This window comes from Corylus avellana, chromosome 5, assembly GCF_965113065.1.
Source record: "Corylus avellana chromosome 5, dhCorAvel1.hap1.2, whole genome shotgun sequence".
Taxonomy (NCBI): Eukaryota; Viridiplantae; Streptophyta; class Magnoliopsida; order Fagales; family Betulaceae; genus Corylus; species Corylus avellana.
Window position 1 is genome coordinate 903,525 of NC_142494.1, and position 72,089 is coordinate 975,613.

A 72,089-nucleotide genomic window follows, 5' to 3' on the forward strand; every position below is an offset into this window, starting at 1 on the left:
GGTCAAGTCTTGAGTGGGTCCCGGGCAAGTCCAGGTCAGGTCCCGAGCGGGTCCCAGGCAAGTCTCGAGTGGATCCCAGTCAGGTCCTGGGCGGGTCCCCAGCAGGTTCTGGGTAGGTCCTGATCAGGTCGCGGTGGGGTCCCAGTCAAATCCCAGGCTGGTCCCGATCAGCTCCCGAGCGGGTCCTAATCTCGTCCCGATAGGGTCCTGGGCGGGTCCCGGTCAGGTCCTGGTCAAGTTCCGGGCGAGTCCCGATCAGGTCCTTGGCGGGTCCCGGTCGGGTCCTAGGGAGGTCTCGGGCGGGTCCCGATCAAGTCCCAGGCATTTCTTGGGCAAGTCTCGAGCAGGTCCTTGGTAGGTCCCGACGGGGTCCTAAGCAGGTCCCGGGCGAGTGCCGGGTGGTTCTTAGTCAAGTCCCGAGCGGTTTTTGGTCAGGTCGCAGCGGGGTCCTGGTCAAATTTCGGGCGGGTCCCGATCAGGTCCGAGCGGGGGTCTCGTCCTGACAGGGTCCCGGGCGGGTCTTGAGCAGGTCCTGGTCAAGTTTCGGGTGAGTCTCGTTCAGGTCCTGACAGGGTCCCGAGTAGGTCCCGGGCAGGTCTCGGGCGAGTTCTGGTCAAGTCCCAGGCATGTCCTGGGCAAGTCTCGAGCGGGTCCCGGGTAGGTCCCAACGGGGTCCTGGGCAGGTCCTAGGCAGGTGCCGAGCGGTACTTGGTCAAGTCCTGAGCGGGTTCTGGTCAAGTCTTTGCGTGGTCCTGGGCAAGTCTTGGCATGGTCTATCAATTCTAGAATGAGATGCTCAAAGTCGAAAAATGGTTTACGATTTTGAAAACCGTAAACCATTTTCCTAAAATTAGAGAAGAATTTTTGGTCAATGGCAAAATATTTTCCGTTGACTATTATTTTACGTCGCGCCAAACAATCAAAAATACGTAAAACATTTTTTATAAATCATTTTACAGCGAAACAAACTAAGCCTAACTTTCTAATGCTTTGCACCCCTAGTCGTAGCGGTAGGGGGTGTTACACCTTCAACTACTAGAGTTCTACGTTGCATCAGACGAAGTTCATTCATAAAGGAGCCACTATTGCTAGAGACAAACATGTAGTTTGCTGGGGTTACAAGTTGAGTCTAGGATTATGGCGGTTTTATATGTGAATTATATATTTTATAATAAATTCCTTCGGGGTTGGCTACCTCCATAGTAGTTGTTCTTTTGAACAATTATTCAAGAGTTTTCACTTTATTACAAAAAATTTTGTAATAATTTTTCTTTTATGCTTGCTCTGATTTAGGTATTGACATTGTGGTGTTTGGCTTTAAATTTGATAATTATACTAATCTAACTTCTCTGATAAGATTAATATATTCAGTGCTATTTGTTAAACTTGGGATTCAAACGATTTCTCAATAATTCACTAACGGATCATCAACATATTTTGCATACACTATCTTAATAGAACCGGAATCCAAATACACTAAAACACCAAAACAATATTGAAAAAGGAGGAACACATTACATACACACCAAAAAAAGAAAAAAGAAGAAGAAGAAGAAGAAGCAGCAATAAAAACGTCAATACATATTCATTTCCTTAGAAGAAATCTTGCGGCAAACTATTTGATTTAAATGTTTCTTGCTACTCATTTTTCTTCACATCAGTTACCTTATTATGAAGGTTTTCATTAACCAATCATGTTTCCTTGCAATCACAGTGCACCAAATTGTCACTCCAAGAACTAGTCCAAATGCATACCCAATTACAACAATTTTCCAACCAAATTCAAATGGCAATTCATAGTCTTGACTTCCTTCGGAGATTGAAGATGGAAAAGGCAATTCATCAAAATTCTCACATTTCTTTGTCAATGGTCTCCCACACAATCCTTGATTCCCTTCAAATGAATTATTTTCAAATGTATTAAATTGTTTGCCTTGTGGTATAGGTCCCGAGAGATTATTACGAGAAACATTGAAAAATCCCAAAAAATTAAGTTGTGTAAGCTCTTGTGGGATCTCCCCTGACAACTTATTTTGAGAAAGGTCCAATGCTTCGAGATCTTCAAGCTTCCCTAAAGATGGTGGGATGTGACCTGTGAGAATGTTATTGGAGAGATTGAGCAAAATACACCCCTTTAAATTTTCAATAGAATTAGGAATTTCTCCGAGAAATCTATTGCTGGACATATCAACAGCTGTGAATAATTCTTGGACCTTCTCAAAGAACATATCATTGCCTTTGTTTGTCATTGTCATGGAGTAATCATAACCAAAAGAGCCATTAATGTAAGTACCAAGAGTTTTGGAGAATGATGTAAGAGTTGAGTTTACTTGGATGTATGTCAAATGATGTGCTGTCTCAAATTTTTTAACCGTCCAATTGCAGAAAATTTCTAGAGGTAGCTTTCCAACAAAGCTATTATAGGAGAGGTCAATGATTTGCAAGTTTGGGAACATATATTTGCTGTTAGAAATCTCTATTGGGCCGTTGAATTTGTTTGACCGCAAAATGAGAACCTTTAAATTTGGAAGATTCTTCAACCAAGAAGGAAACCTATCATTGAATTGGTTATTACCGAGATCCAGGACCTTCAACATCGTACACTTCACTAACGACCTTGGTAATCGTCCTCGAAATTGGTTTTGACTGAAAATTATTATCTTCAACTGACTTCCTTTTACCCAATTCTCTGAAATGCTTCCTTGAAATTTGTTCCTTTGCAGATTGAGTACTGATAGCGAAGCACCAAAGTTGTCCAAGCATCGAGGAAGTGAACCACTTAAGCTATTACGAGCCAAATCAAGGACTTGAAGAGAAGTGAGGTTGCAAAAAAATTCCGGAACATTTCCAGTCAATGAATTATTTGAAATAAGATAATATTTCAAATTCGAGGCTGCTGGGATGGGAAGCGATCCTTGGAGCAAATTACAGCTGAGGTCTAAAAAGGCCAAACGAGTCCAGGGGAGAAGAATCGGATGTTGACCAAAGCCCGTGAGGAAATTGTTAGCAAGGGAAAATATTTCCATACTTGCTTTGCCTATGTTTAACATCCATTCTGGTACTTGGCCACGCAAGTAGTTATCGGACAACTCTAAATACTGCAACTCATCTTGGTTTCTTAGGAAATCTGGAAACTTGCTTAAATTGCACGAAGACAACCATAAGCATTGAAACTTTGGAAAACTAGAATTGACATTGGGCTCTTTGAAAAGTAATGATAATTGATTATAAGATAGATATAAAATAGTTAAATGTTTGAGCTTAACAAACTCGTCAAACTCCACAGTCCCACTGAAGTAGTTCATAGCAAGATCAAGTACTTGCAGATTCTTGAGGTTAAAGATTGAATTTGGGATACGACCTCGAAGCTTGTTGCCCCTAAGACTCAAGACACTTAGCCCTGTGAGGTTCAAAATCTCGACAGGTATTTCACCAGTAAAATGATTTGACTGTAGATAAAGGTCTTTCAGTTGCATCAGGTTTACAAGGTGAAAAAGAATTGGACCTGTCAATTGATTTTGGCGAAGGTCTAGAAAAGAGAGTAGGTTGAGGTTTCCAATTGAAGATGGGACCTCACCTGTGAAAGTGTTATTTGAAAGCCTAAGAAAAGTGAGATTTGTGAGATTACCAAGTGTAGATGGAATGAACCCTGAGAAGTTGCAACCACGAACATTCAACGAGTTCAAGTAGATAAGGTTACCTATTGAAGGGGGTAGCTCACCAGAAAAACTTGTGGCTGTAAGTACCAATGCCTCAAGTGGACTGCTCCATGTAAAGTCTGGTAAATGACCAATGAGACCTTCATTGTAACCCACCCAAAGAACCCGTAGATTTGGTAGCTTAAATATTCCCATTGGAAATTCCCCATGCAATCCACAATCATCAAGATAGAGGAACGTTAAAGAAGACAAATTTGCCAAGATGGTAGGTATCACAGAAATTATGCTCACCCCACTCAAATCAAGCTCTTGTAGGTGGGTCAAATTTCCTACTAGGCTTCTTAGGCTAGGCTTTTTGAGTTCCAAAAGGGAATAGTCTTGAGACAAATCAAGAGATGACAATTGGGACAATTGTGAAATTTCTAAGGGGATTTGACCTGAAAACATTGATGCACTGAGATTGAGATGCGCTAGTCTTGAAAGATTGCGTACCTGAGGTGGGATAGGAGAATAGTTAAAGTGATTGTAGGAAAGGTCAAGCCTTTGGAGGTGAACAAGGCGGAAAAGGCTATTGTTGGAGTTAATCGAACCATAGAGACAGCTGCTACGGAGATGAAGGCCAATGACATTACCCGAGGCCTCATCGCACTCCACCCCATCCCATGAGCAGCAATCACTTTTGTCTCCTTCTAGTACTGTCCAAGACGCAACCTTTCCACAATCTATCCTTCCATAAGCATCAGATGCATTTTTATCGATGACAAAGCTTTCCTTGAATTGCAACAAGGCCAAGCTTTCATCATGATGGCACAAGGGTTGCATAAAAGGAGAAGAAAGAGTGAGTATAAGATGCAACTGCGGAAATAAGAAAAGCAAGCGCATGAAAACGAAGAGAGAAAGTGATAAACCCATAATTTTCTACTATGGTTAAGATATGCTTGGAAGTACTGAAGGTAGAGCTTTAATTTATAGGCTGGACACATAGTCATGTGCACCTAATATTTCTATATCAAAGCACTTAAGCATGGCACTTGCTTGACTTCATGCAGTTGAAAGCTTATAATTAATCGCGGTGGACCCAAAGTCCATTAATGTTCTTTCTCTGAGTCAATTATTGCGGCAAATTTTCCAAACCTGTATACGTTAAGTTAAATGCATCAACTTTGTACCAATTAATGTGGTGCACAGGTTCCCCTCTTCAATTTGGATTTTTTAAAAAAAAACAAATTACCTACTAATCAATAATATGATTACATGCCTTTTTTATTTCCATAATTATTTGATAATTATACAAAAATTAATCAGTAGAATTGAAAAATGAAATAGCAGTAAAAGATATTAAAATTAATCATATAATTAAAAAATAATAAAAAATTATTACTTACATTTTAATTTGTTCCTATTTTATCCTTTTTTTTTTTTTTTTTTTTTTTTGAGAAAAACATAACATTTCATTCAATAATATCACGAGCATAAAGCTCTTACATCATAGAGCAAAGTTCTGAAGCAACCACAGCATAAAGCTACAAGATTACCAAGTTTAGTACAAGATTCGAGATCAATCCGCTAACTCATGACTAAAATCAGATTTAATACTAGATCTATGACAAACAGACTCAACCAAATGCATGAATAGCAATTATTCATCGACCCTGAGAGCAGAAAGACTCTCATGCCGAAACTCTTCCTCCTCGACCCGAAGGCCAGGATAATGATCACATCCAGAACCCAAAGGTCTGGACCAAAACTAATTAACCTGAAAGCGACATAGATCGAGTGAGAGAGGAAAAAGCCTTATTACAAGCTGAACAAACACAGGAAAATTAAACAATACGGGAAAAAAAACACACGCCAAAACATAAATACATCTTAAAGAAGCAACATAACAGGGAAATAAAACAAGAAAAGAAACAGCACACTCCGATCACGCATACGCCGAGAACCGAAAACCGAAGGGGCGTTGGAAGCTCATCGCGGCGGGAACGCGGCGAAAGGCCCAACAGTGGACGGTGGGCGGCGAACAGGCGCAGAGAAGACCGGCAAAGCAGGACCTAAAAACAACCACAAACAAGAAAAAAATGGGGGAAAAAAAAAAAAACAAGGAACCACCAAAACAGGGAAAATGAGCACAAAGTGGGAAGATGGTAGCCGGAAGGGAGCTGGACCCGTGCAGGCCGGAAACCACCGCGTAAGGGGCGTGGGAGCTCGACAAGGTGGGGACGCATGAAAGAAAACCCTAATAGCGGGCAGCGAAGCGTCGACACAGGTCAGCGGCGACCACAGACAAAATCCGAACCCACAAAGAGCCAAAACAAGGCCAAGGAGCCCGCTGCAGAAATTGAAGGCGGGGGAAGAAAAGCGGTAGGGAAGGGGTAAAAACGGAGAAAAATAGAGGGGGAAAGGAACGGTAAGGAAGGGGAAGAGAGGAGACACCGGGGCTAGGGCATCAGGTAAATAACTAGCACCGGAGCGAGGAGGACGAGGGGAGGAGGGAGGCAGCTAAACGGCCAACCCTCCTCCCTTGTGTGGCTGAAGGGTTTCACTTTTCTCTCTGGCGGCTAGAGAGAAAAGAGACGGCTTGCAAGTAACAAAAGCTAGTATTTTTTCACAATTGTCTTTCTCCTGACTGACTCTATCTGCCCTTGACGATTGTTTTGGAAGGTTTGTTATTATTTTAAAAATAAAAATAAAAATTAACATTCAAATTGAGATGTATAAATAAAAGTTACCGTTTATCCTCACCGTCGATATTTAGAGATTTGTTAAACATGATGATGAGAGATATGGTCCTGTGAAGACTTGTGATTTCTTCTTCCAAGTCTTCTCTTGGGTAAACTACGAACAGCTAGGGATGATATATATATATATTCTGATCCGTCCTGAATTATTGGTAGATTTCTTCCAGAAAACGTAACGATTGGGGACTATTCAAATTCAAATGTATAGATAAGCTAGATATTATTCAAATGTATAGATAGCTAGATATTGTTTGTTTGATCGAATTTAAAACATAGTCAGATAGATTAGATGATCTATTGTACGTGTATAAATTAAATATACACTTTGATAATAATACAATTTATTCAATCTCAAAAGATTTCAGAGTCCAATTTCCTTTTTCATTGCGCCCAAAATGTTCAAAGGAAAACAAAGTTATCATAATTCAAAACAATAGAGCATCATTCAATTCTGATGATTTAAAAACTCAAAGTTACAAAAAGAAAAAAATAAAATTGGTTGGAAGAAATTTCAGCGAAAATAGAGAAAGGTTAGTTGCGGCCAAAGTCATAAAAAAAATGATGGATTCATAATGCGGCTAATGCCATTTACATTAGCTTGTCAATTGTTGCACTTGCTGCCACACCAATCCCAAGGCATTCCTTCCAATTTTCCATCTATTTACATTAACTTGTCAATTCTTGGTGCCAATTTTCCAAACCCAGCTAATACACCTCCGTACGTAAAGTGTCGTGACTGACTTGTATTTCACAAGTCTTATTTGACTGCCAAGTTATCCCAAATACGACTAGTCGGATTTGAACACTTTTGCGTAGGCGGCGCGTCTGCATTATGGTTCGGTCTTGACTATTCATGAAAACAACAAATGCGAAAGAATACCAATCAAGAGGCACCCAGAAAGGAACTAGCTAGGAAGGTTCAACCAAGTCCGATCAAGGCACCTTAATGACAACATATTCTTCCATCTTCAACATGTTGATAACCATGTCAGCTTGAAGGTCCTTTTTCCACATGAATGCCCAGAAGCATTCTTGAATCTTCTTGCCAACAACTATCCATCATTTTCACACTTGACCCATTCACTAATTAATCCATCCATCCACTTATTTCACACTGACCTCCACGATCATGACATGCTTTAAGTAATTTTACTTTCTTTTTTCAAAAACTAATTTATACACTACAAAAATTAAGCAAAATAGGAACGTTTGCAAGATGACATTTTTTCACCCAAATTGTTTTATTGATTAACCTAAATTATTTTTAGTTTAACTAAGATTTTCAGCCATATCAAACACGGAATATATATATATATATATATATATATATATATATTCACTCATCAAATAGGTGTCTAGTTTGAATACTTTCGAATAAAACAAAGTATCTAACTTATACAACACGTCATTGCCCATGCCTTGGTGAATGACACTTTTAACCAAGAGCCTCTTAACCCGAAAGCCATCGTATTGCATGTGTTACGATATTGTTCATATAATATTATTCAATAGTAATAAATGAAATTTTAAATTATGATAGTCTTTATCTTAAAAACAGTCCAATAATTACGATATTGTTCATATAATAAAATGATGGATTATATAAATTGGCCCTTCATGTGAGAATAGGGTTTTATATATACATCTGGTGAGTAAATTTAAAAGATATGTCTAGAGAAAAGCCTCGTAAGGTTATAGTTAATTTATTTACATACATGTTAGGATGCCTCTACAAAATGGATTAAACCTTTTTCGTTTTATTACACTACATATCTTTTGGCATTTCAAAGGGAAAAAAGAATGGGACTGCCACCTTTTACAAAGCTCCTTACGTTCGTGAGTATATATATATATATATATGCTTGAACTAGCCATGGATCCGTGAAGACCCATGGTCAAACTTTGGGTCTCCTCCCACATGTTTTTTTTGTTTTGAATTTTTTTTTTTTTTATAATTTGATACAAGGGTACTATTGTTATTTTCAATCATGTGTATCACACCTAACCCATTTTCTGTCGAATTTAATAAAAATAAAATAAAATCATAACGGAAGGGGTTAAGTAAAAGGGCTAGGTAGTAATAAGAGTTGATCACAACTTTTTAAAATTTTGGGGGACATTGAAATTTGAGTTGTAATTTGGGAGAGTAAATGTAATTTTTCTTATATTTATGCAGACTCCCAATATAAAATAGGTGTATATACAACGTTGTATACGACACATACGACATACGACACAAAGCCTGGAAATTTTTTTGTAGTTAACTTTGTTTCACACATACGACACAAAGCCTGGAAATCTTACTATTTTGCAGTATAAGTTTAATTCAAGTATTAGTTGCTTTTAGTATCTCATCAATTCTTCACATATATGAGTGTTTAATATAATACTTGTGTTTCACCTTCTTCTATTGTATGTGTTGAATTATTTGCTTGATTTACACTTTGGAAACTGTATATGATTGTATTTCATAATGTAATATTTGTTCTTTTGTTCTTAATTCCTTTTCAGTTTATAAGGATTCAAGTGTAAAAATATTTAAAATCACTAACAACAAAACTTTTCCTCTGTCAGGCTTGATTTCTAGACATAAACTCAAGTTTAAATCTAAAGTATAACCTAAAGAATGCGTCTTAGCTACTTGTTAATTTAACTTGAGTCCTAATTTAAGAATTAAACTCCCAAAGATTAATTTTCAACATCTTTTGCCAGCCTCTGCATGTAATGGATATCAAGATGATGGCAATTTTATAGCCGCGGCAAGTGATAAAATATGGGAGAATAGGAGAGCATGTGGGAAATATTACATGGTAAAGTGTATTGGTGCCACAAACAAAGAAGCAAACCCTTGTAAGAAAGACTCCATTTTGGTTCGAATCGTTGATCATTGTCATGGACCAAGATTTGGAACCATCAATCTTTCTGAAGATGCTTTCTCTGATATTGCTGACCTCAAAGCTGAAAGAGTTAGGGTTGAATATAAATTAAATGTAAGCTCTAAAGCACTCAAAATTAACATTCTAGTACTACGTACGTACTCAAGGTATATATGAAGACTATCATTCATTATTTGATATTTATGTTCATGATTCGCAGGTTGGGAGCTTGAGAAGGTCTACTAAGGGCAAGTTATGATAATAATGAAGACACTTGTATATCTGGAAACACTTGTATTTCCTAAAGTCTACAAATTTGATGAACCAATATATATATAATGAAGGTTTAATCAATAAATTATACGTATTTGGCTGGTCACGCGCATCACGCCATGGGACCTACAAAATTATTATGCTATGTATGTGCCCCAAATTTCAATCACCATTGACTGAGTGTCAACCTGAGTAAATGTCCATCACGCCATGGGACCTACAAAAGTTATGACACAATAAACTTCACAACTAATTCATTTTTGCGGTCCATTCTTTTAATTTAGACTAATTGACACACATCCAAACAAGTTATAATATTTGAAGATGTTCAAATTTGCAAAAAAATAAAATGATATTTTCGAATTTTCTAAACATTGTAATTTATAGAGATTCGAAACAAATGTGAAAACTAGTAGCAAATTCTTTACCATGATTATGTGGTTTGACCCTAGTGCCGCCTAGGCCTAGCTCCAGTGAATTAATCTTTATTTATGTTCATGATTGATTATAGTTTTTTTTAGCTTTTCAAACATATAGTTTTAAATGTTTGAAATCTTCAAAATTGGTTTGATGGTATATATGGTATGTTCTAGTTTTTCACTTCTGTAAATCTCTTTCAATATTATTAAGTATATCATATTGTTAATTATTTATTATATTCTTATCAATTTTAAATTTGACATTTCATCTTATGTCACTCTTGTGTCTCTCAAAGAATAATTTGGCTCTGAAATCACCATTAGGCTTGTGATTAATCATGATTTAATTTTAATCAAATGATGATTTTAAAAGCCACCTATTTTTTAGAGTGACACAAAAGAAATTTCTAAAATTACTCGTATTTAACTTGTCAATGCAAGTTAATGCATGCCCTGTTTTCTTTTTTGTAATGAAAAAGTTGTTTTTTTTTTTTTTTTAATATAAAAAAAAAAGGGTTGTAAGATATTTTTTCAATTCAATTTATTAAAATTGACATATATTTTTAGAGTATGCGATTTTCACATACATTTGACTTAAAAAGATAAAAATGCAGTACAAGAAACAAGGGAGTCCAATTTTTGAACTGATTATATAAATTTCTATGGAACTCAACAATCCTCTAACTCTTAACTATACTCTGCAGCTGATAATGCATAAATATCCTACCTAGCTATTGCTACTGCCATGGAATTAATTATATCAAAATGCTTGTTGATTGAAGAATACATACATCACACTACTACTCTGTATATTCAGGTATAGAAGGAAAGATAATACAAGGATAGAAAGTCTAAACAATTACAACTTTTCCGAACAATTTGATTAAACGAAAACACATAATGCAAATGAACCTCAAAACTATTAAATGTAAAAAAACCCCAAGTGGTGACACAAAAATACGTAAGAGGTGGGGATTGTGTGCTGCAGATCAAGTTGGGAAGAGAGCAAAATACGATTATGAAGTCCTCTAAAGTCAAGATGACACAGAAAATATAACAGGCCTTGGTAGCATCGATCAGCAATCATCTGAGAGCCTCTGAATATGTCCCGTAAACAATCAGCCTCAGACAGGTAAAGCTAAAAACTTTAACCAAGAAAGTTTCCTCTTCCTACATACTGGAGTCTTCTCCAAAAGATTGATGAAGAATACCAGAGATAACCTTCAATCAATCTTTACGGATGAGAATAGGTAATGAACAAAGTAGAAAGACATAAGGAAGCCAATGGTGCCAGTCGACAACATGATTGCAACCGCCATGATGAGTGAATAACCAAGATATAGTGTAGCTGACACCGGCCCACTCAAACTTTGCAGGTCAAAAACCAAGTAATTGATGGAATATAGGAACACATAAAGAGCAACTGAACCTGAAGCAAAGAAAGCTTTCCACCACCACCGCCAATCCTCCACACATAGATGCATGTAGGTGAGGACCACTGACACTTCAGCACAAACAATAACTAGCAACGAAAGAACAAGCAGCAGGAACCCAAAGGCATAATAGAACCTCCCAAGCCAGATGCTAGAAAGGATAAAGAAAAGCTCAATTAAGAGGGTTCCAAAGGGAAGCGTCCCTGCACCGAGAACAAGAAGCCATGATGGATATTTGCGTGCAGGAATTTCCCATGGGATCTGGTTGGTTCGCACAGGGTACTGAATTGCCTCAGCTCGTGTCCCTAAGAATCCTCCAAGGAGGGTGAGTGGCACCGAAACGCAGAACCAGAGGAACAAGAGTACAAAGTACAAGGAAATCGGAATAGCACCAGTACTATTGCTGCTCCAGAGAATGAAATTCAGCACAGTAAGAATAATAAAGACAATTCCAGAAAAGAAGCAGGCAACCGACCCTGAAACAGACCTCCAACCTTCTGAAGTTCCTTTTATGGTTCTCCAGAGACGTACACCAACATACCCAGCAGCAATTCCCAGGAAAAGATAAAGAATAATCATTCCTGTCAGCAGCATTCCTCGTGAAGCTGGTGACATGAAACCAAGGGCTGCAAAAATGATAGTGACAATTGCCATCCCTGTAATCTGAACACCATCACCGACCATCACGCAAAGTAGCTTGGAACAATTTGGTTCTCTGAACACGTCACCCACAACAAGCTTCCACCCAGAAAGCTCCTCATTCATCTGAGCTTTAGCTTCTTTGTCCAATTCCTCATACCTCGTTAAGTCCCTCCTCACAGTCCTTAAGAATATAACAAAAACTATACCAATTACCATCAGTGAATTTAGAATAGAGAACCAGTGGACTCGGGCACCTTCCATCTTCAAATAAGCATCCCATCTTGATGGCCATCGTATATTGCTTTTCACGAATTCAACCTCGTAAGTGAAGGATACTCTCTCTTGCTCCCGTATTATTTGAGACTTGTCAAGCTCCGTGGGGCAATCTACAGATGAGATATTAGCGTACCTGACAAGTTTCTTCATGACTTCAGGATCATACTTCACGGTGCAGGGGATAACCTCAAAACCAACTATCTCGAACCCAGATGCTTTCTTCTTATCAGCATCAGTAGAAATAACACCCATACCTTCTTCCCCAGGCCCTATGATCTCTCCCATACCTTCTTCCCCAGTCCCTATGATCTCTGAAAATTCTAAAACGACTCCAAACGACACTTATTCAAATGTCTAGGTGATTCACAAATATTAAACGGAATAAGATCTGACCTAACAATCAATAATCAACCAAATACAGATATGTAATGAAAATCAAGAACACAGATATTTGGTTACGAAGAGGAAACCATTTAGAGAACTCTCTAAATGTAAAACCTCTCCGGGGCAGCCAAACCCAGGAAATCAATCCACTATAAGAAGAATAAGGAATACAAGAAGAATTACAAAACCTTTGCAATTTACTCTTCCTTGTACACGACAAGCGACCCACTTGACTTCTACCGCAGTAGCCCTTTCCAGAACATCTGGCACAATCCTTCTACTTGATCTCCTTTACCGGAACTCCGGTAGACTTCGGTTGTATATGATTTGTGATGAAGACACAACCTTTAACTCTAAGAGAGACTAACCCTAACACTCAATATCTTAAACGCTCTCTTAGCACATGGAATTCTTATATGGAATTCCTTACAATTTCGTGCATAACAGCTCTCTATATATAGATTACAAGAAAACCTAGTACTAGTTGAAATGGGGAGAAAAACTAGTTCTAGTTGGAATAGGATTCATCCAAATTTTCTTTCTTATCTTGTGAGACGATTTTGGCATAGCTAACTTTCGAATTTTGAAAATCTTATTTCACAAAGATTTGTAGCATTTTGTGTTAGCTTTCCAATGCCTCTGATTTCACCTGAATCCGATTCTTGAGCCGTTATGGTCCAAATACTGATACATATGCAGGATACGAAATTTAATTAAATCCTATTTTAACTCTAATTAAAGAATTCCGATTTGATTAAACTTAACCATATCATATAGGTCTTCTATTATGATTGGTTAAGCTTAACCACATCTTCTAGGTCTTCTCTTGACACAACACCTCGTATGTATGCACTGCTGACGGGATTGCAGATAAATGTATTTTGTCACTGAATTTGGCAATTCAAAACCCAACAAACTCCCCCTTTGACAATTCTGTGACAAAATTTACAAGTTATATCTGAATAGATAACTCCTGTTTCCTGAAACACTCACAAAACATATTAAGTGTATGTGGAATAGAAATACCCAATGTACCAATAATATAACAAATTTGAATATAATATAATCATGAATAGTTCACCAAATCAGTTAAAACACAAAACAAATATCATTCATAGATGCAACAAGTATATCAAAATCAAAATCAAAATTATCTATGGTGTTCTATCTATTCCCAATATGCACTCTCTAAAACTTTCTCTCCCCCTTTTTGTCATGAATGGACAAAGGGCAGTAAAATACCAATAAGCCCAAGGAAAGTAAGAGAAACATAAACAAAATCAAAACTATGAATGCATAATGAGTGAAATGCAAGAGCATGATAAAAAACAATTCTCCCCCTTAGTGAATGACATAAAAAAATGAAGAAAAAAGTCAGAATTTTTTTTTTCTTTTTCTCAATATAAGACTTGTTATGTCAAATACACTCACATGATAAAGCATAAAAGACTCATGTATTAAGCAATGATTATCTGGTAATATCTCAAAATGTCCAAAATATACATGAGAATAAAAAAATATGAAACAAAAGTTTTTTCAACACAAGCAAAGCAACATGTTCGACTCGACCCATGCTTGTGTGTTGTGTGTGAAAGCTAACCATCAAGTAAGTTTAAGAACTTATACGGTAATGGGATAGGCTAGCAAGCAAAAACTTAAATTACCTCATGGGAAGATTGACATGTATATCTAAACAAAAGTCAAACCTTGCTAGGGCCGTGTCACCCTCATCCAATACACTTCCCATGTAGTAGTAGCACATACTCAAACATTGTCCGGTAGTGACCGTTTCTTTCCACAATGAATATGGTCACAATTATTTCTATAGGGACAAGTTGAGCACAAATAAGACATAGTGAAATAGATTCCTTTTGGAATATGTTCATATGTTTTCTTGTTTCACTATTTTTTTCTTTGAGAATGTGTCTTTAATCATTTAGTGCTTAAACCAAATTAGAGGAATGCTGGAATTTTTAGGTCCTAGGTTCAACTAGCATTTGGTCAATTTGATAGACACAACTAGTCAATCTTCTTCATATGGTTGCCTAACATAACTCACCCTTAAGGCCAAATTCATACTCAATTTAAGCTTAAATGTGCACAAGAGTTCAAGCATAGGTAAAATGTACCATAGAAGCATAAGCTTAGGCCAAAAAAAAACAATCAGTCCATTAATAAATATTCATCCCATGTATAGTAAGCACATTTTGAGATATAAGGAATTGGATCCATGAAGTATACATGAGAAATTTATGGACTATCAAAGTGCATATGACAAAAATAAGGAGACAACCTAAAAACTATATTTTTGTCTTTTTTTTTTTTTTTTTTTTTTTTTTTTTTTTTTTTAAATAAAATAAAATAAAATGCACAAAATTAATGCAATGCATATATATGCAAAACTGAAATTAAAAAAAAAAAAAACAAAAACAAAAAAAATAAATGCAATGCAATGCAATGCAATGAATGCTACATGCTTTAGGATATAAAGAAATATGCAAGACAACCAATCCTAAGCATGTTATGGACCACCTTACTTTAGGTGAGTTCACCACCACTCCCCCTCAAAGGGTGAATGGTATCGACCTTCCTAACCCAAACCTTCTTAACCCTAAGTACAGATTTGTGACTCTTGTCAAACTCATCTAACCTAGATAACACTCCCTTCATCATTATGCATAGCCCCTCAAAACCTTTCCTAGAATATGAATTCTCACTCTTTTGCTCACGAGGTCTCAACTTAAAACAGTTAGGTCGAATATGACCAACTTTTCTACAATGATGGTAGGTAGGGACAAATTTCGGAGAAACTTGTCTCATATGAGGAGGGATATATATATACTTAGATCTAGACAAACATGACTCTACACCACCTTTTTTTTTCTTAGGAGCAGCCTTTTTATTCCAAGGTTTTTGGGATTTCAACTTAGAACAATTTGGTCTAATATGACCAATAATCCCACAATGATGGCATGTAGGAACAAACTTTGCATGAGTTTGATTCTTTGAAAGAGCCTTGAATTCGGGCTTCACACAAGTATTCATACAAGAAGTTTTGCCCTTATCCAAGCAAGCTATATTGGCTTTGACTTCTTCAACTTTCACATGCTTAACAAACAAAGTTTTTCTTTCAGAATTAGAAGCATGTGAAGTAGAGGCACCCAATTTATCAATAAGCATAGTATTTTCAGATTTCAAAGAGTCAATTAAGGCATGTGATTTAGACAAATTAATAACCAAAGACTCTTTCTCATGCTCAACATCATTAAGCTTTTTAAGGGAAATTTGATGATGATGAGTTAATTTAACGAATTTCTTAAAGAGCTTGTTATAGGCCATCTGAAGGTCAATCTCCTCATCAGAATCCATGCTAAGGGATTGAGGAGTATTCATAGCAAAGGAGTCAAGGATCTCACTCAGGAATTTAATCCAAACAAAGTGAACCCGCTCTGATACCAATTGAAAATTCTAAAACGACTCCAAACGACACTTATTCAAATGTCTAGGTGATTCACAAATATTAAACGGAATAAGATCTGACCTAACAATCAATAATCAACCAAATACAGATATGTAATGAAAATCAAGAACACAGATATTTGGTTACGAAGAGGAAACCATTTAGAGAACTCTCTAAATGTAAAACCTCTCCGGGGCAGCCAAACCCAGGAAATCAATCCACTATAAGAAGAATAAGGAATACAAGAAGAATTACAAAACCTTTGCAATTTACTCTTCCTTGTACACGACAAGCGACCCACTTGACTTCTACCGCAGTAGCCCTTTCCAGAACATCTGGCACAATCCTTCTACTTGATCTCCTTTACCGGAACTCCGGTAGACTTCGGTTGTATATGATTTGTGATGAAGACACAACCTTTAACTCTAAGAGAGACTAACCCTAACACTCAATATCTTAAACGCTCTCTTAGCACATGGAATTCTTATATGGAATTCCTTACAATTTCGTGCATAACAGCTCTCTATATATAGATTACAAGAAAACCTAGTACTAGTTGAAATGGGGAGAAAAACTAGTTCTAGTTGGAATAGGATTCATCCAAATTTTCTTTCTTATCTTGTGAGACGATGTTGGCATAGCTAACTTTCGAATTTTGAAAATCTTATTTCACAAAGATTTGTAGCATTTTGTGTTAGCTTTCCAATGCCTCTGATTTCACCTGAATCCGATTCTTGAGCCGAAAGTTATGGTCCAAATACTGATACATATGCAGGATACGAAATTTAATTAAATCCTATTTTAACTCTAATTAAAGAATTCCGATTTGATTAAACTTAACCATATCATATAGGTCTTCTATTATGATTGGTTAAGCTTAACCACATCTTCTAGGTCTTCTCTTGACACAACACCTCGTATGTATGCACTGCTGACGGGATTGCAGATAAATGTATTTTGTCACTGAATTTGGCAATTCAAAACCCAACAATCTCCACACCCCTCCATTCATACTCATGAACCAAGACCCTGAACTTGAGATGATTAATGATGTAATCTTCATTACTATTTGGTGGTGTATACCCAACAGGAAACCCAGTCCACTGGAAGTTAATTCCATTTTGCTCTTCGAACCTCATGGCAGGCAAGTTATCCAGAATCATGTTCACTTGATACAGATCGCGGGTTCTCTGTTTCAAGAGCTTGACCTGATGCTCATTCAATGGGCTGGTAGTACAGAGGTAGACAGTCTCATTAACATTCATTCGGAAACGGTAAGGAGAGTTGTCAATCTGATCTCCCGTGAGGAGTTCTCCAAGATTCTCGGCACTTTTCTTGACACCACCGATGGGCTCACAGTAAGGGAGACTGTAGTAGCTGAAGGGAAGCAGGGTATATATGGAAGTCAAGGAGTTAACTTTGGCAGATATTGCGTCCCCGTTAGAATAAGTGTGCATGTAGCTTCCCGGAAGATAAAACCCATTGCAAGGATGCGCAAAGAGAAGAACCACATAGAGGAAAGCCCAGCATACGGAGGGCATCCTCCATTTCGATAAGGCCATTGAAATTGAAAGAGAAGACAGCAGATCTGTTTGGATCAGAGGTGAATCTCTGTCTAGGCTACTAGTCTTACTGAAACATTCAACGCCAAATCTACACAAGACGGAACCGTTTCCAGTGTTAGGCTCTAGAAAATATTTAGGAGAAGAAAAATAGAAAGAAATTCAAAGAATATTATTTGGGCACATGTTTAAGAAGGCATACAAGGTAAGGTTTTTCTACCCTAAAAAAAACACAGATCCATTGAGGGAGGTCCATGTACATAATACACAGGATGTTTGGGATTTGGCAAAGAATCCCAACACCCACTGGCTCACAACAAAAGCAAATTATACTCAAGAAAATTATGCGAGCTATGAAAATGGAAGGAAACGCACCTCCGGCCAGAACCAATCAGAGCATAGATCTGCTGATCGGGTAGCGTCGGATCTGATGCTCTCGCTGGCTAGCTGTGCTGCAGAGCGTTACAACGAAGCAGAGTGCGAACCCTATTCTGCTCCCGTAACTGGAACCTTCTTTCAATGGAAAAGTAAGACCACCACCGGGTCCGGTGGTGAATGACTTTGATGCTTAAATCATTAGGCAATATATATCCAAAAAATGGCTTAAGATAGTAAAATTTTAGGAAGAAACAAAAAGTTTATTTATCTGGTTGTCATGAGTTGCCTTTTATAAAGGTTTGCTCTCAACTGCTTACGGTTAGTTCCTCCATAATGATGGTCTTTAGAGTGGTTTATCTTGATTTCCTTCATTTGTCATTGTGCTCTATGCTTGAAATTTGAGTCTCACCCAAGTAGTTGAGAAAATCACCTTGGTGGCACCAAGGTGACCAAATGGTTTGGAAGTGGAGTGGAAAGACGTGTGTCAATTGTTTGGTGAGCTCAAGTTAGTAGGCTGATATTTCAGTTACACATACATAAGCCCAACAAGTACTCCCTAATTCCCTTCTCCAATGTGTCAAGTTAGAGAAAGAAAATTTTATGTTGTTTAAGCAGAGCAAATTGCTCCAGCTTGATTTTGATTAATGAAGAAGTGAATTTTTTCAAAAAAATAAAAATAAATAAGAGCAATTTGGGCTTTTCTTAATAGTGGATGTAAGTGTCTAATACTGAACCACTCTTAAAATCTCTAATTGCATGTCTCAATTTCTATCTTTATTTCGCTTTATATTTAATTTTCCATTAAATTATGATTTTCTTCAAATTAGACTTGCTAACTTTAGTTGTTTTCCACATCCATTGTGGTACGTGGTCATGGATGTTTTTGCCTAGCAGGTCTAAACACACGATCGAATTCATTTTGGTTTCTTGGGAAATTCGGAAACTTTCTCTATACACAACGCATAATTTTGAAACTTGGGATAAGCTGCATTGGCACTGGTTTCTCTATGAAGTAATTGACGAGAATGAGAAAGAGCATAGGATTTTTTGGTAAGCAATGATTCATCAAAGTTAAGAGGAAATTATTTGAGGTGAGTTTTAAATTTTGCTCAAATCTTCATATATTTTTGTTCAAAATGGCATTTTAGCTTCTGTTCACCACAAAGTTTCATATCGGCCGGCATGTTTCGATGGTTAATTGTTGCACTTTTTTTATGAATAACAAATATTTGATCCCTACACATTCTTGACTTGTATTTTAACTTCAAATAGTTGAGAGACTGATTTTTATCATTTCTATGTTCACAAAAAAATTTGATCACCGTTGGTTGGATCCGGCCGCCTCGTGAATTGGCATGGCGTGTTACGCGCACCTAAATGCTAATTTTCATCTCATTTCCAACTTTTCATCTCATTGCACGATTTTCTGTCGTAATATTCAAGAAGGGGTCACAACTAATATGATCATGAAATGGATCTTATCCCAATTAAGTAAACTCTGATTTTACATCCAAGTGGAATAAGTTTTGTGGTGACAAAAAAGATGGCACTCTTTGGTAATTAAGAGATGTTAGTCCATGGATATTCATGAAGTGTCACTACGTACTTTCTTAGTTTCTTTGTTAAAAAAATAAAAAAAATAAAGCAATGCATGATAAAAGTACTACAAACAATCTGGTATTACATGACCTTAATTTCTCGGCTACTTGCCCACTTCTCACCAACAGAAAGTGCTGAATATGGAAGACTTGGTTATGGTGACTTGTAGAACAAATTAAAGTGTAACGTCCATCACGAAGCCCTTGGCGTTGGTCAAATTATAAAGTTTAGCGTGCATCCCCGCAGATTAATATATTTAAAAAGTGGTGATTATTGGAGTCTTTAAAATGATGATCATAAGAGAAGTGGAAATGACTTTTTACCAAAGAAGTCCTCCACGATGAAATGATGATTATTTATTGAGAATAATACATTTTACCCGTAGAAGTTACAATTCTTTTATTTTTTTGTTTTTATTTTTAGGAGAATGTCTCAATTTTTCCTAAAAAAAAATCAAAACAGAAAAAGAAAAAAATAATAATAATGGAGGCCAGGGTGGCCAAAAGCCCAAAACCATGAAGTCCTCCGCTATGAAACAATGAAGTCCTCCACTAGGTCTAAGTTAGCAAAAAAGAAGTCGTCCACTATAATTATTTATTACAAAGTTATAGCATTTAGATTTGTATGCAAAGACATTGGGATCAGGTCTATCAGAGTAATTCTAAAAAAAATAAGATGGCCATGGCTTTTAAAATTACTATTTGATCAAAATCCAATAATGATCGATTACAAGCTTAATGGTGATTTTAAAAGACACATCATTCTTGAAGGGACACAAGAGTGACTTGTACCATTACTCAGTCTATTGATTTTTAAAAATACTAATCACATGCATGTCCTCTTACTAATAGTTATTGATAATGAACCTTTAATCACGCAGATGAAACATCTTGCCTTAACAACCAGCCTTAATTTTGCAATATCAGCTTGCTAGCACAAAGATTAGAAGTTCGATATATTAAATTGAGAGCTTTTGAACTTTAAGGGTAATTGCAAAAGTAATAGAAGTTTACAAAGATTATGTAAAGTTTCCATTTTAAAAAAAAAAATATGTGTGATCCAATAACTAATAATTAGTTGTGCTACATCATCAACGTTGACGTGAGATAAAAGTGAAATAAAAATTTGGTGTATAGCTCACTACTAATTAATAGGCAATTATCGTCGTTTTTTACAAACGACATTAGATAAAGTTGACATCGTCTATTTAGTATATATTGACGTAAAATTTTGCCGGTTTTCCGTAAATGACGATATCATATTTAATATATCCTTATATGTTCAGAAACAACGATAATTTCTAATTTTGTCATCGTTTCAAAAATGCAATTAACTTATTAAAGAAGGTACGCTAGTACTAATTATGATCATTTTAAATTTGAGACATTTTTTTTTTGTTAAATAAATAATAAGCATGATATGAAAAATAAAAGTATGCACCTCTTATTAAAAAATAGAGGAAAAAAAAAGAGGGTTGGGTCATGCGTAAGCATGCGCAGCAATGCATGGTTGGGCTCTCACTCCACTATTGTAATGGTTGGATAATTGGATTACCGAACCATAATGGTTGGGTCATAGTTAGGCTGTATCAATCCGGACAGCCATAGCGACTAGATTGTACCTAGTTATCACCGTGTAGTTGGGCATGACCCAACCACTCATAACCAAATATTCTTGGGATTAACTCAGACATGGGCACCTTTTTACCCAGTACAATTTTTTCCCAGGATTTCTAATGCAAGGTAAATAGCACGATGGATGGGCAAAATTTTGCTCATGAACTAAAAGATTAGGCATTGAAACAAGAACCCATCTAAAGAAGGTAAAGAAACTGCAAATAATGCATTAAGACCCTGTAATTTGGAGATGCCATTAGAATTTCTATATCAAATGCAAGAGAGTGGAAACCGTTGGATAAGTAATGCAATCTATTATATATATAAAAGATGCCACCAAAGCATTTTACATACGAGAATCATAATGCCACACTAATCCAAAGTACTACACCAAAACAGTAATGAAAAAGGAAAGAAACACATTACACACAAAGAAATAATTAAGATTAAAAATAGAAAACACGGGTATAATAATACATAAATCACTTTGGAAAGGTATCTTACCCAAACTATTTTATTTAATTTCTGCGTCTCCTCACACTCACTGGCCTTACTCGTAGGGTCTTCATTAACCAATCATGTTTCCTTGCAATCACTATTGGCCCAATTATTACTCCAACAACAAATCCAAATCCATATCGAATCACAACAATTTTCCAACCAAATTCAAATGGTGATCCAAAGTCTTGACTTTCTTGAGAGATTGAAGGATGAGAAGGCGACTCATTAGAATTTTCACATTTCCTTGTCAATGGTCTTCCACACAATCCTGGATTCCCCTGAAATGATTTGTTTTCAAATGTATTGAATTCCCTCCCTTGTGGTATAGGTCCCATGAGATTGTTACGGGAAACATTGAAGAATCCTAAGAAAGTAAGTTGTGTTAATTGTTGTAGAATCTCCCCTGATAATTTATTATGAGAAAGATCCAATGCTTCTAGCTCTATAAGATCTCCTAAAGATGATGGGATATGACCAATAAAAGCAGTGGCGGAGCCAGACAGTTCATATTGGGAGTGTCGCGCGCCAAAAAATTTTTGGCGTCCTAAAAGTTTTTTCCACCCTAAAAATTTAGTAATTCACACAATATATGCATCACAAAAAAATATCTATAAAAGTTCATAAATATATACTTAAATTGATATATTAGAAATATAACATGTCGGCACTATATCAGAAAGACAGAAATACAAAGAAAAAAAAAAAGTGTCTAGAACTGCACTTTACGGTCTCGTAGAAGTACAAAATATCAAGTATAGAATCTAAATCGAAGCTCTCAGCAATTTCCCTTTCAATATAGAGAACAAAATTATTTGCAAAAAAAATCATCCTCCATTTTGTTGTAAAGTCATGTTTTAACCATTTTCATTGCTGAAAATGCTCGTTTGGTAGTTGCTGTAGACACTGAAAGAGTCAAAATAAGACGAATTAATCTATCAATAAGATAGTTTGTCTTTGATTTTTCTGTCTTTGCCAATTCTTGGCATAATTCTGCAATGTAAGATAAATTTTGTAATGTTAGATCAACAAGCACATATATCTCAAATTAATTTTGTCATACTTAGAAAAATCTATGAGAATAATACTTCTCCGTAATCATACATATATCGTCAATTTTAAATAATTTATAAGCATTTTTTGGATCCAAATCTAAGTAAGTGTCGAAAGTTCCAAAGCTGACCAGTGACTGCTACAAAATTAATTGGGTTGAGTTCTTCTTCTTAGAAACCAATAAATGACTTGAAACCTTTTGTAGCGAAGGAGAATTTTTTGCCAATTGTGCCACTTTATTGGAGAAAATTACTAAAAACCTCTTCTCAGTGCTTTATATCCAAGAATATTTGTCTTCCATTTTCATTTTGCCTTCAAAAGAGGTCTGAAACCTCACGTTATGCTCAGATGGGGGTGCCGTGGGTAGGAAAAAAAAAAATTTTAAATCTTTGCGGGTGCCAAGAGCAACGTGGCTCTGCAACTGAAAAAAAAGCATTATTAGAAAGATTGAGCAATTGAACTCCCTTTAAATTTCCAATAGATTCAGGTATCTCTCCAACAAATTTATTGCTTGAGAAATCAATGGCTATGAGCAATTCTTGGACCTTCTCGTACAACCTAGAACTGGTACTCCAAATTAAGCTGAATAGGATCAGTCTTGCGCTAGCTTGAGTAATATTGCTAAACATTTTTTTTTTAATTTTTTTTTGTGTTTTTCTTTGCTCCAAAATTTATATGACTTTTAAATTATTATTAGATTTGTGGTAAATTATTATTAATTTTTTAAAAATAAATAAAAATAAAAAAATAACACTTTCAGTCATAATTATGAGCATTATTTGATAATTAGTAGTTAAGTGCGCGCACGTAACACGTACGCCTCGTCAATTGGCGTCTTTTTATCTCATTTCCAACTTCTAATTATCTCATTGCCTGATTTTTTGTCATGATAATAATGATATTCAAGAAGGGGTCACAACTAATATCCACGATTAAATGGATCTTATCCCATGTACACTTTGATTTTACATCCATGGAATAAGTTTTGTGGTGATAAAAAAGATCGCATAAAGATTGTGCCACTATGAAACAATGAAGTCCTCCACTTAATTAAAAGAAGTCGTCCACTAATTATTTAGGGGAAATTTCATTAAGGACCCCCAAATTTTCTCCCGTTTTGAAATACTCTCTCTGAACTTCAAAATCTCTAAATTTAGTCCCCTGAACTTTCAATTGCTATCAATTTGGACCTCTTCCGTCAGATTTTAAACGTCACATGACGTTTATACCCCTGACTTTTGTATAAAATTTCAACTTCTAAAACGTTTTTTTTTAAAAAAAAAATAAAAATCAGGGATATTTTTGTCTTTTTTTGAATTTTTAACGGCTAAAATTAACGGAAGGGTCCAAATTGAGGGCAATTGAAAGTTCAGGAGACTAAATTGAGAGATTTTGAAGTTCATGGGAGTATTTCAAAACGGGTGAAAGTTTGGGGGTCTTTAGTGAAGTTTTCCCAATTATTTATTACAAAGTTATAGCTTCTAGATTTCTATGCAAAGTCATTAGGATCACCTAGAGTAGTTAAAAAATTATAGAAGTTCAAGAAGATTAAGTAAAACTTTCGTTTTTTTTTTTTCTTTTCTTTTTGAGCAAAAAAAAAAAAAAAAAGTGATCCAATAAGTAATTGAAAGTGCTACATCAACAATGTGAGATAAAAGTGAAATAAAAATTTGATGTATAGCTCAGTACTATTGAAAAAAAGACAATAATTGTCGTTTCTTACAAATGACATGAGATAAAGTTGATGTCGTTTATATAAAAATGACCTAAACATATCGTCGGTTTTCTCTAAACGACGATATCATATTTAATATATCCTAATTTGTTCAAAAACAACTTCTAATTTCTAATTTTATCGTCGTTTCTGAAATGCAATTAACTTATTAAAGAAGGTGCGCGAGTTATATAGCTTCAACAATATTTAAAACTCAAGTTTATGATCATTTTAAATTTGAGACATTTTTTTGGTTAAATAAATAATAAACATGATATGAAAAATAAAATTACGCCCCTCTCATTAAAAAAAAAAAAGTTGGGTCATGCGTAAGCATACGCAGCAATGCATGGTTGGGCTCTCACTCAACTATTGTAATGGAATTGGGTCATGGTTATGGGCATGACACAACCACCCCTAACCGGGTATAATTGGGTCAATGCCCTTAACCAGGGTTGGATCATTCATGTATCGCCATGGTTATGGGCATGATCCATCTCTTCTCCCCCCACCACCAACTTCTTTAATATATATAGGAAGGGTAGTTAATATAATTTTTGTTATTTATTCGATAAAAAATATGAATAAATGTCTCAATTTTAAAAAAAATAATAATAATAATAAAATAACAAAAAAAGACTGAAATCTGAAATATTGGACTCACGCAACCAATATGATCATGATGTAATTAGTGTAAAGTTTAAGATGATCATGATCTAATTAGTGTCTTTCCATAGTGTTGGAAACATCAAACATGCATTCTTCATAAACCATTTTTGCGCATCTAAGGCTCCGTTTACTTCGACGTAAAATGGTTTCCTTCGTAAAATATTTTCAAGAAATCCATTTTCCCTTAAAATATTTTTCGTCGAAAACATTTTACGGCGTTTACCTTGCACACGGAAAATAATTTTTTTTAATATTTTTTTTTTTTAATATATATTTTTTCCAATAAGGTCCCCACTAGGACTTGCATGAGACTTGACCGGGACCCGACCGGGATCTGCCCAAGACTTGATCGGGACATACTCGGGACCTGACCGAGACCCACCCGGGACCTGCCCGGAACTTGACTGGGACCCGCCCGGGACCTGACCGGGACCCGCCCGGTACCTGCCCGAGACTTGACCGGGACCTGACCGAGACCCGCCCGGGACCTGACCGGGACTTGACCGAGACCCACCCAGGACTTGCCTGGGACCCCCCCAGGACTTGACCGGGACTTGCTCGGTCTCGGTTAGGTCCCGGGCAGGTACGGTCAAGTCCCGGGTGGGTCCCGGTCAGGTCCCGATCAAGTCCCGGGTAGGTCCCGGTCAAGTCCCCGTCAAGTCTTGGGCAGGTCCCGGTCAAGTCCCGGTCAAGTCCCGGTCAGGTCCCGGGCGGGTCCCAGTCAAGTCTCGGGCAGGTCCCGGTCAAGTCCCGGGCGGGTCCCGGTCAAGTCCTAGTCAGGTCCCGGGCAAGTCTCGAGCAGGTCCCGGTCAGGTCCCGGGTGGGTCCCGATTAGGTCCCAGGCGGGTCCCAGGCAAGTCCCGAGCAGGTCCCTCCTGCGTCCCGGGCAGGTTCCTTTGGGGTCCCGGTCAAGTCCCGGGCAGGTCCCGAGCGGGTCCCGGGCAAGTCCCAGTTACGTCCCGGGCAAGTCCTGGGCAAGTCCTGGGCAGGTCCCGGGCGGGTCCCGATCATGTCCCGGTCAGGTCCCGGGCAAGTCCCGGTTAGGTCTCGGGCGGGTCCCGGTCAAGTCCCGCAAGTCCCGATTACGTCCCGGGCGGGTTCCGAGCAAGTCCCGATTAGGTCCTGATCAAGTCCCGCAAGTCCCGATTACATCCCAGGCGGTTCCTGCGCAAGTCCCTGGCAAGTCCCGGGCGGGTCCCGGTCAAGCCTCGGGCGGGTCTTGGTCAAGTCCCGCAAGTCCCGATTACGCCCCGGGCGAGTCCCGGTCAAGTCCCGACGAGGTTCTAGGCGGGTCTTGGCAAGATCCATCAATTTAAGAATGAGATGCTCATAATCGGAAAATGGTTTACGGTTTTCAAAACCGTAAATCATTTTCCTAAAATTAAAGAATTTGAAATTAATGCCATAGAGTTATGTAACCATTTTCCTAAAACCATTTTTGTTTTGTATTTGAAATTATGTTAAAGCTCTATAAAGAGAGTTATGTAATCAAATCATTCATCACGGAAAGATGTAGCCTATAATGGCTTTAGTGTGTGGATGTAGGCTATATGTTGAACCACCTTAATCTTTGTGTTTATTCTATTTCCTTCATTATTAATTTTCCGCTTTTATATGTATCTTATTATATGATCTTATATGGTATCAGAGCCTTTTGGCTAACGCCATTGTTCGATCTAGTGCTCCTTTGATTTTTATTTTTTTTTTCTTCTTCTTTCAATCTTGTTTACTTGTTCTTGATAGTCAATATTTTTGTAGATCTTACAACTATATATGACCATATCAAAACAAACAAAAAAAATGCAATCTGGCAGCTTTTTGCCTTCACCAACAATCCACCAACTCAGCACCGCCTCTTGCCATGGCCCGGTGTCGGGTTCCGCCATTTGCAGCCTGATTTGATCTCTTTGCCGCCGTCCCGGCCATCCACGGCTTTGATCCGGTGCCTTCTCCTTCAACACCATCCCTATGGCTCCTCATTGTCATTGCAGCCGCATTAAACACCTCGTGTCTCTTCTTGTTCATCTCACCCGGTAAGAATAAAGTTTTGGTTTGAGGTTCAACGGCAAGAGAAGAAATTGACTTTTTGTTTTGTTTGAAAAAAAAAAGCCCAAAGAGGCTTGTTGCCCATTTCAAGCCCATAGTTGGCTCATTCCGGCCACAGTTGCCGATAACAAAATTCCGGCCAAATGTTGCCGATGTCAAAATTCCGGTCAAAGTAACTGATGCTGACAAAAAAAAAAAATTGCCGATGTTCAAGTGCCGGCCACAGTCGCCGAAGTTCAAGTTCAAGAGCATGTTTCAAATCAGGTGCCATCAACTCCAGCCACTCGATATGTTCAAGATCAACGATCGCTAACGGACCATTCATCTTGCGGGGGCATGTTAAGGATATAAATCATTTTGATTAATGAGGATTTGATTTGTAATTATTGATGATTTGATTTATTATTAATTACCCTTAATTCAAGGGATTTGTTTTGTATTTGAAATTATGTTAAAGCTCTATAAATAGAGCTATGTAATCAAATCATTCATCACGGAAAGATGTAGCCTATAATGGCTTTAGTGTGTGGATGTAGGCTATATGCTGAACCACCTTAATCTTTGTGTTTATTCTATTTCCTTCATTATTATTTTTCCGCTTTTATATTTATCTTATTATATGATCTTATAGTTCAAACTATTTTCTTTAACTTATGAGTCTCCTCCTACTCGACGGCCTTATTCTTAAGGTCTTCGTTAACAAACCATGTTTCTTTGTAATCACAATCTGCCCAATGATTACTCCAATAGCAAATCCAAATCTATATCCAATCACAACTATTTTTCATCCAAATTCAAATGGTGATTCAAAGTCTTGACTTTCTTGAAAGATTGAAGGTTGAGAAGGCGGCTCATTAGAATTCCCACATTTTCTTGTCAATGGTTTCCCACACAATCTTGGATTCCCCTCAAAGGAACTGTTTTCAAATGTATCAAATTGTTTCCCTTGTAGTATAGGTCCAGTAAGATTATTATGAAAAACATTGAAGAATCCTAAGAAAGTAAGTTGTGTTAATTGTTGTGGAATATCCCCTGAAAATTTGTTCTGAGAAACGTCCAATGACTCCATCTCAACAAGGTTTTTTAAAGACGATGGGATGTGACCGGTAAGAGCATTATTAGAAAGATTGAGCAACTGAGCTCCTTTTAAATTTCCAACAGATTCCGGAATCTCACCGACAAATATGTTACTTGAGAAATCAATGGCTATGAACAATTCTTGGACCTTCTCATAGAACAAATCCTTGCCTTTGTTTTTCATCATCATAGAGTAAGCATAAGCCAAACGCAAATAGTTTTCCTCTATACCTCTAACAATTTGGAAGCCTGATTCTTCAAAAATATATGTTACTGAATGCACATTCTCAAAAATTTTAGCCTTCCAAATTTCAAAAAGTCTTGATGGCAGCTTTCCCATAAAATTATTGTAGGAGATGTCAAGGATTCACAAGTTGGGGAAATTAAAATAAGTTGGAGGTGTCCCCATTAGACCATTGAATCTGTTAGACCGTAAAATGAGAACCTCTAAATTTGAAAGATTTTCCAACCATGAGGGAAATTTATCATTAAATTGGCTATCACTAAGATCAAGGACCCTGAGCTTCGTACACTTGGCCAATGATCTCGGTAAATTCCCTTGGAATTTGTTTTGACTCAACATTATTATCCCCAGTTGGCTTCCTCTTATCCAAGTTTCAGGAATACTTCCATGAAATTTGTTCCTTCGCAGATCAAGTACTGATAGAAAAAGCTCCAAAGTTGTCTAAGCATCGAGGAAGTGATCCACTTAAGTTGTTATTAGCCAAATCAAGGACTTGAAGAGAACTCAGATTGCAAAAAGAAAATGGTATATTTCCGTTCAATGAGTTGTTGGAAATATAAAAATGCAAAGTGAAGACTGGTGGAATAGGAAGTGATCCCTGGAGCAAATTGAACCAGAGATCAAGAACTTGCAGACGAGTCCATGGAGGAAAAATTGGATGCTGACCAAAGACAGTAAGAAAGTTGTTGGAAAGATCAAGAAATTTTAGACTTGTAGTACTTGTGTTCCACATCCATTCTGGGAAATGGCCATGAATCTTGTTGTTGGACAAGTTTAAGTACTTCAATTCATGTTGGTTTCTTAGAAAATTTGGAAACTCGCTCAATTGATTACTAAAAATATCCAACGTAGTTAAATTTATGAGCGTAACAAACTCATCAAACTCCACAATGCATGTAAGGTAGTTGTTAGAAAGATCAAGAAATTCAAGATTCTTGAGTTTAAAGACTGAGTTTGAAATTTGACCATGAAGCTTGTTGGCTGAAAGGTCCAAGCCAGCTAATTGTGTGAAGTTCATAGGCCTAAAAGTAACTAGACCAGTTAACCGATTGTTTCTCAGGTAAAAAAATGAGGCTAATCAAGTCCTGTTCATAAGCCTTAAATGTATTTCATCATTCGAAAGATTATAGCTTAGATCAACAAGATACAATTGTGGCAAGTTTACAATACTAGAAGGGACTGGACCTGTCAATTGATTGTTGGAAATGTCTAAATCAAAGAGTTGAACAAGGTTTCCAAGTGAAGTTGGGACGTTACCCACAAAAGCGTTGGATGAAAGATAAAGAGTAATGAGTTTAGTGAGGCTACCAAGTGAAGATGGAATAGACCCCAAGAAATTGCAATCAGACATGAGCAAAGTAGTCAAAAAGCCAAGGTTTCCCATGGAAGCGGGTAGAACACCTGAAAAACTCGTGAATGAAAGCTTCAATCTCTCAAGCGAACTACTCCATGTAAAGCTAGGCAAATAACAGGTGAGACCTTCATTGCCATACACTAAGAGAAACCGTAAATTTGATAGCTTAAAGATGCCTGCAAGAAATTCTCTGTGCAAACTGCAAAATCGAAGATTGAGGAAAGTTAAAGAAGACAAATTTGTCAGAATATAAGGCACTGTAGAGCTAATGTTCACTCCACTCAAATCAAGCTTTTGTAGGTGGGTCATATTTCCAACTAAGCTTTTTAGGCTGGGGTTTTTGAGTTCCAAAGGGGGATATGATGTGAGAAAGGCCGGAAAAGTGAATGGAGACAAATTGAGGGATGACAAGTGTGACGTCAATTGTGAAATTTCTAATGGGATTTGACCAGAAAATTGAGAGAAAGACAGATTGAGATGTGTTAGTCTTGAAAGAGCACCTACTTGGGATGGGATAGGAGAGTAGTTAAAGTCATTGTAGGAAAGGTCAAGCCTTTGGAGGTGAACAAGGCGAAAAAGGCTACTGTTGGAGTTAATAGAACCATATAGACATCCGTTACTGAGGTCGAGGCCAATTACATGACCTGTGTCTGTTGATATTTGTGACTTGAATAAGACAAGACAATACACGTGGGGCCCATTGCAAGTTGCTGTTCAGCCTAGGAATACTTCTACTAGTTGGATTCCTTATGTGGTGTCGTGGCTTTATACACCGACTTTGAGTCCTTGCCTTAGGAGGTTTTGGAGTACTTCTCTAACTTGTATTATGAGTACTATTCTGACTTGGAGTTGGAGTCTTTGCCCAATATATAATGGCATGGTGCTGTGCGGCAAAGGGTAGAGCAAAAAGAAAGATAATATTTGCTTGTGTTCTAGCGTGCCAAAAAAAAAACGTGAAGCACCAAAGGGAGGAGAAAAAAGAGAGAATTTTGAGAGAAGGAGGTACAAGGGCAGCAATGGTGTTTTCTTCTTGGTGGTTTTTGGAGGAGCCAAAAACAAGTGATTAGAAGAAAAAGGTGCTGCAGAGTGAGAGAAGAAAATAGAGATCAGCCGCCATCTGTTCCAACAAAAGAAGAGTTTATATATCTGTCTTTTGTATTTTATTTTGGGAATAATTTCTCTTGTGTGATAGTGAGATTTGGGTATATTGGGGCTTTGGGATCTGAGTGATTTTCTCTCTACTATTTTTGTACTCCATCTTTTGATAGTGAGTTTTCTCCGGGTCGTCTCCGCCAGTGGATGTAGGCTTGTTACGCCGAACCACTTAAATCTTTGCGTCGTGTGTGATTTGATTGCCTAATCTTTGTTATTCCGCATTCTTCTTATTTTTTGCATCTCACGGGTCTTGGGAAATAGGATTAATTTCCTAACAACTGGTATCAAAGCTGTTGGTTCGAGTGGGAGCGATGGCAGGTGAAGAAGGAAAGATGGGAATCGAGAAATTCAACGGCAAAGATTTTGGGTTTTGGAAGGTACAGATTGAAGATATTCTTTATGGGAAGGATCTTCATCAACCTCTTTTGGAAGAACAACCCGACAACATGGATGATAGCGAGTGGGCTCTGCTTGATCGTAAAGCTCTAGCAGTTATCAGGTTATCACTGTCAAAATCAATTGCACACAACGTTGTAAAGGAGAAGACCTCAGCAGGTCTAATGACGGCTTTATCAAGTATGTATGAAAAACATTCGGCTAACAACAAGGTGCATCTGATGAAAGAAATCATGATAGACAAAACCTGCGGATATGAAAAGATTTATTTCATGGATGGCTTGTCTGGTTATAACCATATAAAGTTTTACCATGAGCAGATTGTATCCATTGGGCAAATATAGGTTCGATCAAGATTTGTTTCTCCGGAGTACCAAAAGCAAGCATGACATCATTATGAACATAAAGTCCCAAAGTATGGAATCCCAAAAAAAGGCTGGCCCAACTTAAATGGGATATGATAGCTTCCTTATGATCTAACATTCTTGCCAATACATTATCCTCATTTTGTTCCGGATTGTAATCTCTAATAAAAAATATAGCTCCATGAGCAAAAGCTCCTGTCATGATGAATCCTGCAATGTATTGGTGATGCGTATATAACGCAGCTTGAGTAGTAAAGTCTTGGGCTATGAACGCATAAGCAGGTAAAGAGTACATATGTTGAGCTACCAAGGAAGTAATAACCCCTAAAGAGGCTAGAGCAAGGCCTAATTGAAAATGAATCGAATTATTGATTGTGTCATAAAGACCTTTATGTCCACGCCCCAATCGTCCCCCCGGAGGAATATGTGCTTCTAAAAGATCTTTTATACTGTGCCTAATACCAAAGTTAGCAGAAGGAGCTTCGGTGGCACATCATCTCAATGAGTTCAACACCATCACAAATCAATTGTCCTCAGTGGAAATTAATTTTGATGATGAGGTTCGCGCGTTGATCGTCTTGGCATCTTTACCAAATAGCTGGGAAGCAATGAGGATGGCTGTGAGTAACTCTGTAGGAAAGAGTAAACTGAGCTATGAAGACGTCAGGGATTTGATTCTCAGTGAAGAGGTTCGCAGAAGAGATGCGGGTGAAGCCTCTTGTTCTAGTGCTGCTTTAAACCTCGAGACTCGGGGCAGAGGACAAGACAGAAACTCTGGTCAAGGTAGATCAAATTCCAGAAAAGGGAGAAGCAAATCTAGATTCAGACAACAACCTGAGTGTTGGAACTGTGGCAAGATTGGCCACTACAAGAAGAATTGCAGGGAACTGCGGAAGGAGACTGAGAACAATTATGCAAACATAGTGACAGAAGAAGTATATGATGCCCTACTTCTTTCTGTTGACAGTCCCCTTGATTCTTGGGTCTTAGACTCAGGAGTATCTTTTCATACGACAGCGATCAGTGAAATTCTCGAGAACTATGTTGGTGGAGATTTCGGGAAGGTGTATTTGGCTGACGGAACGGCGCTAGATGTTGTGGGCTTAGGCGATGTTCGCATTAAAGTTCACAATGACTCGGTATGGAAGCTACAGAAGGTAAGGCATGTTCCGGAGCTGAAGAAGAATCTGATTTCAGTGGGACAGCTTGATGAGTAAGGGCATTCAATTCATTTCCACGGTGGAAAGTGGAAGGTCAGCATGGGAGCTAGGATTTTGGCTCGTGGTTATAAGACAGGTACTCTCTATATGACCACAAACAGCAAGGATACAGATGCTGTTGTAGATACGACTGCTGACTCAAAACTATGGCACCTAAGGCTTGGGCACATGAGCGAGAAAGAGATGAAGGTACTTATGTCAAAAGGGAAACTACCGGGGTTGAAGTCAGTTGAGTCTGATTTATGTGAAGGCTGCATCCTAGGGAAGCAGAAGAAGGTGAGTTTCGCGGAAGTTGGCAAAGCACCTAAGCTTGGAAAGCTGGAGCTGGTACACACGGATTTGTGGGGTCCCGCACCAGTGGCATCTTTTGGAGGCTCGCGGTATTGCATCACATTTATTGATGACTCAAGCAGGAAGGTATGGGTTTATTTCTTGAAAAGTAAATCTGATGTATTTGAGACTTTTAAGAAATGGAAGGCCATGGTTGAGACTGAAACGGGCTTGAAGCTCAAGCGTTTGAGATCAGACAATGGAAGAGAATACGAAGACAGAGGGTTTAAACAGTTTTGCGCAATGAATGGGATTTGAATGGAGAAAACTATCCTGGGAACGCCGCTGCAGAATGGCGTGGCTGAGTGCATGAGCAAGACTCTCAATGAGCGTGCTAGGAGTATGATGTTGCATGCTGGGTTACCAAAGACTTTCTGGGCTGATGCAGTGAGCACTGCTGCATATCTGATAAATAGGGGGTCTTCCGTTCCCTTAAGCCATAGACTACCGGAAGAAGTCTGGAGTGGAAAAGAGGTAAATCTTTCACATCTGAAAGTTTTTGGTTGTGCTTCGTATGTCCATGTTGAGTCTGATGCTATTAGTAAACTAGAGGGTAAATCTAGTAAGTGTTTCTTCATTGAATATGGAGATGAGGCCTTCGGTTATCGATTTTGGGATGATCAAAATCGGAAGATCATTAGAAGTCGGAATGTGACTTTTAATGTGTGTGCTATGTTCAAGGATGGGTCAAGTGCAGAACCTGAAGTTACAGAGCAGGAACCGAAGAAGTCTGAGTTTGTTAACTTAGATGATATTTCTGAAAGTACAGTGCAGAAAGAAAAACAATTCTTAGAGGTGGAGCTTGATGAACAATGTTCACTCACGAATGAATGTGATGACAGAGATTCTTCAAGAAACTTACGGCACCGGAAAGAGTCTTATTCTTTAGCAAGAGGCAAAGAGAAACAGGATCGAAGAGCACCAATGAGGTATGGCTTTGAGGATATGGTTTCTTTTGCTCTGACAGCTAGTAGTGGAGATCCATCATCTGTTCAGGATGGTATGCCGAAAGAGGTGGAGTTACTACGGAGAGGCAAAGCTTGGGAATCGGCAGAATTACCCAAGGAAAAGAAGGCTAAAGGGTGCAGATGGGTCTACAGGAAGAAAGAGTCATCGGAGAAAACTGTATGGTCGACGGGACTGATAGGGAGGCATGGTGTAATGTCTAAATCAGGTCCTATGTTCAAGTTCAAAAGGCGCTTGGACTTGAGTGGCACTTGTGGAGTGTGATTGCCCTTGGGGGCTCAGGCGGAGACATCCGGAGGAGATACGTTTTGCGAGTTGATGGGATTGAAGTCAAGGAGGAGATTGTTGATATTTGTGACTTGAATAAGACAAGTCAATACACGTGGGGCCCATTGCAAGTTGCTGTTCAGCCTAGGAATACTTCTCCTAGTTGGATTCCTTATGTGGTGTCGTGGCTTTACACACCGACTTTGAGTCCTTGCCTTGGGAGGTTTTGGAGTACTTCTCTAACTTGTATTAGGAGTACTATTCTGACTTGGAGTTGGAGTCTTTGCCCAATATATAATGGCATGGTGCTGTGCGGCAAAGGGTAGAGCAAAAAGAAAGATAACATTTGCTTATGTTCTAGCGTGCCAAAAAAAACATGAAGCACCAAAGGGAGGAGAAAAAAGAGAGAATTTTGAGAGAATGAGGTACAAGGGCAGCAAGGGTGTTTTCTTCTTGGTGGTTTTTGGAGGAGCCAAAAACAAGTGATTAGAAGAAAAAGGTGCTGCAGAGTGAGAGAAGAAAATAAAGATCAGCCGCCATCTATTCCAGCAAAAGAAGAGTTTGTATATCTGTCTTTTGTATTCTATTTTGGGAATAATTTCTCTTGTGTGATAGTGAGATTTGGGTGTATTGGGACTTTGGGATCTGAATGATTTTCTCTCTACTATTTCTGTACTCCATCTTTTGATAGTGAGTTTTCTTCGGGTCGTCTCCGCTAGTGGATGTAGGCTTGTTAAGCCGAACCACTTAAATCTTTGTGTCGTGTGTGATTTGATTGCCTAATCTTTGTTATTCCGCATTCTTCTTATTTTTCGCATCTCACGGGTCTTGGGAAATAGGATTAATTTCCTAACAGTGTCCTCATCGCACTCCACCCCATCCCATGAGCAGCAATCACTTTTCTCTCCTAATTCTAGTTTCCAAGATGCAAACTTTTGACAAGCAGACTCATCATCCAAAGGATAACCAGATGAAGATTTATTGATGAGAAAGCTTTCCTTGAATTGCAACAAGGCAGAGCTATCATCATCATGGCACAGGGGATGATGTTGGATAAAAGGAGAAGAATGAGTTCGTATAATTAATAAGATGCAACTGTGAAAGTAAGAAAAGCAAGCACATGAAAATGGAGAGAGAAACCGAGAAACCCATACTCCTTAGATATGCTTGGAAGTGAAGCTCATAAGCAGAGCTTTAATTTATTTATAGGCTAGACACAAAGTCCTGTGCACTTAATATGAAAGCCCAGCAGTCGCAATGGACACAAAGTCCAGTGTGCTTTACTCTAAATCTCACTTGAAGTCAAGTCGTTTGCATGTGTCAGGGGAACCTAGATTACAAGTAATGAGCAGTCTCGTTACAGAAAAAAAAGAGGGTTAAAACCTGTTGACCCCCTTGCAAGCAGTAGAATGAAATCTCAGCTTTTGTGATAACTAGCTTGTGAGTTGTGACCCGTGCAAAGCACGGGCTGCTGTTGGTTTTTTTTTTTTTTTCTTCTGCGCACGGCTGTTTTTAATGATGAGAAAAAAAAAATGTTTTAAGTAGGAAGCAAGTAAAATACATCTTTGTTATTTTATGTGTAATAAATATCGCAAATATTTATAAATATATTGATAAAAAGAATAGTAATAATAATAATGACAAAAAAAAATTATTATTAATAATCAAAGGTTCAGTACAAAAGGAGTTACATAACTTGTAGAAGAGTAAAAGAATGAAGCTTGAGTTAATTTGATGTGATGTAATAATATTATGAAACTCTGATATTATGGAATAATGTTTGTTTATGTCGAACAAAAAAATATAAATTGTAGTAATAAAGAGCGGATGCCTTCATTGAGCCACTGCAAGAAGATATATGATTTCTACACAGAAGAAAATTTTAGTACGAGTAATATTATAGATAATGTCTAAATGTGTATTAAAAAGAAATAATACTTTATATGAAAGAGGCTGATGCTACCATTTTTAGGAGAGCAAAAAAATATCTGAGAATACGAAGTTGGATTACTTTGGATATGAAACACATTGCTATTCAAAACGTTGCCTTGAAATCCGGATTTGCTCCTTGAGCCAAAAAATATTATGTCATGCTTGGGAGAGGAGACCATAGAGAAAGCTAGCTAAAAAAATGGTCAAGATTGTTTTGAAATCCGGATTTACTCATTGTGCCCATAAGAAAAAAAAAAAAAAAAAAATTGAAATACAATTTTTTTTTTTTTTTTTTCTATTTTATCAATGCGTTGTTTTTTAAGTATTTGATTCTTTAGTTGTTATTCTGGTGGTATTAGTTCCCATTTCTCTTGTGACTTGGAATTGATTTTTTTTTTTTTTTTTATGTTCCTAATAGGATTTTCATAATTCGGCATGTTCCTTCCTGTGAAAATTAATACTTTACCCTGAAACAAACGGGCTAATAAAGACCACAAGTGATTTTGTTCATGACTCCAAAATATCTGCTAACTTGCAGAAAATCTTGTCTGAGGGACAAGTCAAGTCAAGCAAGTTTCACATTATCTTGTAAATAAATGAATATATGGTAATTATACCTTAAAGTATATATATATATGAGATGGCGTTCTAGGGTTTTTTTTTTTTTTTTCTTCCATTTTTTCCTTTTAAAAAGAGGTCAATGCTTATTAACCATTTTATTAACTGCTAACCGCCTGTTATTAAATAACCTTTACAGTTTAGGTGGTTAGCAAATTTTACTAACATTTAGCCACAATTGGTTAAATGGTCACGCCCAGGTAAGATAGCTACAATTGGTCTTCTCTGCCTACAATTTTTTTCAAAAAAACAAAAAAAAAAACAAAAACAAACAAAAAACAAGGATTAGGGTTATAATTTTCTCTTCTCTTCCCCTTGTAATAAGGCCAAATTCACTCATCAAATAGGTGTTTAGTTTGAATATTTTCGAATAAAACAAAGTATATAACTTATACAACAAGTCATTGCCCATGCCTTGGTGAATGACTTTTAACCAAAAGCTTCTTCACCGAAAGCCATCGTATTGCATGTGTTATGATATTGTTCATATAATATTCTTCAATAGTAATAAATGAAATTTTAAATTATGATAGTCTTTATCTTAAAAACGGTCCAATAATTACGATATTGTCGGTCCAATAATTACAATATTGTTCATATAATAACATGATGGATTATGTAAACCAGCCCTTCATGTGAGAATAGGGTTGCGTACATACATCTGGTGAGTAATTTTGAAAGAGATGTCTGGGGAAAAGCCTCATAAGGTTATAGTTAATGTATTTACATACATGTTAGGATGCTCTATAAAATGGATTAAACCTTTTTCGTTTTATTACACTACGTATCTTTTGGCATTTCAAAGGGAAAAAAGAATGGGAACTAGTATTCAAGTTCTTATTGTAGTATGCACCATCATATGCTTTTCCTCAATTTGTGATGCTACCAATGGAAAAAAGAATGGGACTGCCACCTTTTACAAACCTCCTTACGTTCGTGAGTATATATATGCTTGTATATTGTGGGTCTCTAGCCATGGATCCGTGAAGACCCATGGTCAAACTTTGGGTCTCCTCCCACATTTTTTTTTTTTTGAATTTTTTTTTGAATTTTTTTTTATTTATTTTTTATTTAATACAGGGGTACTATTGTTATTTTCAATCACGTGTATCGCATGTAACCCATTTTCTGTCGATTTTAATAAAAAAAATTATAATGGAAGGGGTCAAGTAAAAGGGCTAGGTAGTAACAAGAGTAGATCACAACTTTTTAAAATTTTGGGGGACATTGAAAATTGAGTTGTAATTTGGGAGAGTAAATGTAATTTTTCTTATATTTATGCAGAGACTCCCAATATAAAATAGGTATATATACAACTTTGTTTCACACTTACGACACAAAGCCTGGAAATCTTACTATTTTGCACTATAAGTTTAATTCAAGTATTAGTTGCTTTTTATTACCTCATCAATTCTTCACATATATGAGTGTGTTTAATATAATACTTGTGTTTCACCTTCTTCTATTGTATATGTTGAATTATTTGCTTGATTTGCACTTTGGAAACTGTATATGATTGTATTTCATAATGTAATATTTGTTCTTTTGTTCTTAATTTCTTTTCAGTTTATAAGGATTCAAGTGTAAAAATATTTAAAATCACTAACAACAAAACGTGTGGCTCTGTCAGGCTTGATTTCTAGATATAAACTCGATCAAGTTTAAACTGAGTCCTAATTTAAGAATTAAACTCCCAAAGATTAATTTTCAACATCTTTTGCCAGCCTCTGCATGTAATGGATATCAAGATGATGGCAATTTTATAGCCGCGGCAAGTGATAAAATATGGGAGAATAGGAGAGCATGTGGGAAATATTACACGGTAGAGTGTATTGGTGCCACAAACAAAGAAGCAAACCCTTGTAAGAAAGATTTGATTTTGGTTCGAATCGTTGAATGTTGATTATTGTCATGGACCAAGATGTGGAACCATCACTCTTTTTGAAGATGCTTTCTCTGATATTGCTGACCTCAAAGCTGAAAGAGTTAGGGATGAATATAAAATGTAAGCTAAGCTAAAGCACTCAAAATTAACATTCTAGTACTACGTACGTACTCAAAGTATATATGAAGACTATCATGCATTCATTATTTGATATTTATGTTTATGATTCGCAGGTTGGGAGCTTGAGGAGGTCTACTAAGGGCAAGTTATGATAATAATGAAGATACTTGTATATCTGGAAACACTTTTATTTCCTAAAGGCTACAAATTTGATGAAACAATATATATGTGATGAAATGAAGGGGGGACTTTTCTTTCTTTATTTCTGTAAGTAAATATGGAATGAGGGTCCTTATCCTTTAGTTATAATATATGCAATTTGTTAGTTTCTCTATAAAAATTGTAGACTGAGATTCCAACAATACATTTTTACCGCGTGCAATAGCTTTAATTTGAAGTGTTCATTTAAAGTGAGCAACCCAAAATCTATCACGTCATTTAGCAAGTGAAACAAAAAATTAAGTAATGTTAGAAACTACATTTTTATCTTATAACTATCTTACAATGCCATGTGACAACAACAACCAACCCTGAGACTCGTCCTTAGTTAAAAATAAAAATAAAAATAAATAAATAAAAAATCAAGGGTTTGTTAAGATTGCCACATTAACATTGTAGGATAGTATGAAATAAAAATGTGATATATAAAGTTACTCAAAAAATTGCATCTCTCCCTTTGCTCATCCACCACATCACGATCACCATCAAGCTCTAATTTTACCACCTTACTCACCATCGTCCCGTCCTGTCCCATAGGTGGCTAAACACTCTCTTAGCCAATGAGGTGGCCTCCAAGGTGGTTTGGCTGCCTCCAAGGTGGTCTAGCTAGCTTACACAACAGGACAATATATATTGAGGGAGGTGGTGGAATAGGAGCTCGACACTGGTAGTGGTGGTAGTGAAGCATAGGTAGAGGCGGAGGTGGAGGTGGACGGAGAGGTGGCTGAAAATCAGATTAAAAAAAAAAAAAAAAAAAAACTTGATAGATGATGTTATAGATTTTAGACCGTTCATTAAAGTTATTGCATTCGTCCAATACCTATAACTACTAAAGTTATTGCACGAGATTTTGATCCTAAAACTATTTCTCTTTGTACTTTTACTTTTACTCAGTATTTTCTTGCTCTTTTTGGTGATTGACTAAATACCCATATATTATAGAGGACATGCTTCTTTCAAGAATTGAGCAAGGTTTTCACTTAATGTAAATGGAATCAATGCTTTTTTTAATATATTTTATTTCCATAAATAACAGATCACTGCTTATACGAGGGAACAAATCATTATTTAATTTGAATTTTGATAATTACATCACATGTAGTAGTCCAACGAAAAGTTGAACTATCTAAATCAAAGGGATAGGAAAATGTGTACGTTGTATTCCTGTTGGTGTTCGTCTTCCCCTTTTCCTCTGGTTTCTTCCCAAGAAGTACTCTTTCATTGCTCTGAAGGGGAGAGGGGAGAGCTAGATACCGTCACTACGATGTACGTAGTGAGACAACCTTAATTGGATTATATGTTTGGTGAATGAATTTAACCAAAATCCGTTGCACCCAAAAGCCATCCAAGAAATCCCATATTTTGCGTATTAAGATATTTTTCATATTTTTTTAAAAAAAATAATAATAAATGAAATTTCAAATTATTATAGTCTTTATCTTGGAGATGGTCCACTAATGATGTTCAACCGAGGAAGTACAATACAACATATGACCATATTACATAACCTGGTGGCCCGTCATGTGAGAATTGGGTTGTATATACCCTACTTTAAAAATAAAATAAATAAAAAAAAAAAAAAGTGATAGAAAGAAGATAAATATAAAAGATCCTCTCAATTTCAAATCTCCTCCATTTTCTTCAGTTAGTGCATTTAGAATGGCAAAATTTTTGGACAACACTACCATTCTAAATGCACTAACGGAAGGAAATGGAGGGAATTTGAAATGGAAAGAATCATTTTCCCTTCATCAACCAATCATGTTTTCTTGCGATCACAATCTGCCCAATTATTACTCCAACAACAAATTCAAATCCATATCCAATCACACTATTTTCCTACCAAACTCAAATGGTGATCCAAAGTTTTGACTTTCTTCAAAGATTGAAGGTTGAGAAGGCGGCTTATCAGAATTCCCACATTTCTTTGTCAATGGTATTCCACACAATTCCAAATTCCCCTCAAATGAACTATTTCCAAATGTATTAAATTGTTTACCTTGTGGTATCTGTCCCGTGAGATTATTATGAGAAACATTGAAGACTTCTAAGAATGTGAGCTGTGTTAATTAGCTGTTGTGGAATCTCTCCTGACAATTTGTTTCAAGAAAGGTCCAATGCTTCAAGCTCAATAAGGTTTCTTAAAGATGATGGGATATGACCAATAAGAGCATTATTAAAAAGATTGAGCAAATGAGCTCCCTTTAAATTTCCAACAGATTCCAGAATCTCACCAACAAATTTGTCACTTAAGAAATCAATGGCTATGAAGAATTCTTGGACCTTTTCGTAGAAGATATTCTTGCCTTTGTTTGTCATCATCATAGAGTAAGTATAAGCCCGAGGCCAATCGAAATACGTATCACCTTTTGATATTTGAGAGTCTAGATTTTCATATATATGTTAACGGATGCATATTCTCAATTTTGTTGTCCGTGCATGCATCGTGGAAGTGAACCACTTAAGTTGTTATTCACCAAATCTAGGACTTCAAGAGAATTCAGATTGCAAAATAGATCCGGAACATTATTCCAATCTATGAATTATTTGAAATAGAAAAATAGAAAGTGTAGACCGATGGAATAGGAAGTGATCCTTGAAGCAAATTGGAGCTGATATCAAGAAATTCCAATGAAGGCCATGCAAGAAAAATTGGATGTGATCGACCAAAGGCTGTGAGAAAGTTGTTAGAAAGATCAAGAGCTTCTAGATTTGTAGTGCTTGTGTTCCGCATCCATTATGGGGCTAGGCCATTAATCTTGGTGTTAGACAAGTTTAAATACTCCAAGTCAGGTTCGTTTCTCAGGAAATTCGGAAACTCGCTCAAGTTGCACGAAAAAAATCCTAAACCATCATACCTTTGAAGAGTTGCATTGGCCCTGGTTTCCTTAGTAATTAAGCAATGACAATTGATTACCAGAAATATGCAATGTAGTTAAATAATTGAGCTTCACAAACTAATCAAACTCAACAATGCCGTTAAGGTAGTTCTCAAAAAGATCCAATTCAAAAAAAGAAAAAAAAAAAGTTCTCAGAAAGATCAAGAAAATTCAAGATCCAAGACACTTAATTGTGTGAGGTTGATAGGCCCAAAAGTAACTGGACCAATTAACCGATTGTTGCTCAGATAAAGGAAGCTCAGTTTTGGCAAGCTTACAAGCCCAAAAGGGATTGGACCTATCAATTGATTGTGTGAAATGTCAACCGAAGAGAGTTGAACGAGGTTTCCAAATAAACCCATAATAAACTCTTAGATAGATATGGTTGATAGTGAAGTTAGGAGAGAGCAATAATTTATTTATAGGCTGATTAATTAATATGAAAGCTTGGCATTCACAATGGACACAAAGTCTCACTTCAAGTCAAGTCATTTGCGTGCGTCCAGGATCTTAGATCACAATTTTAATTATAAGCAGTCTCATTATAAGATGTTACCATTTGTTCTCACTGTCTGATACTTTGAGATTTATGCATGACCTTCTTATATGGTTCCTCCAATCCAAATGAATGGTTTGAGGGATGAGAGATGAGTCATTTTTACATTAGCTTGTCAATTCGTAGTAATGCCATTTACATTAGCTTGTCAATTGTTGCGGCCACACCAACCCCAAGGCATTCCTCCCAATTTTCCATGAGGATTGAAAAAGAAAGCTATTTACATTTGCTTTTACATTAGGTTTTGACTAAAAGAAAGCTTCCTTGCTAAATAAATCATTGCAAGCATTTTACAAATTTGCTAGTTTCTTTCTAAAGTCTACTCAAATACACCGAAACACTAGATATATAGCTTGAAAAAAAAAAAAAAAAGAAAAAAAAAATTTCATTAACTTTTTTTTACACGACTGTATAAATCGATTGAGCTATCCCTTAGTAGGGGTGCAAAGGCGGGCGGTTAAAAAACCGCCCGCTAACCGCTAACCGCTATAACCGCCAACCGCCTAACAGCCTAACCGTCTAACCGCATTAACCGCTAACCGCCTAACCGCCATAACCGCCTAGCGGTTAGCGGTTAGCGGTTATTGGGTCTACTAACCGTAACCGCTAACCGCTAACCGCCTTTTTATATAATATATTTTTATAATTATAATTATAAAAATATTTATACATATAACATAATCACTTGATCATTAAATCACAATTTTTTTAAAAAATAATTAAATCACAATTTGAGTATTAATATATTATCACTATAATTTATATGATTATATCATATAATCACTTGATCATTAAATCACAATTTTTTTTTAAAAATAATTAAATCACAATTTGAGTATTAATATATTATCACTATAATTTATATGATTATATCACATGAGATTGATTATTAAATCATTTGATTATATAATAACAAATTATACATATATAATATGACATAACTCATAAGTATACCAATTCATACTAATACAACAATTAAATATCTAGAAACTTATTTCCAATGTATATTATAAACCTATAAGTCTATATAAGTCTACATATATATATGAATAATATAAATGTATAATATCAATAGTTAATCATATGATTCAATGACAATTCAAATACTTTATTCAAAACTTCAAGTGAATCATATTATTAATGTACAATGATGATATGATTCGTATAATATCAAATTAAGTAATTGACATTGGATTAAACAATGACCAATGTGCTACTTATAAACATAATTTAAGTATTAATGTATTATCATTATAATTTTAGTAATTTATATATTATCACTATAATTGATATGATTATATCACATGATGGCTTGATCATTAAATCATATGATTATATAATAATAAATAATACATATATAATATGACATAACTCATAAGTCATAAGTCTACAAGTTAATCATATGATTCATGTACAATGATAATCACAATTGATTCAATTGAATTAAACAATATGTTACTTATAACTACAAGTCTACAATTTAATTAAAGCATTATTAGATACTTTAGGAATTTAGGATTTAGGAGTTTGAACATTACCATTTACCATTAGATATTAAGTTCAATTCAAAGAAAAAAGATTATAAATAAATATGATAATAATTTAAATAATTAATCATATGAATCATATGATATAATTTAATGAGACTATATGATTATATAATATCAAATTAAGTAATTGACATTAGATTCAACAATGTGTTACTTATAATCACAATTGAAGTATTAATGTATTTTTTGGACATTTTTTAGAAAAAGAAATTTAACCATTTTTTGAAAGAAAAAAAAAAGAAAATTAACAATTTTGAACAATTTTGAATTTTATATATATATATATATATATATATATATATATATATATAGTTATATTATATGCATATTGAATAATATAAATGTATAAGATAAATACTTAACTATATGATCCAATTACAATTCCAATACTTAATCAATTATTCATGTACAATGACAATGACAATGTGATTCATATAATATCAAATTAAGTAATTGACATTCGATTAAACAATGTGTTACTTATAACTACAATTGAAGTATTTTTGTTTGTTTGTAAGTTTATAAGATCAACACTTAATCATATGATCCAATGACAATTCAAATATTTAATCATAATATTTATATACAATGACAATGTGATTCATAAAATGTCAAATTAAGCAATTAGCATTAGATTCAACAATTACTTATAACAACAATTTAAGTATTAATATATTTTTCATTTTTTTGAACACTATTTTGACAATTTTTAAACCATTTTATGAAAAAAGAAATTGAACCATTTTTTGACCAATTTTTTGAACCATTTGTTGAACAATTTTTTAAAATTGAACAAGCCAAAACTACGTCGTTTTAATACCCATATATATTCATCTCTTCCTAACCTTAAACTAAACGAAGATTATTATTTTTTGAATTGTCATAGTATTTTAATTACAAAACAATTATATTAAGCACGTTTTGATATGTGTACATGCTTGTTCCCTAATATTATTATGTTTAATATTATAACTTTTCTTCTTTTGATGTCCACAGGATTTGCTAGAGGACCAAATGAGAAAATTGATGAAGTTTTAATGTTTTATTTGACTATTTGTATCATTTAATGTTTTATTTGAACTTATTTTATATGCTTTGTGTTGAACTTTTTTTATATTTTTTTTATATGTTGTGACAGTTATCTGAATTCTGAACTTTTTTTTGTATGTTGTGTTGAATTTTTTTTTTTCCTAAAAAAAAAAAGTTAACGAGTTATGATTTAAGATTTAAGGAATTTTTTTTTTTAAGTGCAAGTAAATGTAAATTTTGGGTCAAATATTTTTGATTTTTCAATATGGGCTCTTTTTATAGCAATTGGGCCCAAGAAGATATTAAAAATACAAGAAAAAAAAATGAGGGTAAAAAAAAGCCCAAAAAAATAAGCCCAAAAAGCCCAATTTTAAAAAAGCGGTTAGCGGGCGGTTATCTATTTCACTAACCGCTAACCGGCCACTAACCGCTAACCGCTAACCGCCTAGCGGTTAGCGGTTGCGGTTAGTGAAATTTACTAACCGTAACCGCCTTTGCACCCCTATCCCTTAGAGACAAATTTCCATTAACTTAATTATCGGTTCTTAAGGCCAACTTTTCAAACCACCTCATAAACCTCCATTAAATGCACCAACTTATGCGGATGTGTTGCACACGTTCCTTTCTTTTTTCTTTTCTTTTTTTTTTTCTTTTTTTCTCTCTACATTGCTTTTTGAATTCTAAATTATGAGTTCAATTAGAATATATATATATATATATATTAAAATTGAACAATCAGATTAGTCGTAATTTTTTAATTTCCTTCTTATAGTTTAGGAATTATCTTTTATATATCTTAACACCTGGATTAAAAATAAATTAGATCCTTAATTTTTTTTGCTTTAGCCCTGCCGCCCGGAATGATAATACATATGATGTAATTACTTTTGTTTTCCACAATCAAATCATTTAAATCGGCTTAATTGTAGTCAACCCCTCTATTTAATATTTTTTCATCACTGCATGAATTTATAACCAGACTTAACAAGTTGGAATATCGTGTCATTACTCAATACAAGCAACAGAGGTTTTCAAGTGTTCCAAAAGACTGCCATGAACATAGCCCCACCACCTGTCTAATGCAATTATGCATGTATGCATGTATGCATGTTTTTTTCCCATAATATTTTGGATTTCATTTAATTATTTGTTACTCACAAAATTCTAAAATTCACCTGCTTAATTAATCCTAGTAAGATTTCCAGTAATATTGGTTTTCGTAAAAAGATTGGAAAATGGAATAAATTGGACAATTCCTGCCCCCGGGTTAACAAGTTTTCTTGAGAATTAAATAACTAAAATTGGGGAGATGTGCATATTTATTGATGAGTGTTTGAATATGACTTGAGAAAGATTCAGACGCAATAAGACAGCTGCAGTTGTCCACTGCATTTCTTTACAAAAAAACAAACAACAAACCACAACTTTCAAAGAATAAACTGATGAGCGAAAACAGAGTACAGGCTGTTTAGGAATTAAATTACACAATACTAAAATACATCACACAAACAAGCCACTCATAATTTGAAAAAACAGGAATGTTTGAAATTACAGCTCTGGTTTCTTTTCTCAACAAATTAAAAAATATTACTAACAAAACTCTTGTTGTTTAACATTTGTTCACCCATGTTGCGCCGCGTGAGATTTTTGTGAACTGTCGTGTCACCTGGGTTTTTAAGAAGTTGTAGTATCAAAGCATTTTTTTTTCCCTGCTTCCACTTCTTTTAATTGAATCTATTAATTAGAATGACTGAACATCAATGGCAATGCAGAGTTCGTTTGAGGTGGTACCTGAATATAAAACTATATTGAAAATTAGGATCAAGGTGCGTACGTCCAAGTGGTAATTCTTATCCAATGTCAAAAGAAACACATAATTTTTTTCTTCATATAAAAAATGGTTAGCTATATTCCTTTTGCAGCTAGCATCAATCAAACTTAACACAATTTAGTCCTTCTTTTTCCCCCATGTTTTATTTTTTTTGGGGGATAGTCAAAGCTGAAATAGAATGAACTTTTGTTTGAACAAAGTCTGAAGACACATCGAAAATGTGTTTGCTTGAACATAGAGTGATACAAATTAGGAAGACCTGAACAAAACAAACAAGCCATGCATGTGGGTAGAAATGGTTGTATTTTTTTTCTGTATGGTTTTGTTGTTCTTGGATTGGGATGGTTTTGCTGGGCATTTCTTGTTTTCTGTATTTCTTTTGGAAGGAAGGTTCCTGATTGGATATACCAAGTGATTGTAAACGCAAATACAACCAAATATTCTAGGGATTACTTCTGACATGGGCACCTTTTTACCCAGTACAATTTTTTTTTCCCAGGATTTCAAATGCAAGGTAAATAGCACGATGGATGTGTAAAATTTTGCTGATGAACTAAAAGATAAATCATTGAAACAAGAAACCATCTAAAGAATGTAAAGAAACAACAAATAATGTATTCAGAACCTGTAATTTGAGATGCCATTAGAATTTCTATATCAAATGCAAGAGGGTGGAAACCTTTGGATAAGTAATGCAATCTATATATAAAAGATCCCACCAAAGCATTTTACATACGAACATCTTAATGCCACACTAATCCAAAGTACTACACCAAAACAATAATGAAAAAGGAAAGAAACACATTACACACAGAGAAATAAGATTAAAAGTAGAAAACACGGGTCTAATAATACATAAATTGCTTTGGAAAGGTATCTTGCACAAACTATTTTATTTAATTTCTGCGTCTCCTCCCACTCACTGGCCTTATTCGTAGGGTCTTCATTAACCAATCATGTTTCCTTGCGATCACTATTGGCCCAATTATTACTCCAACAACAAATCCAAATACATATCCAATCACAACTATTTTCCAACCAAATTCAAATGGTGATCCAATGTCTTGACTTTCTTGAAAGATTGAAGGGTAAGAAGGTGGCTCATTAGAATTCCCACATTTCCTTGTCAATGGTCTTCCACACAATCCTGGATTCCCCTGAAATGATTTGTTTTCAAATGTATCGAATTGCCTCCCTTGTGGTATAGGTCCCATGAGATTGTTACGGGAAACATTGAGGAATCCTAAGAAAGTAAGTTGTGTTAATTGTTGTGGAATCTCCCCTGATAATTTATTATGAGAAAGATCCAATGCTTCCAACTCTGTAAGATTTCCTAAAGAGGATGAGATGTGACCAATAAGAGCATTATTAGAAAGATTGAGCAATTGAGCTCCCTTTAAATTTCCAATAGATTTAGGTATCTCTCCAACAAATTTATTGCTTGAGAAATCAATGGCTATGAGCAATTCTTGGACCTTCTCGTAGAACAAATTATTGCCTTTGTTTGTCATCATCATAGAGTAACTATAAGCCTGGAGCCAATAGGAATACCCAAAACCTTTTTGCTTTTGAAAGTCTGAGTATTCTTGAATATATGTTGACAGAAGCACATTCTCAAAACTTTTGGCCTTCCAATTTTCAAGAAGTCTCAATGGTAGCTTTCCCATAAAATCATTGTGGGAGATGTCAAGGATTCGCAAGTTGGGAAACTTAAAATAGGTTTGAGGTGTCCCCATTGAACCATTGAATTTGTTTGACCGTAAAATAAGGACCTCTAAATTTGGAAGATGTCCCAACCAAAATGGAAATCTACCAATGAATTGGTTATCATTAAGATCAAGGACCCTGAGCCATGTACACTTGGCCAGCAATCTCGGTAAATGCCCTTGGAATTTGTTTTGACTGAAATTTATTATCCTCAATTGGCCTCCTCCTATCCAAGTCTCTGGAATGCTTCCTTGAAATTTGTTTCTTCGCAAATCAAGTACTGATAGTGAAGCACCAAAGTTGTCTAAGCAGTGCGGAAGTGAACCACTTAAGTTGTTATTTGCCAAATCAAGGACTTGAAGAAAAATCAAAGTGCAAAACAATTTCGGAACATTTCCAGTCAATGAATTATTTGAAATATCGAAATGCAAAGTGGCGACTGGTGGAATAGGAAGTGATCCTTGGAGCGAGTTTGACTCAAGATCAAGAACTTGTAGACTCGCGGTGCTTTTGTTCCACATCCATTCTGGGACTTGGCCATGAATCTTGTTGTTGGAGAGGTTTAAAAACACCAATTCATCTTGGTCTCTAAGAAAATTTGGAAATTTGCTCAAGTTGCACGAAGAAAATCCTAAAACTTGAAACTTTTGAAGAGTTGCATTGGCACTGGTTTCTTTAGTAAGTAAAGATAATTGATTACCAGAAATATCCAATGCAATTAAATGTTTGAGCTTAACAAACTCGGCAAACTCCACAATACCGTTAAGGTAGTTCTCAGAAAGATAAAGAACTTGAAGATTCTTGAAGTTGAAGACTGAGTTTGAAATTTGACCATGAAGTTTGTTGGTGGAAATGTCCAAGAAAAGTAATTGTGTGAGGTTCCTCGGCCCAAAAGTAACTGGGCCAGTTAACTGATTGTTGCTCAAGTTAATGGCTTCCAATTGTGTCTCATTTATAAGGCCTAAATGCAATTCACCACTCAAAAGGTTATCCTCTAGATAAATGACAACTAGTTGTGGCAAGTTTACAAGCTTAGTAGGAATTGGACCTGTCAATTGATTGAATGAAATGTCTAAAAAAGAGAGTTGAGCAAGATTTCCAAGTGAAGGCGGGATGTTACCCACAAAAGAGTTCATCGAAAGGCCAAGATAAGTGAGTTTAGTAAGGTTTCCAAGGGAAGACGGGACGTTACCCACAAAAGAGTTACGTTCAAGGGCAAGTTCAGTGAGTTTAGTAAGGTTACCAAGTGAAGATGGAATAGACCCCGAAAAATTGCAATCCCACAGAGACAAGTCATTCAGAAATCCAAGGTTTCCCATGGAAGCGGGTAGTTCCCTTGAGAAACTCGTGGCTGCGAGATTCAATGCTTCAAGCGGACTACTCCATGTAAAGTCAGGCAAACAACCGGTGAGGCCTTCATTGCCAATTGCAGAAAGAACTCGCAAATTTGATAGCTTAAAGATGCCTAATGGAAATTCCCCGTGCAAACCACATCCACCAAGAGAGAGGAATGTTAACAAAGACAAGTTTGCCAAAATATTAGGTACCGTAGAGCTAATGTCCACCCCACTCAAATCAAGCTTTTGTAGGCGAGTCAAATTTCCAACTAGGCTTCTTAGGCTGGGCTTTTTGAGTTCCAAATGGGGATATCCAAGAAGGGGGATATCATGATAGTCTTGAGATAAATCGAGGGATGACAAGTGCGACAATTGTGAAATTTCTAACGGAATTTGACCATGAAAGTTAGACCAAGAGAGATTGAGATGTGTTAGTCTTGGAAGATCACGTACCTGGTGTGGGATATGAGAGTAGTTAAAGTCATTGAAGGCAAGGTTAAGCCTTTGGAGATGAACAAGACGGAAAAGGCTGCTAGTGGAGTTAATAGAACCATATAGACAGCTACTACTGAGTTCGAGCCCAATTACATGACCCGTGTCCTTGTCGCACTCCACCCCATCCCATGAGCAGCAGTCACTTTTGTCTCCTTCTACTGTCCAAGACCCAACCTTTTGACAATGAGGATAATCAGGTGGAAAATCAAACCACGACTTCATTGATGCAGATTTATGGATGATAAAGCTTTGCTTGAATTGCAACAAGGCAGAGCTCTGATCATGATGGCACGGGGGTTGCATAAAAGGAGAAGATTGACCAACTATAAGATGTAACCGTGAAAGTAAGAAAAACAAGGCCATGAAAATGAAGAGAGAAAGCGAGAAACCCATTGTGTTATATCACTGTTGGATATGCTTGGTAAATGGTAATGAAGCTCATAATAAGGAGAGAGCTTTAATTTATAGGCTGGATTTCGATTTCGCTTGGCGTTGCAAGCTTTTGCGAGTATGTCCAGAACTGTGCAAAGAAATGATGTGTCGGCCAGATGGTATGTACGGGCATCTATAATTGAGTCTTTTGGTCATCAAATGAATAAATAAAAATTAGAAGGGCCTAGAACTGGTACTCCAAATTAAGCTGAATAGGATCAGTCTTGCGCTAGCTTGAGTAATATTCCTAAACCCTTTTTTTTTTTTTTTTTTTTTTTTTGTGTATGTTTTTCTTGTGCTCCAAAATTTATATGACTTTTAAATTATTATTAGATTTATGGTAAATTATTATTGATTTTTTTTTTTAAAAAAAAAAAATAACACTTTCAGTCATAATTATGAGCATTATTTTATAATTAATAGTTAAGTGCGCGCGCGTGACACGCCTCGTCAATTGGCGTCTTTTTATCTCATTTCCAACTTTTAATTATCTAATTGCCTGATTTTCTGTCATGATAACAATGATATTCAAGAAGGGGTCACAACTAATATCCACGATTAAATGGATCTTATCCCATGTACACTTTGATTTTACATCCATTATGGAATAAGTTTTGTGGTGATAACATTTAAAAAGATGGCACTCTTTCATAAAGAGTACGGTCCTCCACTATGAAACAATGAAGTCCTCCACTTAAAAGAAGTCGTCCACTATAATTATTTATTACAAAGTTATAGCTTCTAGATTTGTATGCAAAATCATTAGGATCACCTAGAGTAATTGCAAAAGTGATAGAAGTTCAAGAAAACTAAGTAAAACTTTCGTTTTTTTTTTTTTTTTTTTTTCAGAAAAGAAAAAAAAAAAAAAAAAAAAAAAAAGAGAAAAGAAAAAACCAACAAAGTGATCCAATAAGTAATTGATAGTGCTACATCAACAATGTGAGATAAAAGTGAAATAAAAATTTGATGTATAGCTCAGTACTACTGAAAAAAGGACAATTATCGTCGTTTTAACACGTCAAAAAATTTTCTGACGTGCCAAGAATTTTTTTTTGACGGCATTTTCTGACACGTCAACAATTTTTGATGAGTCAGAAAATGGCACGTCAGAAATTTTCTGACGTGTCAAGCGTTATGACACGTTAGAAAATTGTTAACGTGCCAATTTCGATTTCGTTTCTCTAGCACGTACGCCATTCTCTCTCTCTCTCTCTCTCTCTCTCCTTTTCTCCATTTTCTCACTGTCTCTCTCTTCTTTTCTTCCATTTTCAAAAACCCAAACATAAAAAATCTTCAAAAAATCAAAAACCCAAATCAAAAAATCAACCTGAAAAATCAAAAACTCAAACGTCAAACCCAAAAAATCTTCAAAAACCCAAAAAAATCTTCTTATCTTCTCTTCTTCTTCTTCTCTTCTCCTTTTTTTTTTTTTTTTCTTCTTCTCTTCTCCTTTTCTTTTTCTTCTTCTTCTTCTTCTTCTGCTTTTCTTCTGCTGCTTCTCTTCTCCATTTTTTTTCTTCTTTCCTCTAGAAGGAGCTGGTCGTGCAGAGAAAAGAGGGAGAGTGTGGGGAAATAAAAGAAGAGGAAAAGAATAAATAATAAGAAGAGGGAATCTTGATATAGTTAGAACATTGGCATATTGTTTATCTTATTCGAGTATGGTTCGCGGTGGATATCAAAACCCTACCATTTTATTCTTATTATTTCTATTCCATCTTTTATTACCTTTTCATTCTTTTTACTTCAATTAAATCTTTTATTTCGTTTCATTCAGTAAATTAACTTAGAGAATTAATTTTAAGCATAATTACAGCAATCTTCGGGGGAATGATCTCGTGTTTGCTTTATATACTATCGTTTTGATATTGTGTGTAACGATCTCATATAGCGGAAAAACTGTAATTATCAATACAAAAAAATACTGTTAAAATACTTTTCTTTATACAAAAAAATACCCAAAGCTATGTCGTACAAGGCATTTATACAAATCTATCCGACAGTCTAAACCCTAGACAAAACTTAACCAACTTGGAATCTCTGTACATCTCAATATGAATCTCTAATCACAACTGCATAATTACCTTAATTTTCCATTCCTGCAAGCACTACAAAAAACTGTGAAGTAGTGAGTCAATTGATTTCCGACAATATAAATCATTGTTGAATCATATACAGCAAAATGCTAGACAAGTTATAAAACCACAAAAATCCGTATTATTGGATATCAATATCATACTCAGTAAGTAAAAATACTTACAGTGGATTACATGAATGGATCATCAAAGGTAATTACTTGAAACCCGTTCTGCTGCAGTTGGTCTATACCCATAACAATCCCTTTACTGACTTTCTCTCTCTCTCTCTCTCTCGCCTAAACTCTCTTTCTTCCTCTTCAGCTCTCTGTCTTAAATTTCTCATCTCACTCTCGGTTTCTCTTGTGTTCTTTCTTTCTTGTAGCGCTTGGTCTCGCCCTTTCTCTCTCTGTTCTGAGTAAACACTCTTAGAAAGAAGAAAGACCGAGTAAAAAGCGGAAGAAGGAAGAATATATGCAAGAGATGGGAGAGGAGATGAGTGATGAAAATTGTGAAGGAGAAGAGCTCTATTTATAGGAGAAAATCAAATACTATTCTACCTTCAATTTACAATTATACCCTCATTTTACTATTTCACCAACTCTATACTATTTCACCAACCCTATACTATTCTACCAACCCTATACTATTTCACCAACCCTATACTATTCTACCAACCCTATACTATTCTACCAACCCTATACTATTCTACCTTCTTATTCTACCATCCTTATACCTACCATTTACTATCCTATTATTTCACCAATTACCATTCATACAATATCATAAATTTCTCAAGAATTAATATCATTGCCTAATATGAATATTAATATAATCATAGCATCAAATTAATATCTCTAAAATAAGACTTTAAAAATCTGGGGTGCTACATTGTGCACGTGCGATTAAAACGTACAATTATTCGTCTATTAATTTAGGTGGATAATTGCACAACAAATACCCACGCCCATCCTCCTCCCACCTGAGTCGATTGCAGCATCCCAATTGCATTTCAGCATACCCATTGGCGGCGCCTTCTAGACTTTTGTAGCTTGTTGGCCGGTTTTCTGTCCACCAGATTGCATGCTTTGTTCTACTATTTTTTATTAATTTTAAATCAATAGGAGAGAGGAGAGTAAAAAATAAGAATAGAAAATTATATAACTTTTACTTGTTGGCTCTTGAATTGGAGGGAGTGAATTGAGATGAATTAAATTTAAAGTAATGTAAGGAGTTTGTTAAATAAGTCTTTTTAGTAGTTTTGTTAAATTTAAATTTCTAGGTTTTAATTTCTCTCTAGGGTTTTATCACTTTCTCTCTAGCGCCGCAGCCTCAGGTAAGCCCCCTCCCCCATGGTGAGGGGAGGAGGGATGGCCGTTTGCTGCCTCCCTTCTCCCCCTCGCCTGCCCTTACACTGGGTGCCAGTAGTTTACCTGATGTCCCTGGCCCAGGTTGCCACCTCCCTACCCTTTCTCTGCATCCCCTTCCTCTTTGTTCCGCTTTTGTCCTTGCCGGGGCTCTTTGGTTGTTTTCTGCTCCTTTCCTTTCTGTTTCTTTGCTGCGTTTTTGGTGTGATGTTCTTGTAGCCTTGCTTGTGTGCCACTCGGTGTGGGTGCTGATTTTGGGGGTTTCTTTCAAACTCCCCCCAGTATTGTTTTGTGTTCGCCGCCGATCTCCTCCGCCCGCTCTACTACCCACAGTCCGATGCTGGGTCTTTCCTCGTGCCCCTCCAGCAATGAGCTTCAACATCCCCTGCTGCGATGGTTTTCCGGCTAGTTGGCGATCGGTTTCGCCACCCCCCCTCCACTGTTTTGGGCTTTTTCTGCGTCCCCACCGCGTCGAGCTTCCATTGTTCCCTTTCAGTGTTGGTTTTCGGTGAGTGCACAATTAGCATCCACGCCACGTGTGCCTGTTCCCGTTTGTTTTATTTTCCTCGTATTGTCTTTGTTCATGTTTTATCCCTGTATGCATTTCATTCCTGTTATTTGCTTGTAATAAGGCCCTGCCTCTTTGGTTCGCCCACGTTTTATTTAGGTTTTCTTGCTTTTGTTTTGCAATAAGGTTTGGCCACTCGATCTGCCTGCTTGGATGTGAACTGAACTTTGGTCCAGATCTTTTAGGTCGTGGATGTGAATTTTAGTCCAAACCTTCGAGTTGTGGACGTGAACTTCATCCTGGCTATTAGGTCGATAAGGAATTTGCGTTACCTATGCATTAGATTGCGTCTGTCTTATGCAGATCTGTTATTTCAACTGAAAACTAATCACAGGTTAGCGAAAGTTTTAGGTGATATTGTATCCTTATAGCTTTGGCTATAATTTGCATTTTCAGGGCTTTGTGCTCCTGCGATGTAAGAGTTTTATGCTCGTGATTATTATCAATGAAATTGGAATGTATTTCTTTCAAAAAAAAAAAAACAAAGTTTTGTTAAGTTTTTATCGAAAAATTTTATGTAAAGAGCCCATTATAAATGCTTTTAGCTAGTTCGAATATAAATAAATCAAAGAGAGATGTTAGTCTACGATGAGTTACTACTTTCTTTGTTAAAAAAAAAAAAAGAAGGAAAAAAATCAATGCATAATAGACTTTATGGAAGAGAAAATTGTGCGTCACAAAGATTAAAAGTGCTGAATATGGAAAGAGAGCTTCTTTTGTTTATTCGTGGCATAAAGGGTTGGTTTTGTGTCACCAATTAGAAAGTGACACCTAAGCCAATCTTACCAAACTTATGTTTGAAAAAAAAAAAAAAATCTACACCAGATTATATCAAGTATGAAAAAAGAAACTTAAAAAACTAATAAAAAAAAACTTAAAAAATTAGAAGGATGGCTGCCGCGCCCCGGGCCTAGGGATGGCGCGGTCGGGGATGGTGCAGCCACCACCACCACCACCCCACTTGATGACTGCTAGTTCTAATTTTTTTTTTTTTTAATTTTTTTTTTCTCATATGTGATATAAATCCTGTGCTTTGCTAGTATGTATTTATTTTGTTTCAAGTTGATGTGGCGAGGTCTGAATGGTGGGCATAAAAGTCCCCTTTTGTGCAAGGACCACACTAAAGTTATTCTCATATGGAAATGACTTTCGTGAAGGGAAGTGTAACATGCATCACGAATCTCTTGGCATAGAGGTCGCGTGGTTCAAATAACGTTTAGTGGGCATCTCTTGCCTACGTCCCTTCATAGTATTAATATATTGAACAAAAAAAAAAAAAAAATTCACTTACACCTTTAAATATAAGTGATTTTGTAATCATAATCTCAAAATTTAAAAGTCGATTTGTAATATGTGTTTCACGTTTGAACCCGTTTTAATTTTTCCAATTTTTTTTTTTTTAAATGTCGTGTTGGATTCACCCACGACTGGTTGTGGGTTGCCAAAATTTTCGCTTTTGTTTGTGAATTGTCACTGAGCAATGTTAAATGTCCTCCATACGTCCCTCAAAAAATGATGTGATTTTTTTTTTTTTTTTTCTATAAAAACGCCTTTTCTCTATTCATTTGATAAAAATCGAGCAAGTTGCTATAACAAAACAATATCATAGATACAATAAGAAATTTCTTCCATCCAAATTTGATACATGCTTTGTTTAGCCCTTCGAATGTCCTCATCCCAATCAATTTTCAGATCGCAACATATTCTAGTGAATCACGTCTCTGACCGATGCCCGGTCTATCACAACTTTCTCGACTAGACAATAATTTCATTACTAGCATTTCCATCTCCGCTACAAGTGCATTCTCAAATGCAATCTCCTTCACTGCCTCTACAATCAATAACAGTTTTGCATATGCCTGATAATTCTTCCATCATCGGCCATTGATTTGTTCCCAGCATATTTTGAAGTGACTTTTAAAATTACAATTTGATCAAAATCCAAAAATAATGTATCGCAAATTTCATAATAATTTTAAAAGTCACATCAATTTTAGAGACACGAAGATGACATATAACATTACTTATTTTCACTTTCTTTGTTTTTTATTTTTCAGGGACATTTTGGCTATTTTAACAAAAAATGAGCAAAATTAAAAGCGCCTAAAACATTGGATACTGATGTTGCAAAATTTAAATCTTGAATGTAGGTTATGATTAAAAATCACTCATATACTTAGAGTACTAGCAACAGACACCCTCTAACCCATTCTCTTCCTTATATATAAGGAAAATTTAAAAAAATCACAAAAAGTCACCTATAGCAGCTTCCCTATTGCTTCCCTACACATTGGTGTAATATCCTAACAGAACACTTGTTTTAAAGGACTAATAATTTACTAGCAAGCGACAAAACATTTTCATGAACATAGTTTTATAACCCGAAAACCTAAACCCCTTATGAGTAGCCCAACCCCTTAAGCTATTTCAAACAAAACCCAAGAACTTTACTCTTTGACCGAACGTTCGCCTTTAACCAAAGTGCGAGCGTTTTCTTAGGGACCACCACAAGCATTCGTTGACCAATCTTTGAGCCACTGGGTAATACCCAAACGTATGCTTGAATCCTTTTATCCATTGTGTAATACTACGCGAACGTTCGTTCCTATAATTCCCCGAACGTTCGCTGACAACTCTAAAAAGTAATTTTAACTCATTCTCCACCTTTTTCAGAGGAGAGCACGCCCCAATCCCCTATATAAAGCCCTCCCTTCGACCCTCAACCCCTCCTCACACCAAGAAACCCTAACCCTAGAAAAGAAGAGTGATTTAGGAGGAGTAGGAGAAAGCCTTGGTGGAGTTTTGTCACCATCAAGGTAATTTCTTGTTCATTCTCTTAACCTTCATGTTGTTCTTACTACTTTCTTAAGTATCACAAGTTTTAAAGATGTCATGACAAGTACTTATACTAATTTTCTTACAAAGGTCAAGCATGTTTTTAAAAGTGTTTAACCCCGCCTTTTTATTGATTCAACTTTGCATGTTTGTATGATAGAGCTCTAATCATGATGGCATAGGGGTTGCATAAAAGGAGAAGATTGGCCAACTATAAGGCTTCGTTTGTTTCGACGTAAAATATTTTCCTGAAAAATAATTCCTTGTAAAACATTTTACGGTGTTTAGTGCGTACGGAAAATCACAATTTTTTTATATATATTCTTTCATTAAATCATATTAAACTCTAAATTACGAAAATGTCCCGACCAAGTCTTAGAGGTGTCTTAATCGAGTCCCACAAGGACCCCACCGCGACTCACCCAGACCCCGCCTAGGCCCTAACGAGACCTCGTCAGGATTAGCCCAAGACCCTGGCAAGACCCGCCCAAGACCTAACAGGGACATTTTTGTAATTTAGTATTTAATATGATTTTACGTGCACACCAAATACCAGAAAATGTTTTATGCTGAAACCATTTTTCGACGTCGGGGATCCCGCCTGATTTTCCGTACATGCCAAATATCGAAAAATGTTTTCTAAGAAATCATTTTCAAGGAAAATGTTTTCCGTTGAAAATATTTTTCGACGTTGGGGTCTCAATCAAGTCCCGGCAGGGTCCTGGGTAGGTCCCAACATGGTCTCGGTCAAGTCCCGAGCAGGTTCGGTCGAGTCTCGAGCAAGTCTGGGCAGGTCCCAGCCAAGTCTTGGGAAGGCCCTGGGCAAGTCCTAGCGATGTCCCGGGCAGGTCTAGTCGGGTTCCAGGTGGGTCCCGAGCATGTCTCGGGCGAGTCCCAGCGATGTCCCGGGCAAGTCCGATCGAGTCCTAGTCAAGTCCCGGTCAGGTCCCGAGCTGTTCACGATCAAGTCCAGGGCAGGTCCCGGAGGGGTCCCAGGTAAGTCCTGGCGGGGTCCCGGGCAGGTCCGGTAGGGTCCCGGGCAGATCCGGTTGGGTCTTGGGCGAATCTAGGTCAAGTCTCGATGGAGTCCCGGGCGGGTACTTGACGAGTCTCTGTCAAGTCTCAGGCCTGTCCCTGTGGGGTCCTAGGTTGGTCTTGGCAGGGTCCGTCGATTTGAGAATGAAATGCTCAAAGTCGGAAAATGGTTTACGGTTTTCAAAAATAGAAACTATTTTCCGAAAATTAAAGAAGAATTTTCGGTAAATTGAAAAATATTTTCCGTTGACTGTTATTTTACGTCGCACCAAACACCCGAAAATACGAAAATTATTTTCCGTAAATCATTTTACGATGAAACAAATAGAGCTTTGGTTCTTTTCAACCTGTCTACGTCGATTCACTCTATTTAAATTCAATATTTCACGTGTTAGGTCTCATTTATTAAAAATGAGTTTGAACCTACACGTGAGAGTGGGTATTAAATTATTGATTAAATTTACCTCTTCCTATCACCTTAAGCTTTTGAAACGTACAAGTGATGATTTAACATGGTATTAGAACCAAAAGTTCTGAATTCAAACATTAACTACTTCATTCATACTTTATTTTAATTAAATATTCTACATGTTATATCACACCTGTGAAAATAGAGTTTGAACCCACACGTAAGAGAAAGTGTTAAAGTATTGATTAAATAATTAAAATAATGTGTTACTACATACTTTCCTTTGTTGAAAAAAAAAAAAAAAAAATCAATGCATGAAAAGCTATAAACAACATGGTATTAGATGACCAACAGAAAGTGCTGAATATGGAAGACTTTGCAATGACTTAATTTCCAGCATTAAAAAACTTGGTTATGGAGACTCATAGGACAAAAGTGCAACGTGCATCACGGAGCCTTTGGCGTTGTTTCAATAAAGTTTAGCGTGCTCGATTAATATATTTAAAAAATGATGATTATTGGAGTCTTTAAAATGGTGACATGAGAGAAGTGGAAATTACTTATACGAAAGAACTCCTCCACTATGAAATTAATGATGAAGTCGTCCACTAGGTCTAAGTTAGCAAAAAAGAAGTCGTCCACTACAGATATTTATTACAAAGTTATGGCTTTTAGATTTGTACGCAAAGTCATTAGGATCAGGCCAATTGAGTTTTCAAACTAATTAATTCACATGCCCTCTTACTAATATTTATTGATAATGAACCTTTAATCACGAAATTTCTCTGCAGATGAAACATCTTGCCTCAACAAACTAATCAAGGACCACCTTATTTTTGCAATTTCTTGCTAGAACAGAGATTAGAAGTTCGATATATTAATTAATTGAGAGCCTTTGAACTTTAAGGGTAATTACAAAAGTAATAGAAGCTTTCTCCCCTTTTTATTTTTTATTTTTTGAAAAAAAGAGTGATCCAATAGCTTATTGGTAGTGTTACTTTAACAATGTGAAATAAAAGTGAAATAAAAAATTTAGTGTATAGCTCACTACTAGGCAATTAGCGCACGTTGTTTTATAGTAAGGTTGACTTCGTTTATTTAGTAATGATGCAAACTTATAGTCAGTTTTCCCTAAACGGCGATATCATATTTAATATATCCTTATTTGTTCCGAAACAATGATAATTTCTAGTTTTATCGTGGTTTCAGAATGCAATTAACTTATTAAAGAAGGTACTCTAGTTATAATATAGTTTCAACAATATTTAAAACTCAAGTTTATGATCATTTTTATCTCATTTCAAACTTTTTATCTCACTGCCTGATTTTCTGTCATGATAATAATTATGATATTCAAGAAGGGGTCACAATTAATATCTATGATTAAATGGATCTTATCCCAAGTAAACTTTGATTATACATCCACGTGGAATAAGTTTTGTGGTGATAAAAAAGATGGCACTCTTTCATAGAGAGTCCTCCACTATGAAATAAACAATGAAGTCCTCCACTAGGCCTAAGTAATTAAGCAAAAAAGAAGTCGCCCACTATAATTATTTATAACCTGAAGTTATAGCTTTTAGATTTGTATGCAAAGTCATTAGGATCAGGTCTATTGATCTGTTTTCAAACTTAATTCACATGCATGCATGTCCTCTTACTAATATTTATTGATAAGGAACCTTTAATCGCGAAATTTCTCTGCAGATGAAACATCTTTGCCTCAACAACCTAAGGACCGCCTTAATTTTGCAATTTCTTGCTAGCACAAAGATTAGAAGTTCCATATATTAAATTGAGAGCTTCTGACCTTGATAATTGAAGTTTAGGAAGATTAAGTAAAGTCTCCCTTTTTTTTTTAAAGAAAAAGAAAAAAAGTGATCCAATAACTGATTGGTAATGCTACATCAACATTGCGAGATAAAAGTAAAATAAAATTTGAGGTATAGCTCACTACTGAAAAATAGGCAATTATCGTCGTTTTTTTACAAATGACGTCATTTATAGAGAAATGACCTAAACATTTCGTCGGTTTTCCCTAAATGACAATATCATATTTAATATATCCTCATTTGTTCAGATATTTAATATATCCTCATTTCCGTATTTTCGAGTGTTTGGTGAAACGTAAAATAATAGTCAGCAGAAAATATTTTTCCTTTGACTGAAAATTCTTCTTTAATTTTTGAAAAATGGTTTCCATTTTTGAAAACCGTAAACCATTTTTCGAGTTTCAGCATCTTATTCTCAAATCGACAAACCCTACCAAGACCCGCTCGGGACTTGACCGGGACTCACCCAAGACCCGACCGGACCTACCCGAGACCCCGTCGGGACTCGCCCAGGACCTGCCCGGGACCCGCCGGGACTTGACAAGGACCCCGCCGAGACTTGCCCGAGACATGTCTAGGACCATGTTGGGACTCGCCCGGGACAGTGTCGAGACCCTGCAGGGACTTGACTAGGACCCGACGTCGGAAAATATTTTTGGCAGAAAATATTTTCCTAGAAAATGATTTTTTAGAAAACATTTTTCTGAAAAATAATTTTTTAAAAAACATTTTCCGACATTTAGCATGTACAGAAAATTAGGCAGGGTCGAGTCGGATTGCGACTAGATTGTACTTAGTTATCACCGTGCAAGTGTAACCCAGCCATCATAGTTGGGTATGACCCAACCACTCATAACCGGGTATAATTGCTAATTGGGTCAATGCCCAGAACCGTGGTTCGGTGGTTGGATCATGTATCGCTGTGGAACCGTGGTTCGGTGGTTGGATCATGTATCGCTGTGGTTAGAACTTAGGTATGGTTGGGCATGATCCATCTCTTCCCCCACCCACCCTCCAACCCTTTTTTTTTTTTTTTAAGAACAATTGCATTAAAAACAGATGCAAACAGAGTGAGAGGTGGATCATGTCCACTTAATTGGTTTGGAACAAAGAAAAAAAATCAATGCATGATAAACTGTAAACAATCTGGTATTACATGACCAACAGAAAGTGCTGAATATGGTTAAGACTTGGAAATGACTTAATTTCCAGCATAAAAAAACTTGGTTATGGAGACTTATAGAACAAAAGTGTAACGTGCATCAGCATCACGACGGCCTTGGCGTAGAGTTGTGTTGTTCAAATATCGTTTAGCGTGCATTAATCCCCACCAATTAATATATTTAAAAAGTGATGATTATTGGAGTCTTTGATCTTCCAAATGGTAATCATGAGATCGAGAAGTGGAAATGACTTTTTACAAATGAAGTCCTCCACCATGAAATGTTGATTATTTATTGGGAGGGTACTACAAAAAAATAGGGTGTTAGTAACGTGGTAACTGTTCATTAGTTGTTGCCACGTCACCATTTGGTAACGTGTGAAGAGACGACACGTTACCAGAATTATTATTAATGTGGTATTTTTCACATGTCACCATTTGGTGACGTGGCAAAAATGCCACGTTACCATAAGATGACGTGCTAAATAGACACATCATCTTATGTAACGTGTCAATATGACACGTTACCATATGGTAACGTGGCATTTTGACACGTCATCTTATGATAACGTGTCAAAATGCCATGTTACCATTTGGTAACGTGTCAATTTAACACGTTACCATATACAAGATTGTAACATGTTAAATTGACACGTTGCCATTTGGCAACATGTCAATTTAATACGTTACAAATTGGTTAAAAATTTAAAAATAAAAATTTTCAGAAATTTGATGATAAAAAAATTGTTTTAGTGACTCCTTGCATTATTTACTAGATGAGAAGTGTTTTTTTTATACAAGTGTAATCTTGTATAAAATCATACAATTCTCATGTTCACATTCATTCTATTATTATTATATTATCAAATTTAGTACGTGTATTAATAATTCAAACTATAATAAGTTGTAAAAACTTGAGCCATATATATTATAATTTAAGTTTAGTGAGAGTGATGAGTTTGTTAGTTCTTGTGTTGGCTTGATTCAGTTTCAAAATGCAGAGGCTACTGTTTACGGGCTCAAACACTGATATAGAATGCTTAGAATCCAATCTCCACCGTACATAATGTAGATTCATGTGTTATGAACATCCCTGCAAAATTTCAGCTCAATCGGACCACAAACGTCCATCGATCAGGGCTGTTGATCAAGACTGGACAGCATTTCCAGAATGCTGTTTCACCCATGTCCGGACATGCCTTCCCCGAGTCCGAACCTCATTTCCAGAAACTCAAATTTTGCTCCGCAAAGCCGTGTCCGGACAGCCCATTAACATGTCCGGACACCCCGTAAGTCTTAGGCCCAAAAACGTGATTTTAAGTGGGTTAGGTCTAGGGTTTTGTCGGGGATATATATACATCATTATAGAAGAGAGACGCACGAATTTTCGCCCCCAGAGAGTTCGCCGGAGGCTGTGCTAAGAGAGATCATATGTGGTGAGCGTTAATTGAATCTCTTAGAGTTTTAGTTATTCCTTTGATAAATCTACGGTTGAGAAGTCTATCGGAAGGATCCGGTAAAGGAGAATCACGTTGAAGAAGATTGTGAGCAAGGAGACGAGTTGTAGGCTTGTCGATCTTATAGAGCCAAGGTCTTGCAAAGGGTTGTAAGTGTTCCTAGTGTCTGTAATCTCTGGATAATCTTTTGATAATGATTTCCTGGGTTTGGCTGCCCCGAAGAGGTTTTACTTTTAGATCGGTTTCTAAAAGGTTTCCTCTTCGTAATCAAAATATCTGTGTCTGCCTCTTTATTGCTTTATATATTTTGGGTGATTGAATTGTTTATTGCTACATATTATTAATTCCGCATAAATTGTGATAAACAAGTTTTTGAAGTCGGCATGGAAATGGGGGCTTAGGACTTTGTGGCAGGCAGATCATGATTGCATTCAATGCTATAGTTAATTAAATTTATTGACTCCTTAATTAGCAATATGATAGAATACTAATTATGAAAAGAGCTAGATTCTTAATAACCTTATCAATTAATTAACCAAAGGGAACTGGATGGAAGCACTAAACATGGTAAAAATATGCATGCCATATTTTAAGTAAACATGAAATAAACTTGAGCAATACATTATAAAGTTTATATAAACTAATGAAATAAATAAAGAAATCCATACTATCATACTTTATAATAATTAAAAAGTATATATGATTGGTTTTTTTCCTACTATATTGTCATATAATAATTAAGTTCTTTATATTATGGTTTATGTTTTGCATTTTTTTTTTTTTTATGAATAAGGAATTTCATTCAAGAACAACCAATTCAAACTACAAAAATATTCCAATTACAAGCTTCACACTTGCTCCAAGCAAGCCAAAAGCATACAACAAACAATATGGCAAAACCAGCACTACCAAAAGAAAATCCAAAGCAGGGCTGCTCTACAAAGAATCAACAAACAGAAACCAAAACTGCAGAAAACCACGCAGGGTCTAAAATCAAAAAAATACTAATCAAACAACTTCAAAGACACTACTCAACACCAATAGCAATACTAAAAACCTCTCCAAAAGGAGACCAGCCTTCAAGAAGAAGAGCAAGGCAGAAAAATAGAATATCAAGCCTGCACAAAAACTATAACAGCAAGTCAGCATGCAGATTCCACAAAGAAGCTAAATCCAGGTTCTCTCTAGTTCTTGGAAACTTTCCCTTCCCAGCAATTCTTGACCTCACCTCCCAAATTATCTTCTTCAAAAGCTGCTCCTCAGTGTTAGGTTGACCAGAATGCATTAGCTCATTCCTAGTGCACCATAAATTGTAGATGACAGAGCCTAGAACCAATCTGCAAAGAAAACCTTTAAGAGACTTATTCATCCACTCTAGAATTCCTTTCTGCAGAAACTCATCCCAAATAACTGGAACATTGTCCACTCCACATCGAGCCATACAAAATTTCCAGATTCTATAGCTAAAACTGCATTCAAAGAACAAATGCCCCCTACTTTCAACTTGATTATGACAAAACAGACACTTAATATCACCTTGAAACCCCCATTTAAGCAACCTTTCACCTGTTACAAGTATATCTTGTATAGCAAGCCACAAAATGAAAGCATGCTTGGGAATGGCATATGAGAACCAAACCAATTTCCACCAGGCAATTTCCTCTTTCTTCTCTCTCAGCAACTCCCAAGTTTCTGAACTAACAAATATTCCCTTCCTAGATGCAGTCCACACAGGCTTATCATAAGGAGCAAACCTAATCTCAGGAAGCCTAGCTTGGATTTCAACCAGAGCATCAGATCTGGCTGGTCTCCAATGCCATTCTCCATTAAGAATTACAGAAGAGAGTTTAGCCTCCACATTGCTTCTAGCATCATAAACAGCCCTATGCCCATAAACCTCATATAGAATACCTGAAGGATGCCATGAATCCAACCAAAGGTGAATATTCTCCCCATTTCCAACTTCAAACTTCAAAATCCTTTTAGCTATACTCCTCAACTTCAAAATCTTTCTCCAACTCCAAGAACAGGTTTGAGGAAAGCCAACACTCCAGAAACTCCTCCCTTTCAACAAATTTTCTCTCACCCAGGCCACCCAAATAGAACCTGATCTAGCAAAAAGACTCCATACATGTTTAAGCATAGCAGATTGGTTCCAAATCTCCAACTGTTTCAAGCCCAAACCTCCTTCCTTCTTAGGATAACATAGCTCTTGCCAAGAAACCTTAGCCTTTGCAGACCCTTCACGCTTCCCATTCCACAAAAACCTATTGAATTTCTGTTCAATAGCCTTAATGACCTTCTTTGGCAAAATAAAGATACTAGTCCAGTAAACTTGCAAACTGTAAAGCACGGAAGATAATAATTGGAGCCTCCCTGCATAGGATAAGTTCTTAGAAAGCCATGAGTCAATGCGCCCAGCAATCCTATCCAACAAAGCCCCACAATCAGCAGCAGAAAGTCTAGTAGAAATGAGAGGTACCCCAAGGTACCTAACAGGAAGATAGCCCTCATTCATTCCCAGCTCTCCTAACAACATATGCTTTACTCTATCTGAAATCCCAGAGCAAAAGAAAGAACTCTTAGTAGGATTTGCTTTCAAACCAGATAGTTCTTCAAACTCAAGTAGAGCAGCTTTTACAATAGTAATAGCATTCAAATTTGCTGCAGAAAAAATAAGAAGATCATCTGCAAAACATAAGTGAGTAAGTTTCAACTTCACACACTTGGGATGAAACTGAAAACCTGATCCAACCCCAGTATGCTCAGCCATAATCCTTGAAAACACCTCCATGGCTAAAACAAACAAGTAAGGAGACAAAGGATCCCCCTGCCTAAGCCCCTTCCTGCCTTCAAAATAGCCAACCAACGTGCCATTTAAACAAATGGAAAACCTAGGAGAGGTGATACACTCCTTAATCCAACTTAAAAACTTCAAAGGAAACCCAAAGCAATGAAGACAATGTAACATGAAGTTCCAATTGACAGAGTCATATGCCTTCATAAGATCAATTTTCAAAGTACAACGAGGATTCCCTTTACCCTTGTGATAATTTTTCACAATCTCCTGAGCCAATAAGACATTTTCTGATATGCTTCTTGAAGGAATGAAAGCTGATTGATTCAGGCTAACCAAATCACTCAACAAAGGGAGCATCCTATTAGAAATGATTTTAGTGATGCACTTATAAATCACATTACAACAAGCTATAGGTCTGAAATCCCCCATAGTAGATGGATTCACCTTCTTAGGTACCAAAGTTAAAATGGTAGCATTTACCTCCTTAAGCAACCTGCCACAAGCAAAAAACCCCTTAATAGCTGCCACCACCCCTTCTCCAACAATAGACCAAGAGGCCTTAAAGAATTCTGTAGAGAACCCATCAGGACCAGGGGCCTTGTTGGCTGGCATGTGGAATAAAGTTTCCTTTATTTCTTCTGCAGTAACTTCCTTCTCCAAAATAGCAGCCTTATCACTAGGAATGGCAGTAGAAATAAGCTGTCTAATCCTGGCTGCTTTCTCATCAGTGAATTGCAACTGATCTGACCCTAACAACTTCTTATAAAACTGGATAGCCACCTGCTTGATCTGTTCCACATCCTCCACTCTATTACCATGCTCATCCACAAATGAGTGACAGTGTTCTTAGCATTCTGAACCTTAAGAGACCGATGAAAGAAACTGTTATTCTGATCTCCTAGCTGCAGCCACTTATTTCTAGCTTTTTGCTTTAACAAAGACTCCTCAGCTTTTATAAGAGAAACATAAGCATGAAGACATTCTCTCTCTTTAAGCAAGCAATCAGCTCTCCCAAAATTAGCAATGACATCCTTTTGAGCCATATCTAAGTTCTCACGAGCCTCCATAACTTTCTGTTTTAGATTCCCAAAGCAAGACAAGTTCTGAACTTTGAGAACAGCTTTCACAGATTTGAGTTTAGCATACAGCTTATACATAGAGACCCCATCCACCTGAATATTCCAACCCTCCAAAACCCATTTCAAAAAATCTTGATGCTCCAGCCAAAAATTGAAAAACTTAAAAGGCTTTGGACCAAAACTCTGCATACTACCCACTGAAATAATAGCAGGGGAATGGTCAGAAACTCCCCCTGAGTGAAATTCCACAATGGTTTTTCCAAAATCATTCAACCAAAACTCATTAGCCAATACTCTATCAAGTTTCCTGGCCACAAAACGAGGCTCCTCACTTTTATTAGTCCAAGTATAAAAATAGCCACTGAAATTAATATCCAAGACCTCCAAATCATTCAAACACTGCCCAAACTCAATTTCATAAGAGTTTAACTTGTCAGATCCCCACTTTTCTGCCAAGGTCTTAACAACATTAAAATCACCACAAATCATCCAAGGATTAAGACCTACTCTAGCTTTCAAAGAAACTAAATCAGTCCACAGCAGCTTCCTATTTACACCATTATTATCCCCATATATAAAAGAATGAAACCAACAGAGATTATGATTTAGGGATTTAATTACACAGTTTATACTTTGATCACTCCTATTGAGAACAGTTACTTCAAAATTAGAGTGCTTCCAACAAATCCAAATCCTTCCCAAAAAATGCTGATCATAGTTATACACATAATCCCAATCAGGAACAATGCATGATCTAACTTTATCAGCTTTAGGAAACTTAACCCTAGTTTCAATCAAACACATAAGGCTAATCTTATGAACCCTAATCAATCTCCTCACCTCTAGCTGTTTTGAGGGATGATTTAAACCCCTCACATTCCATACAAGGAAATTCATGCAGTAGGAGAAAACCCCATCATTAACACCTCCTCCTCTTCTCCCATTTTGCCTTTCCCCTTGTCAACCAAGAGATTGGCACTCTCCTCATTTAAGGCATATTCAATCACTTTTTGCAGAGTATTAGAAACAGCTCCTGCATCTTTCACCTCATCAGCATCACCTCTGCCATCAGCTCTTGCCAGCAAGTGAAAGAATTAGTCCAATGAAGATTATCCCTAGCAGAAGGCTTAGAGATAGGAGTTCTTTTAGCAGATCTAACTTCAGTCCACTGGTCTTTAGCAGCAACCCTAGGAGCTGACACAATCTGCATCCCAAAGGTTTTACCAGACCCAATACCAACCTTCTTATGCAATTCTTGCTGGATAGGTTCAGTCCTTTTAGGAATCCAAACTTGTTTCTCCACTTTGGTACAAGCATGTGCTAAATGACCAAAAGATTTACACTTCTTACATTTAACAGGCAACCATGGGTACTCAATACCTACTACAACCCTCCCCCCATCAGCACCTACAACTTCAACCTCTCTTGGAAAATCAGAATCAATATCCACTTCAACCAATACCCTAGCAAAACCAAGCCTAAGCTGATCTTCAGTAATAGAATCTGCACAAAGAGGCTTACCAACTCCACTAGCTACATAACTCAAGCATGTAGAGTTCCAAAATTCAATTGGGAGATTATGCAGCTTAATCCAAACAGGTACAGTGGATAAAGATATTTTAAGTAACTGCATACCTGGAGTCCATTTACGTAGGATCAAAGGTTTGTTTGCTATATGCCATAGCTTAGCTTCCATGACCTCATCCCTGGTCCTTTCATCAGCAAATCTAAACAAATAGAGACCATTCTCCAGCAAGAAAACCTCCACTTTCCCATTTGAGCCCACATACTATCCACTGTACGCTTAACAATATAGAAAGGGAGGGGTTTATCTAAAAACTGACCTACCAGTGATGCAGACCACTTCAGTATACCTGCCTCAATCGCTTCCTTAGGAGGTTTGACAACAACTTTCCCCTCCTCTCGAGTAGGTGCAAAAAACTGCAAAGCACCTAGAGACTTCTCTGTTCTGAACAATTGTCTCCAATCATGAGTTACATTCTTATTGTTCTTAGCTTCAGAACCTCCAGCTTCACTCAGATCCACCTCCTTTTCCTTAACAGGAACAACCTCTACACCATTTCCAACCAATTCAACAACAGAGTCTCCTTCGACAACCGAAGTACCCTCAATTGGTAATCTCAAATCATCCAATTCTGGAATCGCATCTGCACACTCCAAATCCTTACAATTATCCTCCTCCTCACTCAACTCAATGTCACAATCTCCAGATCGCGAAGCATCTTCCATGGCCACCTTCTCTTCCTGCAAATTCACTTTGGTATTCTTTTTCCCGCCACGACCTCTATTGGCTCTTCTAGCCATCATTCACCAATTGATCTCCACCTCCTCTGTATTGCAATCTCCAGAGTATTTCCGGCACACCTCCACCAGAAACACAGTCGTCGGAATAGCCACGCGCCCTCACACGCGGAAACAATCAAGCGTGTAGCCTCAGTCGCAGAAAAACCAACCAGATTTCAAAAACCTCTAGGAAACCTATGCCACGTCAGCAAGGCCCAAATATGTTTTGCATTATATATATATATATATATATATATATATATATATATAAAAACTTATCAATTACTAAGCTTAATATAAAGCTTAAGCTTTGTATTAAATATATATATATATATATATATATATATATATATATATAGTAACGTGCCACATGGCTCTCTTTTTTTTTCTTTCTTTTTTTTTTCTTCTTTTTCTGAGCACGGGCTGTTTTTAATGACGAAAAAAAAAATGTTTTAAGTAGGAAGCAAGTAAAATACATCTTTGTTATTTTATGTGTAATAAATATCCCAAATATTTATAAATATATTGATAAAAAGAATAGTAATAATAATAATGACAAAAAAAAATTATTATTAATAAACAATTACATAACTTGTAGAAGAGTAAAAGAATGACGTTTGAGTTAATTTGATGTGATGTAATAATATTATGAAACTCTGATATTATGGAATAATATTTGTTTATGTCAAACAAAAAAATAAATTGAAGTACGAAAGAGCGGATGCATGCCTTCATTGAGCCACTCCAAGAAGATGATTTCTGCACAGAAGAAAATTGTAGTACGAGTAATATTATAGATAATGTCTAAATGTGTATTAAAAAGAAATAATACTTTATATGAAAGAGGCTGATGCTGCCATTTTTAGGAGAGTTTGATTACTTTGGATATGAAAAACATTGCTATTCAAAACGTTGCCTTGAAATCCGGATTTGCTCCTTGAGCCTAAAAATATTATGTCATGCTTGGGAGAGGAGACCATAGAGAAAGCTAGCTAAAAAAATGGTCAAGATTGTTTTGAAATCCGGATTTACTCATTGTGCCCCAACCCACCCCAAAAAAAAAAAAAAAAAATTGTATTTCTGTTTTTTCTTTTTTCTATTTTATCAATGCGTTGTTTTTTAAGTATTTGATTCTTTAGTTGTTATTCTGGTGGTATTAGTTCCCATTTCTCTTGTGACTTGGAATTGATTTTTCTTTTCTTTTTTTTTTTTTATGTTCCTAATAGGATTTTCATAATTCAGCATGTTCCTTCCTATGAAAATTAATACTTTACCCCGAAACAAACGGGCTAATTAAGACCACAAGTGATTTTGTTCATGACTCCAAAATATTTGCTAACTTGCAGAAAATCTTGTCTGAGGGACAAGTCAAGTCAAGCACGTTTGACATTATCTTGTAAATAAATGAATATATGGTAATTATACCTTAAAGTATATATATGAGATGGCGTTCTAGGGTTTTTTTTTTTTTTCTTCCATTTTTTCCTTTTAAAAAGAGGTCAATGCTTATTAACTGTTTTATTAACTGCTAACCACCTGTTATTAAATAACTTTTACAGTTTAGGCAGTTAGCAAATTTTACTAACATTTAGCCACAATTCGTTAAATAGTCACGCCCAGGTAAGATAGCTACAATTGGTCTTCCCTGCCTACAATTTTTTTCAAAAAAAAAAAAAAAAAAACAAAACAAAAACAAAAACAAAAACAAACAAAAAACAAGGATAAGGGTTATAATTTTCTCTTCTCTTCCCCTTCTAATAAGGCCAAATTCACTCATCAAATAGGTGTTTAGTTTGAATATTTTCGAATAAAGCAAAGTATATAACTTATACAACAAGTCATTGCCCATGCCTTGGTGAATGACTTTTAACCAAAAGCTTCTTCACCGAAAGCCATCGTATTGCATGTGT

At 36.3% G+C, this 72,089-nt stretch overlaps 3 protein-coding genes and 4 pseudogenes across 3 annotated transcripts; 2 read left to right on the top strand and 5 right to left on the bottom strand.

Moving 5' to 3' along the window:
• Window positions 1-1,556: 1,556 nt before the first annotated feature.
• Window positions 1,557-4,571, bottom strand: LOC132180649 (receptor-like protein 7 pseudogene; annotated as a pseudogene).
• Window positions 4,572-5,882: 1,311 nt separating this feature from the next.
• Window positions 5,883-9,532, top strand: LOC148585188 (EG45-like domain containing protein). Its single transcript, XM_088516349.1, has 4 exons — window positions 5,883-6,020; window positions 8,188-8,233; window positions 9,110-9,387; window positions 9,494-9,532. Exons 1-4 carry the CDS (start codon window positions 5,883-5,885, stop codon window positions 9,530-9,532), a joined length of 501 nt encoding a protein of 166 aa, XP_088372475.1.
• A 1,285-nt stretch (window positions 9,533-10,817) lies between these two features.
• On the bottom strand, window positions 10,818-18,332 carry LOC132180826 (transmembrane 9 superfamily member 12). Its single transcript, XM_088516983.1, has 3 exons — window positions 18,098-18,332; window positions 17,151-17,813; window positions 10,818-12,623 (listed from the first exon to the last, which is right to left on the bottom strand). Exons 2-3 carry the CDS (start codon window positions 17,720-17,722, stop codon window positions 11,189-11,191), a joined length of 2,007 nt encoding a protein of 668 aa, XP_088373109.1. The 5' UTR covers window positions 17,723-17,813; window positions 18,098-18,332; the 3' UTR covers window positions 10,818-11,188.
• A 3,501-nt stretch (window positions 18,333-21,833) lies between these two features.
• Window positions 21,834-35,821, bottom strand: LOC148585189 (receptor-like protein 7; annotated as a pseudogene).
• Window positions 35,822-38,034: 2,213 nt separating this feature from the next.
• Window positions 38,035-39,350, top strand: LOC132180664 (EG45-like domain containing protein pseudogene; annotated as a pseudogene).
• Window positions 39,351-41,180: 1,830 nt separating this feature from the next.
• On the bottom strand, window positions 41,181-42,684 carry LOC148585190 (receptor-like protein 34; annotated as a pseudogene).
• Window positions 42,685-48,010: 5,326 nt separating this feature from the next.
• On the bottom strand, window positions 48,011-51,220 carry LOC132183396 (uncharacterized). Its single transcript, XM_088516885.1, has 3 exons — window positions 50,006-51,220; window positions 49,737-49,942; window positions 48,011-49,583 (listed from the first exon to the last, which is right to left on the bottom strand). The coding sequence occupies exons 1-3, from the start codon at window positions 51,218-51,220 to the stop codon at window positions 48,185-48,187; spliced, it is 2,820 nt and encodes a 939-aa protein (XP_088373011.1). The 3' UTR covers window positions 48,011-48,184.
• Between the last annotated feature and the right edge of the window lie 20,869 nt (window positions 51,221-72,089).

Bases quoted from the DNA above. Each gene is read 5' to 3' on its own strand.
- LOC148585188 (XM_088516349.1), top strand. From the start codon at position 5,883: ATGAAAGAAAACCCTAATAGCGGGCAGCGAAGCGTCGACACAGGTCAG. The intron at 6,021-8,187 runs GTAGGGAAGGGG...GGCATTTCAAAG, and splicing joins AAGGCGGGGGAAGAAAAGCG to GGAAAAAAGAATGGGACTGC. The intron at 9,388-9,493 runs GTAAGCTCTAAA...CATGATTCGCAG, and splicing joins GGGTTGAATATAAATTAAAT to GTTGGGAGCTTGAGAAGGTC.
- LOC132183396 (XM_088516885.1), bottom strand. From the start codon at position 51,220: ATGGGTTTCTCGCTTTCTCTCTTCATTTTCATGGCCTTGTTTTTCTTA. The intron at 49,943-50,005 runs GTTGTCATTTAT...CTTATAAATGAG, and splicing joins TTGTAAACTTGCCACAACTA to ACACAATTGGAAGCCATTAA. The intron at 49,584-49,736 runs GTTTGTTAAGCT...AAATTTTCTTAG, and splicing joins GGTATTGTGGAGTTTGCCGA to AGACCAAGATGAATTGGTGT.
- LOC132180826 (XM_088516983.1), bottom strand. From the start codon at position 17,722: ATGGCCTTATCGAAATGGAGGATGCCCTCCGTATGCTGGGCTTTCCTC. The intron at 12,624-17,150 runs TGTTGGGTTTTG...ATTTTCAGAGAT, and splicing joins GAATGGAGGGGTGTGGAGAT to CATAGGGACTGGGGAAGAAG.